Genomic DNA, 62,105 nt, shown 5'->3' with positions numbered 1-62,105 from the left:
CGTATTTTCCCCACAAATTCACAAATGAGAGTAAAGAAAGTATGTAAACGCCAGTGTTAGCGAGACAGGTTTTCAGGAAAGCATTATTTAGGAAAGTGGCGATACCACCGCTCTCCCAGCGAATGTTTTTGCATGAACTTATAATATTGCGTTCGTACCTTTCATGTAAGTCATATCGCATTACCCTCGCTTCTGTGGAAGACGGGCTTGTGGGCCCAGTTCATGAAACTTGCTTATTCTTCAGTTAAGATATCAAAACTGTAAACGCCTCCGGAGTGAACCTTGTGAGGATTCTGGTTTTAGTAAAATAATACGTCTTTATGCAGCGCGTCCAAGTTGCACAAGCATTGGCGTGTACATTGTTCTTTTCATCAACCAGTAAGTGCGTAATTTTCCATAGCGCTGGGCTGGCAATGCTTCAGGGACTAACCTCCGACCGCAGCTCCGCTGTTGCGGCTCATATTGAGCGAGGTAGTACCTATACTTCTCAAAGGATATAGTGAAAATTCAGCGTGGCCTCTCAATACAAAACTAAACACTTGCTGCAACATGCTTCCTCTGGTTCTCAGCTCTATCTGAGCTTTGGCTTCTTCTTCCACTGCCCAATGGGCCGGCTTTTTCGCCCTTGCCTACGCTGCCTTTATTTGAACTGCGATCGGTGTATAAGCATTGCCCACCGAGGAAAGCCAAGAAAAGGCCCTCGCTATCCGAGCTGCATCGCAAAAAATGTTCCGGATGTCCTATGTTCTGTCAAGGGCCGCTGGAAGTCTTTGGCTGATGACGCAGCCAATAGTAAAGCTGGGTACAGCGGCGTAGTCTGCTTCATTGTCTACTGCGCATGCGCGAACCCGGTCAGACTGCGCGAAAACTGGGGGGAGCGCTCACGTCTGGCTTAAAAAATGTGATGTGACTGCCTCTAAATACTTTCCTTCCGCCATGACATTACCTAACCAGGGCGTAGCCACTGTCCTGGCTGGGTTGCTCTGCGCACGCAGAGCTACTAGTTCCACCGTGTTTCCGCCAGGTGCGCACAGCAATCCAGTGAGCGACATAGCGACATCTGGAGAGTGCTATTTGGAAACGCCTTGGTGCCTACGGGCTTAAGATGTCGTAGGGAGCCGGGATCTGCATCGCATCTGCTCTAACTTGCGTTTAATTACCTGCCTAGAATGACAGTGGTGCCCACTACAAGCAGTTCTGAGATGGAGGTATAATGCGTGCTTGAGTGAGCGATGTACAGTATCCACGACCAGTGGCGATAAGTGCGAAGAGTGTTGTCACTTACATTTTTCTCTAACATTGTCGTTGCCTCCCTGCAGGAAAGGCGTTTTGTGGTCCCTGAGACACCGCGCCCTGCGTGACCTACCAATTACGTGGGACGCTGTGAATGGGCCAAAATATTTCCGCTTCTCCGCATACCAGAACAATAATAAAACTATCCTAGGCTCCATGACATATCCAGCAAAGGAAGAGCGGTGACAAGGAATGCGCTGCGTGGCCTGCGGCAGAGTACGCCCTTCTGCATATCGACTATACACAGTGACTTTGCAAGGATACAGCCTACAACGCTATTCACGATTTATTACGCACGTAATGCGCTTATGACGACATGTCGAATTTGGAGAGCTGGTACAGCGAACTTCCTCTCCAAACACCAAGTCCTGGACTGCGATTCTTTGTGCTTTGTTTTGTGACAGGGCTACACACACACAGTTCAAATACTTTACACCCATGGCTGTCTCCCCTTCGACGTTCGGTTGTTGAAAAGCACAACGCGCGCTCAAAGGGCCCACCTCCTTCCAGCCTTCGCGTACCGCCGTGCCAGCGTCTTCTACAGCGACCGCTGCAGTGGCCTTGTGGTTGAGCGTCCGCCTCGCATGCGGTAGGTGCGGGGTTCGATCCCCAGTGCCGCCGGGTACCCACCGGTGACACAATGGGTACAAGCTTCCCCTAACCTGGTGATCGGCTTAACCAGGATGAAATGCTTGGGAAATGGGTCTTTGAACCCACCTTGAGCAAACGAAAATACCTTGTCCCATGGCGCTCTTGGCCGCAGATGTCTCGAGCCATAAAAATTCACTATCATCATCATCGTCTTCTTCAGCGTTAGGCTCCTCTTCATGATAAAGGCGCAATGAAATCCAAGCTATGATGCGATTGTTTCGTCGGAGAGCAAACGTAAAAGACATCAGTGTACTGTGCGATGTAAGTGCATGTCATAGAATCCCTGCATCACCGAAATATTTCGGAATCTTGGTCTACGGCATATCTTTCGTTATTCTTTTGTTCCTCCCTGGGCTTCCATAGCTGTCGGGAGTGCCGAGACAATATGCATTCGTAGGCCACAGCGCTTGAGGATGCGATCTCTTATTATCACTAGGATTTGTAAAGCCAACCCTTATTTGTCCATTGGTTCTCCATAAAACCGCATGCCACTGTAAATAACTTCTGCATAATACAGTAAAGCAGCGAAGCTTAGACTATCCTTTTTATGCTCAAAACCGCTGCCACGCGGCTTTATTACTTTCTTTCTGAGGCAGCATGCGACAGGGTTTATCTCGCGTTATCGCAGCCGCACGTAACTGCCTCTACATATTTCGAAGTTGGTGTTGCTTTTGATCTGTTAGCTTGACGGTCCTTAGATTGCTTCAAAATTGAGTGCAGCCGAGAGCGGCGGTGATTTTATTCTTCGACAACCGCTGAGCACCCTTGCTGCTATCACCAGCGCCGTGTGCCCGTAAGTCAGTTTGATAAAAAGGCGTAAGTCAGTTTCATAAAAAGTTTTTTGGAAGCCTTTCAGTGCATTTTCGCATTTATTTTGGACGTCTTTCGGGCTAACACCACCTGTCAACCGCCCTAGAATGCAATACGTCTTTTCTGGAGGCAAAATTCGCTCGAAAATTGCGGCGAACCTGAGATCAAACATCAAGTCACACCTGAGGTGGAACATGGAGCCGAACTTTCCGAAAGTCTCCGAACATTTCAGTCTGAATAGCATCCAGCAAAAAAAAGAATGGGAGGCGACACTCAAGCTCCGTTTTAAGGGTATGACGCGATAGCGTTAGCGTTAATGGGCTAATAATGTCCATATATGCCGACTGGTCATTCCAGACTTTACAGTCATAGATCCCTAGGAGTCCTCGTAGATGCAGCGATTAAGCGATTTGCCACGATAGTCATCATCATCATCATCATCAGCCTGACTACACCCACTGCAGGGCAAAGGCCTCTCCCATGTCCTGTCCTTTGTCAGTTGCCGCCACTGTATCCCCGCAAACTTCTTAATCTCATCCGCCCACCTAACTTTCTGCCGTCCCCTGCTACGTTTGCCTTCTCTTGGAATCCACTCCGTTACTCTTAAGGACCAGCGGTTATATTGCCTTCGCATTACATGCCCTGCCCAAGCCCATTTCTTCCTCTTGATTTCAACTAGGATATCATTAACCCGCGTTTGTTCCCTCACCCACTCCGCCCTCTTCCGATCTCTTAACGTTACACCCATCATTTTCCTTTCCATAGCTCGCTGCGTTGTTCTTAACTTAAGCTGAACCCTCTTTGTTAGCCTCCACGTTTCTGCCCCATAGGTGAGTAACGGTAGGATACAGCTGTTGTATACTTTGCTCTTCAGTTCACGGTAGTGAGTTTGCTCACAATCCGGTAGGCAGGTTGTGATGACGCTGCAAGCTCACGTGACTGCCCCTTAGCTTGTTTCTCTGAGGATTTTGCGGTCACAATGCCGACGAAGACGCCATCGGAATTTTTTCTAGAACTGGGATCTTAACGCTATCGCGTTAAAATGACAGAGACGCTCTTATAGTCTTATGAGATTAACTGCCTAAGCAATATTAATTAAGGAATTAGCTCTGGAGCTAGTTGGCACATCATTACCCATTTATTCATTTCGTCGGCCCACATCTCAGAGCTAGATTGCCATCTAGACTTCCAGGCCACCTGGAAACTATTTACCATCGACATCGCCTGAACTCTCCGATTACAAACGGCTTACAGTACTGCCATTCTATGACAAGTGAACTGCCCGCAGTGCGATGTATCAACTGTGACAGCTGTGACAGCGATGTGACAGCTCAAATTGGTTGGTTGGCCGCAAACAAAATGGCACATACCCACTACGGGGGAGTGTTCAAGAGACAAAAGACAAAAGAGCTACTACTGGGGCTAGTTGGAAATATATACTTGAAGGAATTTTTGAGCGCTAAAAAACCACGGAAAAAGGACGAACACACGGGACGAAGCGCTTTCTAACAACTGTTTTAATATCAAAAGGAACATGACTATATACACACATTTGACGTCATATCATGCACAAAAGAGGTACGCACGCGCTGACAAGAATAAAAATGAAGGAAAAAAAAAGGAAAACAGGTAAAAAACAGGTAAAATACTACGCGCGCTTAGAACAGCCGAAGATTGCTATTCCTGAGATAGGTTAATTCAGTTCCCCCTAACATCACCGAAGGGGAGCTGACGCATTGCTTATCCGGAGCAACGTGCATTGCGAAAGCTTCGATAATTTCTCTTTCCCGTCTGTTTCGAGCCCTACCTATAACCTTGGTGTTTTTTAGCAGTGGTGTGCATTTACAGTGTGCACAATGAGGTGCCAGATTACCGGATTTTGCAATTTGTTCACATAATCTTTCGTGTTCCCGGAGCCTCTTGTTAAGGCATCTGCCCGTTTGCCCAACGTAATGCAATGCGTCAGCTCCCCTTCGGTGATGTTAGGGGGAACTGAATTAACCTATCTCAGGAATAGCAATCTTCGGCTGTTCTAAGCGCGCGTAGTTTTTTACCTGTTTTCCTTTTTTTTTTCCTTCATTTTTATTCTTGTCAGCGTGCGTACCTCTTTTGTGCATGATATGACGTCAAATGTGTGTATATAGTCATGTTCCTTTTGATATTAAAACAGTTGTTAGAAAGCGCTTCGTCCCGTGTGTTCGTCCTTTTTCCATGGTTTTTGAGCGCTCAAAAATTCCTTCAAGTTCAAGAGACAGGCGGTGAAGAATTTCTGTTTACTTCTTTTACTTTACCAGTTTTTACACCGATTGCCTTCCGTTTTTCCCCAGTCGTTTCCCTACGTAGAGTAGCATGTAAGGAATTTTCAAATGCTGGCTTAATTCTCTGCCTTTCATTAAAGGGTTCTCTCTCTATTTTTCATATTCAGGCAATTGTCAATTTTGATAGCGAGCAGCGGCAAGAAGAAGGTGAACAGTAGCTCGTGCAACGACAAAGAAGATGGCGAAGAGGGCGGATACGGCCTGAGGCGAGGAGCTCTTCGCAGTCAGCGGCCGCCCGGAACGGGGCCTATGACTCCAGCCCCTATAGTCGCACCTTCGTCCTGACCCGAAATTCGCCACCGCGCATCCGTGCCGGCAGTAATCAAGCAACACTTGGAGCATCCACATACCAGTCATGGCCGACTCGTGCCAAGGAGGGTCCATGGATGCGGCCGCTACCGTACACGGCATGGAAGGAGGGGACATCGACGACTGGGAACTGCTGCCGGCGCTGCAGTCCTGTACCGACGAAGAGGACGGAGGCGACAGCAGGGAGGAGCCGGCGTCGTTGCGGGGCGAGCACAGGCACAGTGACGGGGCCCGGGATGAGCCGACTACGCGCACCGATCAAGGCTGCGGAAGCGAGCGGCGTATCGGAGGGATTCCCTCACGAATGCAGCCCTGGGCCGCCACGATTGATCGAGTTGTGTATGCCGGCATTTTTGGGGTGAGTTGATGCAGCTTGCACTCCAAAGCAGACTACTGCTGAGTGCCATCACGTGCTTCCTTCCTTCGTAACCTATACTCATTACAATCTCCATTCCTCCCTTTCCCAAAGAAGACGAGTATGGAAAGCTGACATCTTTTCGAACTTCACACCATTGGATCTCCATTTTGGGCAGAGGAATCATTTCTGCCTCAGAGGCTTGCTACTTTGGCCAGATAAAACTTGTCTTGGAGGTGATTTCTAGCCACGTAATTTTGTTCTAGGCTCCACAAGTCTAGAAAACACAATGGGCTGTCCAACCCCAGACGGCCGGAATTTCAGGAGCCCTTCACTACGGCGTCCCTCATAGCCTGAGTCGTTTTGGAACTAATTAAACCCCCACAAACCATAAACAATAAACAATTGGATGTCCAACACGAGTTAATACTGTTCGATTGGAAATAATGTCGAGGAAATGGATGTGGGCTGGACACGCAAAGTCAACAACCCGCGTAACCGACTGTCCGTTAGTTAGCGCAGTTGATTCCAGGACAAGTAAAACGTAGCAGGGGAGGCAAGGAATCAGGTGGCTACATGAGTCGACGTAATCTGCGTGGATAGTTTTCCCGTCTGTGAGCGGGGCACAGAGCTTACCAGGAGATAAATATGAGACCTTTGTCCTGGAGTGGACGTAGATAAGCCGATGCCGTTGCCATTTCTGATGACGACCCTTTATTTCTCGATTCGCTTGTCATATTTACCTTCAACTGCCAGTCTGCTATTGTGAGGAACAGTTCGCCCGTGCCCTGGGGCCGCATTCTGAAGTGTTTTAATTCGCTTTGATTTCATTTAGCCCTCTGCTATTGGTCGCTGCTCCCAAAGATGCCGGCAGTGCGGATGACGTCAACTAGTCGTGCCAGCCACCCGCTCATTCCAGTTGTCCGCATAAAATTGGCTGCGGTTTAGCTCTGGTTAAACCTGGAGGATTGCGAAAGCAACATCTGCGCGTAGCCATATATTGTTGCGTCAGCAACATTGCCCACAGTCTCGCCGTTTCGCGTCCTCTTGCACGATCGTACTGCGCATGAGCGAGGAGCAAATGACGTCACACGGCGCACAGCTGGCGTGCCTCGCCGCGCGCGCTCGCCTTCCTTTCCTTATAATGATCGGAGTGTAAAACGTTGACAACGCCAACGCCAATCAACGCAATGAACGCCGATGGTCTATGGCATCAGCGCTGCGTTTCTGGCACAACCTTGTCAATTCCTGCAGCTCACATCTCTCTATCATCACCCCACGTACCTATAAGCATGATTCAGGCGTCCACTGACCCAGGGAGCCATTATGCGCACTTCCTTTCCGTAAAATGATCGGAGTGTAAAACGTGGTCAACGCCAGCGCCAATGAACACACCGAACGCTGACGGCCTGTGGCTTCAGCGCCGCGTTTCTGGCACAACGTTGCCAATGCCAACGCATGCAGAGCACACCTTTCACTACCGCCACTTAGCTTAAAGCATGGTTGAGGTGTCCACTGTTCCAAGAGGGCAGTTATGCCCCTTCCCTTTGGTTCAGGTGTCCACCGAGATGTGGACACCTCGCCCTCACCTCATGCTACATATATCCTGACATAGCAGAGCTAAGCCACTGCCAATTTTATATACACCAGAAACCACGCAGATGGCGATGCGCAATCGCTACTGCGCATGACAGAGGAAGAGAGAGAGGGAGGGTGTCGGCGAGGCGATGGAGAGCGCGCGGCGGCGGCCCCGGCGCGCCAGCTGCGCGCCGTGTGACGTCATCCGCTCCTCGCGCATGCGCAGCTTGACCTTTCCAGAGCTCCGCGAAATGGCTCGGCGACTAGCGTAGTGATACTTTCGCAACAAAAGCGTCACACATCTATGCTGTATTGGCGAACCAGCGTCAACGCCAACAACCGACGGAACACGATGATGCGTTTTAAGTGCTTGACGTGCTTCTTTGACACTCCCTGTGTATCCATAAAGCAAATATGCTGTCTGTTCGACCGAATGGCGCAGCATGGTCCGTGCGAGAAGGTCGGACAGTGTCGCTGCTGCCGTGTCTAGCGATGGCGCCGCGTACAAACTGGCCTTACCCCGCGACTAGTAGTTTCCTTCGCCACATACTTCCACTTTCGTGATGGGTGACCCCGCGACCAAGCGAAATAAAAACGAATTTGCGCCTTCTAGACTCCGCCCTCTCGTTGTTTTCACGTTCACGTGATTAGGCCTAAAAATCGACTGAGCTTAACAGGAACAATTATGTTATTAGCTTCGAAAACAGAGACTGAATTCCTGATCATTTTGGAGGGTTTTATTTGTGCTCATTTACTTTTACAACGACGCAGATTCTACGCAGAACGGACTCGTTTCTGAAAGTGCATTTCCACACATGTCCTTAGCGTCGAAGGATACAACCATGATTATGCCTGTAGCTGAAAATTTCTTCTACCTTGGCGCTTTTATCTTTACACTAAGCATCAACTACGAGACTTCGCGCTGAAGTTTTCACTCACTTTCGCTTATTTCGTTACCGCCAAGTATGTGTTTTCTTTAGGGACCTTAGACCTCACAAGAGCTGCGCATCACGCTTGCCTGCCCCTGTCTTTGCGTTGTCCGCAGTACCTGCCTCTCATCGCATTTCTACACGGGATGTGGCTTCACAAGAGCCCGCGCTCTGTGTCGGTGCCTACCGAAGAGCTGCGGATTCCGGTCTTCTTCGTGTTGATGTCAGTCGTTCACGTTGGTGCAGTACACATCTTGATGGGTACAATTACGAGCTGGATGCGCCAGGCGAACCTCGGCTCGCCCTTCGGCGTATTTCTCCACATCAAGCTGCTATTGAGGCTGTCGCTGTTCGCCCCGGCCAAGATAGGTGTTACCATGTTGGCATCTGGAATTAAGGTGAGTGGCGGTTTCGTACAACGTAGTACATGATACTATTAATGACACAAATGACTTGCAGGCGAATTCACTCTCCCGCTGAATCTTATCGGCTATGGAACGCGACGTCTTGCCATCGAGGTGCAGTAACAAACGCAGATTTTGAGCGAAAAGCTCAGAAATCAGAGCTGCCTACGTTTAGAACTAGGGGCATGCGAATATTCGAAATTTTCGAATACCTTTCGAATATTATATTTTTAGTATTCGTATTCGATTCGAAACCCAAGTATTCGTGTTGTTCCGAATATTCGATCCAACGCGAATATTAGTATCTAGCCGAATATTCTATTGCGAGAACCGGCGTTCATTTCGGTCCGCAAGTCGTATCGACAGAGAAATAACATGGCGGCGCCCAGAACAATGCGGAGCGTTGGGCCATGACTTAGCTGTCTGCGCTGGTGAGCTTCTTTGTGGGTATAACTGCAAAGCTGGTATAGTCAGAGCTGTGCACGAAGTACCTCGCAATACGTGCCAGGTCAGTGCCAAGTGACAGGGCATTTTTTGTGGCTGGAGAAGTCGTTTCATCTAGCAGGGAACGACTTCTGTCTGACCATGTGGAGCAGCTCGTTTTCCTTTACGACAACCTTTTATGTTCATCCCAGCAACGCGCTTTTGTGCTTATGGCAAGCTAGCCTTAATCAATGCTGTGTACTAGGCATATTCTCTGATATTTCCACTCTTCTAAGAATAATGTTCGAGACTTTGATACTTTTTGTGCGGCCACACACACCTTTTGCGTTCATTTAATCACTGATAGTTGAACTGTGATGTTCTTCGGTGCTGAAATAAATGTTTTGTAATGGTTAAATGCGTCTGTCCTTGATTATTCGATATTCGATTCGATATTCGGAACCAAGTATTCGTATTCGATTCGTATTCGAAAAGTTTGATATTCGCACACCCCTATTTAGAACCATAAGTATCGCACTTTCATTACGGAATTATGAAGTCGCAGGGGAGGAAATTTTTGAATTTTTATATTTGGGAACATAGTACACATATTACAGAAAAATTATAATGGTCTGAAAAGATTGTCGCTAAGATTAACTTCTGTCGGGTCTTCATATTCATACGTTCATATCGTGACTCTGCGCTGCATAAGAACTCGATGTAAAATTAAATACGTTTCAGAGAATTAAAGCCCCGCCGCGGTGGCTCAGTGGTTACGGCGCTCGGCTGCTGGCCCGAAAAACGCGGGTTCGATCCCGGCCGCGGCGGCCGAATTTCGATGGAGACGGAATTCTAGAGGCCTGAATACTGTACGGTGTGAGTGCAGGTTAAAGAACCTCAGGTGGTCGAAATTTCCGGAGCCCTCCACTACGGCGTCCCTCATCGCCTGAGTCGCTTTGGGGTGTTAAACCCCAATAAACCAAACCAATTAAACAATTAGACTTCATCTTTTCAGTACATATACAAGTTTTAAATCGTTGCATTTTGCTGCTTCTTAACTTTGCGGAAGAAACCCTGAGGCTAAAGGAAACATTAGAACACAGCGCAGAGAGGGGTAGAAAAAGGAACTGATAGATGGGACGTTAGGAGAGAGAGAGAGCAGAGCTTGGCAGGGAACAAATGCTAAATAATGTCCTACTTGAAATCATAGGAAGAAGCGAGCACGGGCAATGCATGTGATACGAAGGAAAGGTAACCGATTGGTACTTACAGATGGTTGATTCAAAGATGGTGGCAAACGTAGTAGCGGGCTCCAAACTGTCATGCTGGCGGAGGTGATTGTAGGATTTCAAGGGAAACGTTTGCTGCAACAGGCACAGAAGAGGGTTATTATAGGCCGATGGTAGTGGCCTTTATCCCTGAGTGGACTTACTTACGCTGATCAAGCATTCACCGTTGGTAAAGAAGAACGCAAAAGCACGCATTCATCGCCCCAACACTAGAACAAAGATGAGGCAGAGGAATGTTCATACGGAGAACATTTTTTTGTGCCAGTTTATCATGCCTGATTTGACGTCGTTATACGCGGCTTTTCGGAATAAGCCCCTTGTATCGGCTTTAACCGTCCCACACAAGTTTTATTTAAGCAAGAACGAAAAACTGCCACCATCTAAATGAATTTAGTATATATCGGGACGCCACTACTAACGGGCATACATAGAATAAGTGCACCAATGTGGTCTGAGTGTTATCTCCATTTCGCTCAGTGTTATGACTGTGTGAACGCGTGATTGTTAGGGCGGTAACAGTATTCTAACTATTACCAATTCGTTTTAGTTATCATCGCTGGTACCACCCTGTCTCATGAGAGCCCGCATTTCCTAGTTCGACCTAGGCCATGCCACTATAAATCCCTTCTTTCATTTCTTAGACCAATCGTCTGGTCGTCGTTTCCAGGCAGCATACTGGAGTTGCAGGCATTTTTAGCAACTGCAGAGATTTTTAGCTCAGGCACAGTTTACAGAAAACAGTGGCTAGCGTTGACCAGATGTTTAGGGGAATCACCCAAGGTGTTGATTTGTAATAGGGAGTAATTACTTATTGACGTCCACCAGAGCGCAGCCATACGGCTGCAAAGGAAAGCTATACAACTTTCTCAGAAACTTCGTAGTTAAAGAAAAATTCGGCCAGGTCCGGGGTTCGAACCCGGGACCCCCGCTTCACCGGAGCAGTCGCTCTACCAATTTAGCCAACCGGGATGGCAAGCTTATGGTAGGGTCCGGGGTTCGAACCCGGGACCACCGCTTCACCAGAGCAGTCGCTCTACCAATTGAGCTAACCGGGACTGCAAGCTTATGGTAGGGCGAGAGCGAATTGATCAATAACTCGAAGTGGGAACAGTGTTGACCAAATGTTTAGGGGAATCCCCCGAATACGCTAGCCACAACATATGTATTAGCTTATACTGGTCGGGACCCTTAAACAAATTTTGTTAGGTCCCTGAAGTTGTGTGTTTGTATTTCATGTTTTATGCTAAATAAATACACACACTTTGACTTTGACTTAGCTTTATTTTTATTTTATATATTTTTACCTTTTTACCTATTTTTTTTTGTCTCCCGCATTTTCTCAACATTTCTGTTCTTTCCTAGTTCTTTCCTAAACATCTGTTCATGATTGCTGTTTCTGCCAAGTGTTACTAAGCAATGTGTTGGTCTCACCAAGCCTCCAGAAGGCTTTTTGCTTGCACCCGCAGCATCGCATAGTTACCATTGTGATATTGAATTAAATTTGGTTTGATTCGATTTTTAGGGTGCGTTTTCAGACAGCTGATCTTTCTTACCATATTGCCGCTTTCAAGTGTGCCTTAATCGTAATTATTTTTGTTGTTATAATATGTACTCCTTTATAATATGATCTAACATTTACTCATTTGTTATAATATGTACTTCCCTTGTATTCCTCTTTTTAGGTAGAATAAAATATTAGCTCTACTTGGCACCATATTTCGCCAAATAAAGGAAAATTGACTTTCCTTAATGTGGCAACACAAAAGCATAACTCGCACTTTCTAGGATCCTCGGTGTCCTTCAAATGATCCTCACTTCGCACATAAAAAATGATATTGATATTGAAGGATCGCGTCAGCATGCATGTGTCAGTTTCTCACGTCAGTTATGAATGCTCAGTAAACAATCCCACCAAGAGGCTGCTTTTAGAAAAATGACGTCGGAGAAAGACACTGCGCGCCACGCTAGCTCACAATTAACTGTTTTTTACTTACAAAAATACTTTTTAGTGCCGCAACCAAAGGCACACTACGATAGTGTGTGTCAAGATTGAAGGTCGCCCTGTTTCCGCAGAAGGTACCGGTCAGAAGTTTAAAATGGTCAGGTAGCTGTGCTTGTTAGTCGACTTTACTTAATCTAAATATTGGACCTCAACTGAAATGTACAATGGCTGGAAAAGAACCTCTGTGTGAAGCGAAAACTGATATGTAAAAGTTTTTCCAAACCTGCAACCGAATTCAGAGCCCCTTGTGTGTAGTCATACGCATATCAGCAAAAAAATAAAAACGAAATAAATATAACTGAAATGACGACATAAAAAACACCAACTCCTGGAGAACAAACAAGTGATTTTTTGCGAGGTTTAACGTCCCCAAGCGGCTCAGGTTATGAGGGACTCCATAGTGGCGGGCTCCGGATAATTCTTGCACCCTGGGGATCTTTATGTGCACTAACATCGCACAGGACCCTAGCATTTCGCCTCCATCAAAATGCAACCAATGCGGCCGGGATCGAACCCGCATCTTTCGGGTCAGTAGACGAGCGCCATAAACAGAATGGAAGTGAGGTTCATAAACACTTGTAAAAGACAGAATTCCCTGCTTCGACCTTAAATTAACCAGCGTTAGTATTGAACGTTCCCCACCAATGATCATCTTAATTTGATGTTCGTGCCGCAGTTTTCTTGTCCGCTTTGCATTTATTGCTGATAGTGCACATACGTACGCATACAGTGCACTCTGAGCAGGAACCTAAAGCAGGCACGCTGCTGAGCTGGTTAGTTGACTAAACGTAACCTAAACCTTGAAGCTTGAAACAAGTGTAAGATTGAAGTGTGCCTGTACTGTCTATTTTGTGTAAGCCTTTTCCATTGCAATATCACCAGTTGGTTTTAGAGCAATATGCCGCAACAGCTCACTGGACGAATATGAGATACGGTTCCTATTTTATTTAAACATGAGGAAGTATAAATTCTCCCGACGATTTTTCTTGTGGGAATACTAACTTTAACAATATCTGTTGTGGGGTAAATTGCTGACGCAAATCATAGTCTCCAGTTACTAGAGGTAAGGCGTGGGATGTAGGTTGAATTTGTGCCGAAGATGTCGTACCAGCGCTACCGGTAATGTTTAGTTAATTCCTTTGATGACAGTCTTGAAGCAGCCTGGTGGAGTAAGCTGTCATGGGGCGGGTGGTGTGCGGCGTTCGCGAACGAAGCCGTTGACGACGACGCCGTGATTTTACCAAATCTACAGATTGCCACACCCAACAGTACCGGACAAAAGCGTGTTTGAACGGAAAGAGTTTATGAGTGCATATATCGTAAGATTTCACTATAACAATCAATATATCCGCAGAATTCCCGTCGGCAGGATTGCATTCTTTTGCTATTAACGCTTTGGTCCCCTCAAAAGCTTTCCCATTGGTTCTCTAAGGCAGTCTTAACTGCTCGATGTGAGCGATGGAAAATCCTTAAAAGAAAGGTTTTGCTACACATCGTAAGAACGGACCATTACCTTCAATATTTCCGTATGAGTACCTTACACTTTTCAATATTCAAAATTTTCGTCCAAGAATGTGGGACATGTGTTGTGGAAAGAATGTAGGTTTGGCGCATGAACTGTCCATGTGTTTTCCTAGTCTTGTTTTTTCCTACTTTTTTCTTACCCCGTAGTGAAGCCCATTTGGGCGTAATCAAAAACGAAGTCCTTGATTTTTGTTTCTCTTTAGGTTATATCAGTCCAAGTTCTTGACGCGGTAACCTTGGACGCCCACGAGAGCTACAAGAATCACCTTGGCAACCTCGCTTGCTTGCCACGTACGTTGGCAGACGTGCACGGCTTGAAAGGCCACTCCAAGGAAGGCGTACTCCGGGCTGGCGCCTGCCTTTACGAGTTGCTGTCTACGTCAAAAAACGGCGAGCTGATACAGGTATGCGGGCAGTGTTGGTCCCAGGTCCTTTCCGAAACAGGACTACTTCCTTCTGTCAGATATCCTTCACAAAAACGGACCATGCCCTCTTCCTCAGGCTTCGCTAGACACTCGAGTTTGGTGGAGAACTGAGCGCTAACATCGGAGTTTCCAGTTTCCTTATGGCAAGAGCCTTGGCAACATCGAATGATACTAACGGTGTTTCAGATTCGCTGGAGAACTTCGAGGCTAGTATTGACGGCCTCCCAAAAAAAGAAGAAAGGTTTGGAAAGTACTGTTTTGAAACACAGCGCTGGAGGACAACGCACGAGAATGAAGACACACAGAAGACACACAGCGCATTGTGTGTGTTCTGTGTGTCTTCATTCTCGTCCGTTGTCTGCCAACGCTGTGTTTCAAAAGAATGCTCCACCAACTCACCCAGCATCATATCTTGCTACATTTGAAAGTAGCCACCGCAATGTGTATATTTAGTGATGCCTTGTTAGCTAGGGATAATTTCCAACCACTGGAGCAAAATCTGTCGATTCGCAATGCTCGCCATTGTCTCTCACGCATGGCGCATACGCAAATACACAAACTTGTGAACAATTTTTGGGATGTCTAGAGTGGCTAACTTGTTCGAAATATATGCCTGTAAAGTTCTATACCTGATACTCTTATTTATAGACTTAAAATTCCCGAATTTAGACTCCTTGAAGTCTCAGAATCTTTCTGGTTAAAGAAAATAAGGACGCAGCTACTAGAGAGGATACAGCAGCTGATTCACCTGTTCCGTGGTGGAGATGATTTTGAGAGCATGCGCGGCGTTTCTTTCTTGCAGATACCCCGCGAGAGAAACGGACCGCACATGCAAAACTTCCTGCAAAGTGATGCGCTCGGTTCCTGCCTGTGGGTGTTCGCGCTTTGTGTGGTGCTCCTGGAGATTGTCGCCCTGCTGAAGATTGCTGTGGACGACGTCGCCGCCTTGGTGGCTCTCTACAGAGGCTACACCAAGGAGCAGTGCCGAGGAGTCACCACTCGGAGAGAAGCGTTCAACGCAGCGTCGCGCCAATGCTTGCGAATGACCCACTACCCGCTGGTATGTGTTCGATGGAACAGAGGCCGCATAGTACAAATCTGGGTTAGTCGATGGCTTTAACCGCTAGGAAATACGGAAACGCTGGCAATGAACGTATAACCCCTTGCTATAGGTCCGATTGCAGGTGTCTACAGAGGTGCTATAGGGGTAACTTCGTTGAGAGAGCCTGGCTAGTTGGTTGGATTGAAAACTATGAGGAGCGGTAGTAGCGCTGTTGTTCTAGGTCTCATTGGGGGGGGGGTTTGTACAAAGGTTGAAAATGTGTCACGTAGTACATGTGTGGGCATATCGCTTGCATCGAAAAGGATGACGCGCAGCAGCGCTTGCTGAGAACCCGCTGCCCAGGGTTATGGTTGTGATAGTACCCTGTATAAATCTACACAAAATCATGAGGGATCACATAGTAGAAAGGGGTAGGCTCGTTAGTAGCTTTGAACAAAATGAGCCGCAGGAATGCTTCCATCCAAGACATTCACGCTGTTGTGGGCTCAGTTAGAAGAGAGTATCTTCTGGCGGGCTAGTTGGTCTGAATCGTTCATATTTTAAAACTGCGCGAACAAAAACAAGGACCGAGCAAGAACACAGTAACACACACAAGCGCAGAGTGCTTAAAAACGAATCATATTGTGCAGATACCTTCTCTATTTGGTTGCTAGAGGCATCCCCATTGAATCAGGCCGGCGGAAAGCCCCACCTTGCGTAGGGAATTAAAATGCCTGTTTTGTTTATTTGAATAGTTTTATTTTATTGCTTTTGTGGTGTTTATCATACAAAACGACTTTCTTCGAGATATACAACTTTTTATTTGCCGCAACGGTTAGCAAAATTTTTGTATTACGTTTTAACGCTTCCAGTCCTCCAGCCTTCTTTTGCCCATCTCCACTGCTGAAGTGGTAATTTTGCTTCCACTGTCCCTAAACACCTGAGTTTCTTGGCAGCTGACCATGTCCTTGTTGTTCACATCGGTGTGCAGAGATTTATAGAGTGCCCGATGATGTTCAACATTTTCTATAATGCACCCGCACGCTACACAATTATCGTCGCACTGTTGATGCTTACTGTAACACGAGGCCTTACGCGCAGCAATGCTTTCAGTACAGCTCTTACTGGTAGATGTAAGCCCAATTTGTCGGTCCAAAGTTGCAAAAGGGGTCCATAGTAGAGAGAGCTAGCCTAGTTAGTTGTCCTTAACGCACAACGTTAACGTCAACGTGCACTGTGTGATGTCAGTGCACGTTAAAGAACCCCAGGTGGTCGAAATTTCCGGAGCCCTTCAGCCAGGAGGGTCGCTTTCGTCCCGGGGGGGGGGGGGGGGGGGGGGGGGGGGGGGGGTTGCAATTGGTGTAAACATTGTGAGTCAAACTCTTCATTTGTCAATATTCATCATCATCTTCGTCGCCAACGCCATTCCTGGGGATGGCAATAAAGCCTTCTCTGGGTGTTCTCAGCCTCACAATATGCCTTGAGCGGCGAATAATTGCAAAAAATCTTCGCTCCTATGTGCCGCCAAGTGTCCACCGGTTACCAATGGGTACGAACTTCTCTCTGGCCAGGCGCTCGGCTTGACCGAGGATTGGGTCATTCTTTCGGCCAAGCAATCCTGCACCATGGTGCTCGTTAACCAAAGCTGCCACTACAGCCATAAAACCGAGTCGTTATCATAATTTTATACTGAAATTTCGTTCACTTGTGAAAACAACTCATGGTCGAAATTCCAGCGTAGCCTTCGTGTACGTCGTGTCTCGTTACGCACAGCACTACGTTGGCAAGAGAACCGCGTGAATCAAATCAATGAATCAGGCAGTAATTTGTCGACCAATCTTTCCGTCATTCTTCAACCTGTTCTTGAATGCATGAATCAATCCATCAATGGCATGTCTTTAAAATCCTTAAATAGCAACAACGCACTGATCTTTTATAGTTACACCGCCAACTATTAGAATGGTGTTGTTTATCCTGCACGATTCACCTTTTTCTCACATCCGTCAGCACTGATATACCTATCAGAAACAAGCAATTGTCATCCCTTAAAAGGTCTCCTTTTAAGAATTTGTAGCGGACTTCGCTGAAACACCCGGTGTAAAGATGGTAGAATATGAATCCACTTTCTGCCAGAAAAACTGAATTTCGCATGTCAATATAAATATAATTTTCTTGCTTACAGGTGGACCGATTGGTTGTTTGGTTGCTAGGGGTGACTAAGTTCATCATCAAGTGTCCGAAGCAGACGTCTAGTCGACCCGACCCGAAGATGGCGAATAATTTTTGTTCAGCAGCCGTCGGCAGTTAGAGGAATCACCGCCACAGGAAGGAGCAAAATTGAGCCTTTGTCATCCCGAAATCGACATTCACGCAAAGTATGAGCGCCTCCGGTAATGCCTGCGATAATCAGCGCCTCCGGTATTGCCGTGAAAAAAGCGGGTCCACCGTACTGAAGAGCGACTCTGTAAAGCGAACAAAATATACGGAGTACGCTCATGTCGACCCCGAATCTGCCTTCCCTGCAAGGTGGGCTTCTAAACTTTCTTCTTGCATGCGTGTCGAGCGTATTTCGTTTGCTCTGTCTTGACGGCAGTAGACGATATGTGGGCACGAGTTGATGTGTGAGTTGTCGTTCACAAGAAAGCTTGATGATGCCACCATCGGTCATCGGGCAGGGAGGTGCGCCGCATCTTCTCTTCGCCGTCCTCTGCGTTGCCGTACAAATTGAGAGATAACTGTTAAGTAATGCGTGCACGAATGTTAGTCAGACAGCTTCTGCGACGAAATGTTTAATCATAAAAGTTACCTTGCCATCTGCTCCTTACTAAGAGCTTTGACATCGAATTTTCTTAAATTACGCTTAGTACCTATCGCGTGTCTACTGATGTGACATAAACATAGCCACAATGGTTTAACTTGTTTACCAATGTCATGAAGCTCGAAAAAAACTCTTTGTTCGTCAAAAACGAATTAAAGCTATATTTAGGTTTCTCGACATTTGTGCTGCCACATCTGAGTGACCTTTCATCATCGAGCTGGGAATCTCGGCAGAGCTCATCGTGTGCTGAATCATGGCTGGCAGTGTCTCAGATAAGCACTGCAGGGTAGCTCAAGACCCTTCTTTCCTCAATAAACCCAGTTCTCCAGACTTGCTCCCATAGAAATACCAGTAAGTCACGATGATTATAAAGCCTGAAATCAGGGACTGAACTGCGTAAAAATCTCGCATATAACAATAAGTTGCGGCTTGCTCGCACCTTTCCCTTCAGCAGACGTGAAAGGCGACTCTTATAATATATTAGCGCCTCCCAAACACTCATCTCTACTAACGCCCATAAAAGCTTTGAATTCGATTCTTGATTCGCTGGTGCTACCTGCAGCTTCAACAACGCAGGGACACAATCACAGATGTCTGATGTCTTGTGGAGCTTCATTACTAAACATCCGCAAGTAAACATCCTGCACACACACCGCTCGCCAGCCACACCTCTATAGAGCCCGAAGTTCATCAGTTTGACCTAACTGCCCGAATCCTGCGGCCACCTTAAACCGCCCCTCTACACATGCCTGGCTGCCATACAATTTTCCCACTATCCCTGACCACACCCCTCTAACTGTTGTCTCGGGTTCACCTTGGGCCAGTTCAAGGACAGACTATTCCATGGGGTTCAAGTAAGCTGACCCCTCGGCGAGTAACACAAGATTCACGCAAGATTGCTAAATAAAATGTTCTGGCTATCCCAATGTTTTACCATTTGCAGCGACAACATATAAAAGTGCCTATCATTAGGGTCACCGTGTTCGTCGCTCTACTGGTGTGTAGGTAGCGTTATTTCTACCTCCTTACTCCAGGTACACAAAGTCGTACCGTGAGGATCACTCCAACGCCCAGGAAGCGCTTTGTGGAAAGGTTTATGGGGATCGAAAAAGGGAGGCTGGAAGAACGAAACGACATCGGCGTCACTGTGTTGAAGCGATTACCTTCATCCCTTCCTATGTGCAATGATGGCCAGCTTGGTGCGGATCATTAGGGACATACCGGTCGAAAATGGGGATGAATGTGCGAGAGAAGGAAAGAAATTGCAGTCTCTCTCGTCGTCGAGAGTAGATGTAAGCATGAAATTCTTTGCCGTACTATCGTACTACAGAGTACGATGGGTTAAGGAGGGTGCTGGCCGCATTCTTGAAATGGGTCTCGTTCAAATAAGGACCCGCCACACAACGAAGCACTTGTGCATCCGACATCGTTAAAGCGCTGAACGATCCTTGTACGCCATGTGCTCATATGTCAACGACATTCGCTTGTAGCAAACAGAACCTTAAAGAATTTTTGGTAATTAGTGACTTTTAGGCCGTTTACTGGGATTAGTAGACATCATTGCTTATAGTATATCCTCATTTTATGTAGCAGGTAATATTATTAGCTATAGTTTATTTTTCTATTTTATGTTAGCATTTCTGACGTGCTCATTTTAGCGCCTTGTGAATTGTGTGCGTTGTAGATGTGCTTTGGTGCGCGTTATGTCCCCAGTTCAAGTGTTTTTATTCACTTACGTGCACAGGAGTAGGCGGCGCCATAATCAGGAACCAACATCTCCTTTTGCGTCCATATCAATAAAAAAAGAGATGAGTATCAGATATTGTGGGCCAATCACTACCGACAAGGACTTGCGCAGCTAGCTCCGGCAATGCTACGATTTCATGCTGGCTACATTGTTTAAGAACAGGGGGAAAACCAGATACTAAAAAAAAATTCCGTTTTAAGAAAGGAAAGGGCCCGCGGTCACCCATTCATCTCTCAGAGGACACGCGAATCGTGCAGTGAGTGAAGCAATGAAGGCGGGAGTGAAAGGACCCACGAAGAGAAGTGAACGAGAGAAGAAGAGAAGAAGCAGTGTGGGGCTCCAGTATAATTTCAACCATCTCAGGATATTTAGCGCGTACTGACGTCGCGCAACGCAAGGGAACCTACAGCGTTTCGCCTTCATCGAAACGCAGCCCCTCCGGCTGGGACTCTGCCGGGTCCTCCGACTCGGTAGAAGTTTGCCCTAACCACTGAATTACAGCTGCGTGTGAGAGTAGATTGTGAGATTATTGGGTTCAATTCAAAACTATGCGTAACCAGAGTTTGAGAACCATACCAAACTAGTGAATAAACAATTTCATCCTGCTGCATAACTCGAGGAAAAGAGGAACAAAACTAAGCCACTTACGAAGAAGCTCTCAACAGTAGCTTCACTGCACTAAGTGAAGTAGCCATGAACATGTCACCCGGAAGTACACGAACAAATGAACTTCAGCGCATCGTATTGCTCAGCCAAGTTTAGCATTATATTTGGGGACATCAAGCCAGCAGCTCTGCATAGGCAAAACGCGACAAGGAACATAGGCCGTCTTGAACTCAGAGTTTCGAAATTCTCATGATCGCGATTTGGAAAAAATATTGAATGAAAAAAAGAAGCAAGCTGTAGCGCCCGGGAGGGATCATCTAATAAAGCAGTAGAGGATGTGTGAAAGATTACTGATCGCATTTTAATGACAGTGGTAAAATTGTCCGAGATTTAACGTAGCTAAACCGAGTTAGACGTGCTAAAGCGCGTGTTAGCTTGATTTGCTCATGGTTTTGCTTTGCTGGGTCGTCGGTACGTCTGGCGCCGATATTAGACTCAGGTTAAGCTCCGATTGAGGTTAAGCTATCGGATCTGTTCGCGCCGCAGATAGAAGTTGATGAAGACGACGATGTACAATGCAAAGCTCGAGAGTGTTGTCGCTTGCACAACAGAAACTACTTTATCAACTAATGCACAACATGGTGAACATAGATAGTACAAGGTATATTTCAAAATCAGAAACAAGATCAATGAGACATAAGCACTCACAAACACTGGAAGATAATCGATGCAACCAATACAGACTGTATCGTTTTTCCCGTTAGCCATTAGAGAATGGAATAACCTACCATCAAATGTAACAAGCTCATGTTTAGAAAAATTTTTAGATCCATATGAAGCGCACCTCCCGTTAGCCATTAGAGAATGGAATAACCTACCATCAAATGTAACAAGCTCATGTTTAGAAAAATTTTTAGATCCATATGAAGCGCACCTACTAGCTCTACAGTGTGCATAATAGACACCATGTCGTCAGCAGCAGTGCTCTATCTCAAGTAATGAAAATTGTTTTTTCTAGTGTGTAATGCATCGTGCTGTTATTTTTTTCTTTAATTGCTACTCACATGTTATTCCTCACCGATTATTGTTATTATGGCGAAAGCAATACTGCGCTAGGTTTTGAGCCTTCAGCGTCGTCCCGGCGGATCCCCGTTTGACCTTTAGCTTGACCTCTGTTGGGACGTCACGCCAGACGGAGAGAAAACTGGGGCCCAACTCAGCTCGTCGCTGCTGTCCCAGCGGATCCACGCCGCGCCGCGCAGCAGCTGCACGCCGCTACCGCGAGGAGGCGCTTCTGTGATGACGTCACGCCAGATGGAGGGAAACCTGAGGCCCCAGCTCGGCTCGTCACAGTCGTCCCAGCGGTTCCACGCCGCTTCAGTCGAGCTCTTTCTGTTGTGCTTTAAGGGAAGAAGACACACCACCAGCCAAACCAGGCGCAGCCAGGGCTATTGCTTTCGCAACTTACCGGGCTTAACCAAGCTAAGCCTCTGCCAATTTTTTTGTTATTAACCTAACAGCCTCTGTTCACATACAGTTGTAACGCTGTGTTTTATGCACTTTCTTTGTTCAATTCTGTTTTTACCCTTCCTGCGAAGATCCCGATTGGGATTCGCAGTATTTCTAAATAAATAAACACGAGGTGTCTTCGGCTGTTTTCTTCAATGCTTTGTGCACAGTTCATGTATACACAATATTGCATCAGTGTAATACATACCGTGTTTCTAAAAAAAAAAAGGGGGCGTTAGCCTAGTGCTCTAGAGCAGCGGCCTTTGAAGCTGATCTGTTCGCGCCGCCCCGGCTTCGACTGACAGTCGTGGATATATATGCGATTTCTTTTTTAACTTAACCTGGCGCAGCTGTTACTAGGCAACGGCACAAGATGCAAAGGTGACAAATAATTGGTAGGTGCTGGCGAGCATATGAGCACTCCCGCACTAATAATGCATCTACAACTACTACGAAGTGCTACTGCGTTCAGTGGTTCGCGAATTATTATTTACTACGTTCGCTATATAGCAAAAAAAATAACCTTATTTGCGTCACGAAAGATTCGATGTTCGCCTAAAACACAGAAATCTCTCTTACCTGCAGCCCATTCTCACAAAGAGCTGCGGGTTCGCCTTGGGCAGAATTCTGTACACAGCATTGTGAGTACACTGGTTCGTCGGGTCAGACCAAGCCACAAGGGTGCCGTGGGAATCGCATGCGGCTGAATACAAACTCGTTATCGAAGGTAATATGAGCAATACAACGAGTAAATTGATTGACTTCCACATAAATACCTTCTTATAGCTTCGTGACTGTGCACAAGACTGGCATTAGAAAGGCAGTTGAAAATGCAGAGAACATAGGAATTTGCATGTCCCCCTCCACAAAAATCGTTACAAAAAGCGCAGGAAGTTACCTGGCGCCGAGTGCAAACAGGCTTGCTTCTGAATCCAGCAGTGCTTACCCTCATGTATCCTGGCCAGTAGGACCCAAACTGCCATAAATGTGGTGAAACGGCATCACACGACCACATTCTGTGGAACTGCGCAAATGACCCAGCTCCGGCGGAGTTAATACAGCTCCCTTCTCGCGAGCGGTGGGAGGCTTTGCTGGTCAGCTCGGACCCCAAGATTCAAGTACGGGCAATCGCGTGGGCCAATGAGGTCACCGCCGGCCATGGGCTAGCGGCCATCTAGTGCGTGTCTCCTTCAACTGGCTCTCGACGCAATAAATGCTTTACAATGGAATCCAGTCCAATCCCACAAAACGACTAATACCCCTGTCACAAGGGCACTGTAAAGGTACTATGAACTAAAGCTCCATTACGCTACCAAAGGAGCACTACTTCAAGGGAGTTCGCCCGTGCTACACGGTCGCGGAACGACCTTTGGAAAACGATTTTAGCGCCCTCATCGGTGAAAAACTGGATTAAAGTTGCAGACTTCAGTGCACATGAGAATATAGCAGTGTCACATATTTTCACAAAAAAAAAACTTGTTTTATATCAATATTATGCTCAATCAACGCAATTTCAACTGCAATAATGACATGATCTGCCAAGTACAGAGCATAACATCACAGCGCTGGCCACACTGAGCTCAAATGGCTCGGCTTGGTTCTTCGGCTCTTCCCTTTGCTTCTTTTCCTCTGTTTTCTTTGGTCTTGCGATCGTTGCGATTCTGTTCACGTTTTGGGGACACATGTGCGAAAAGTGCGTGCGATTCGCTGCGGCGCGTCGCAACGACCGAACGCAGCTCGTCGCATGCGTCCAACCTGCTGGATGCCAACGACGGGAAGCGGCAGCCAATCCCGTCTGCCGGCGTCATAAAAACGAGCTAAAGTGTGTTCTTGACTTAAATAATAAACCCTGGGATGAGAAATGTGACAAATATGTCATTTTTGAGGATCGCTGACCAATACTGAGCTGCTGCTAAAGGTAACGACTGTGATACAAGCAAACTTCTTTCCGCAACCGCCTCGCAGCTGCCGCTGGCCTGAAGTTGGGGTCCGGCTCGCCTGGCGCCCGCTCGCTTCGCTGCCGAAGGCGTCACGGAAATTGACCATACTATTATTTTATTGTGAGCTTTTGTTGTTGACAGTAAAGCGATGTGCGGAGTAGGCCTTTTATTACAGCTCGGGCGACTTCCGAAGCGCCGGCCGCTGCGTCTACGATGCGAAAGAGGCTATAGGCCTAGCGACGACCACGGCAGCCAGGCAGTAGCAGAGCTCGTCGCCCGGAGCGCCCGCGAGCGGTACCGTTGCCGAAAGCTCGCAACATAAGCAGGCATGCTTTGTCGCTGCTCGAGCAGACTTTGTGATAACAAGGCAATCTTGTCTTTTCTTGAGATATTTGTACACGATCACAAGCAGCGCTGAGGCACCGCTGCACGGCGGCGAAGTGTGACAGAGGTTGTGGGCGGAGCTTGGGTAGAGCGGCGCAGCGATGCTCACCGCTCCGTGTGTCCCTGCTTGCAGTGGGATGCCAGTTCGCACGCGACGATCGGTGCGGCGCGTCGGCGAAGTTGTCGCACATGTGTCCCCTGCTATGCTCAGCGATCTCCGTCAAGATTATAGTGAACTATAGTCAAGATGTATCACTAGCTGCTGTCCGCCACTGTCCGTACTTGCTGAAAACAACAAACAACATGGCCGACATGGCGTCGTAGTTACCGTGGCGCTTGTAAATCCGGGACGAGAGTATGGCGTGGTGAAACCGCCACAAAACAAATAACTTTATATTTTAAAAGACCAATAATTTTACGAAGCAAATTTCAGAAAAGAATATCGATCGTTTCTTATCCCCATTTATTTTTGCTGCTAACTTACTGGGAGAGAGAGTACTCCCTTGCAGCCTCAAAGGACAAACTCGAGCTGCCTTGATTCGAAGTTCCTTTGAACTAGGTGTCCTTAGGCGCGTCCGTGTGGCAGCGCGCGTTCTCCCTTGGAGTAATGGAGCTTTAGCTCAAAGTACCTTTACAGTGCCCGTGTGAAAGGTGTATAAAATGGGCAAAACACCCTAGAACTCGAAAATTCGTCGATGTTGTCTTAACGGTAGGGCGTGGATATGACCAGTAAGGAAGTTACTTCAGCGAAAATATCTGGGTAATTTGCTGTCTTTTCCTGAGCGAGTTTATCCGCAGAGCTGGAAATACCGGTCTAAAACACCTGCGTTGTACAGCGCGAACGTTGCTCCGTCTCGAGCGATTTCACCTCATACCGTCCGAAAAGGAAGTCGCTTGCCACCGACAGACACGTGCGGTGAGTCAGGAAGTTGGCTGTGTGGGAGGATATCCGCTAAGCGATTTCAGAAAAAAAAAGCCGATGCACCACACGCTGCTTTGCAACGTAGCTGAGCAGTATGCGTGTGCATTGAGTAATCAGTTTTATCAATCCTGGTTAGCCTTCTTCCTTCACCACCAGCACCTGTTTTACCCACGGCAGGAGAGAATTTGATCTGAGAAGGTGCATATATGGACGTGTTTTTCATGAAAGTAGGCTGGGAAGAGCAAAGTAGAGGCTTTATGCTATGTCCTTTGTTCCCGCGCTGCCAAGTACCTGGATTTTCCTCTGACTTTTTTTCCCGCCTTAGTGGCACTTTTTTCTTTCTGGGAGACTGAACTTGACTACTAGCTCCAGCTGAATTCAGGCAATAAGGTCCTGAAATTGCAACATATCTAATTTTAACGCGAACAGAGCTTAGATAGATCGGCGAAAGGCGCTAAAATGAAATAAGTGTCAGCGTGCTCCTTTGTTCCCTCACGTGCGTTTCCGTCGATTCCTGAGTCGAGACCACGCATGTTATCTACCAACCAGCTCATGTCCAACTGACCTTCGTTGTGTTATTTATAGTCTATCGCGGCAGAAAGGCACTCTGCTGCGTCGCTTGCCACCCCCCCCCCCCCCCCCATTATACCTATATACAGCTACGGCTGCACAAATTCAGAATGCCAATTCACTTTTGTTGAGTTATGTTTTTGCGGGTGATGTACAGCATGTGCTTATAGTGTGTCAATGCTTTCCTGACGAGCACGAGAAATTGCTGTGGAACTTCATAAAAAAGCGCATGCATTTGGACGACGTCACTCACGTTGCTTTTTATGAGGGCTGACAAACTGAGCGGGACGTGGTAGCATAAGCACTACTGATATTTTTCTAGGGCACAGAACATTTGGCACTATTGCAAGAGAAACATTTTCCTTTGAATTAACAGCAACAGGGGAAGCATTTACGTATACCGGGTGTCTCAGCTAAATGTAACCAAACTTTTTAAAAAGGCTAAGTGTCCTAGTACAGTGAAACCAACTGACGGTTGCTCATAGTCGCGTGGCCTAGTCTTGAGTATTTTTTTCGCTCTTCAAACTTAATTAATTAGTTAAGTTTAATTAACTAACTTTTTAATTATGGACTTCAGGAAGAAAGTGTCGATGAAAAAGTTTTAGATCGCCTCGAAAAACCGCCAGTAGTGCTGTTTCCGTCAAGTTACGATTTACGTAGCTTGATTTATTGGCCTTAAACGAAAGTTATCACGTGACTTGCTGCTCGCTCATTTCTCTGCCCCAATGTGCACCCAAAGTCTCATCGAGGAGAGGACTTCAGAAAAAAAATGAATTTTATTCTTTAAGGCGCGTCTTGGGACGTTGAAGTGGCACAGTTGTCATGTGGAAGCTTTTTCTTATTGTGCGGGGTATGGTTAAAAGCGGGTAAAAAAACTACTTTACGTAAATATTGCTTTGCTGCAAATGTCTCAGTAAGCTGTTTCTCAAAGCGATCTACAACTTTTCCATGGACACTTTGCTCCTCAAGTCAATAATTAAAAAGTTAGTTAATTAAGCTTAACTAATTAGTCAACCTTGAAGAACAAAAAAAATACTGCAGACTAGGTAACGTGACTCTAAACAACCCTCATTTGGTTTCAGACAGCTAGGACACCCCGAGTTTTTTAAAAGCTTGGTTACATTTAGTTGGGACACCTGGTATATTGAATGTAAGGCTATTTTCCCATGCACGCTGACACCACCCCCATCGCCACTTCCCTGGAGTAAGGACACTTATTTCTGCTCAAATGTGTTTTCCCTTAATTATTTTAATTCCATTATTTCAATAAATTTACTCTCAAATGGTACCCGACTGCAGCCTTATGTAATTTGGTAGTGTGCACTAAATCGGGAAGATTTCAAAACAGCGACGTAGAAGCAATGAACATCCTCAGTAGCGCAGCGGTATCTATCCATAAAGCAAGCTGTTGGGCGAGTTGGCGACAATCCTTCATAGTTACAGCGCGAAAGACAGGATGAGAGAGGACTACAGAACACAGCGCTGTTCACAAGAGAGGACGACAGAACACAGCGCTGTTTACAAGGGAGGACGACAAAACACAGCGCTGCTTGCAACAGAACACGACAGAACACAGCGCTGTTCTGCCGTCCGACAAGAGAGGACGACAGAACACAGTGCTGTTTAGAAGAGAGGACGACAGAACACGGCGCTGTTTAGAAGAGAGGACGACAAAACACTGCGCTGCTTGCAACAGAACACGACAGAACACAGCGCTGTTCTGCCGTCCGACAAGCGAGGACGACAGAACATAGCGCTGTGTTCTGTCGTCCTCTCTTGTCCTGTCTTTCGCGTTGTAACTACGGAGGTATACCATCCGCTGACGGCGATGCTATCGCTTCCGACAGCTGTAAATTCTGTCGCGGGACGAACAATAAGTGCTTTGCAGAACACGTAAGCACCACTGCGCTCTTTTGGGCTTTTAGTCGCTTCCTTTCACTGGGCGGAAGCCTTTGTCCTCGTGAGTTTTTTCTTTTGTGTGGGCAGCAGCTATACAACGGGCACTGTACAAGCTGGCGCGAAGCTCGTACGAAAGCGGGAGAAGAGACAGGGCTTTATTGTCAGGAAATGTGAAGAGTTCATTGTATTCGGTTTTAGGACACACCAGCAACTGAGGTCATCATGCAGCAAACGCAAGGTTTAATGAGGTTCATTAGTTCGTAGGAAAGAGAAAGTTTTTTAAAATATATTGCAGCTTGTTTAGGATGCTTGTTCCTTTTAGGAAACTAAAAACCTAAATTTTCAACACGTGCTTTGTCTCCTAAAAGCGAGCTTGGTTTACAGAAATGTGTTCATTGCAGATTAGGGTGAAATAATTTTTTTATTAGCCGCCCATGTTTTGCGCATTACAAAAAATCGTGGTTTACTGTGAGCTCATGTTCAAATACTCAAATAGCAGTTTGTCTTCTTTTGTTAGTAAGAAGTTGTGTGTCAAGTGTGTCCAATTCAAGGACGACATAAAACTACTTCAGTGAAACGTTCTTGGTGTGTGTCCGGCTTTCATTCTCCTATAATAGGTATTGCCATGTTCAGCTAGATATTTACTTGAATATTCTATTCAGTCTGGCATTTAATTCTCAGCTTATACTGAACTAACTTCATGAAATCTTTTTAAGTGATGTGTACGTTATTCACTTCCTTCTTGCAAGCTTGAGCAGCGCAGACGTCGGCTCTCTCACTGCCGCTTATCCCAACATGACTTGGAATCCCACAAAAAATTATGGGCGCACCTAGGGATTACTGTGATGCGTAAATGAGAGAGCGTTACTTGTCGCTGAGTTGTTGTCGGGGGCTTGGGGGTTAACGTTGTTTCGTTGCAGTACCTCGCTTCGCACGTTTCGCTGCGTTGCGATGGTCTCGTACTTCGTCGGCAGTGAAACGCCGCCTCCGGCCACCTTTTGCTGTCCTGCCTGATGATGTCGAAGCAAGAGATTCAACTTCGCACGATGAAGACTCTATAGCGCCGCAACGTCACTCACTCTCTGCCCGAAAGCTGAAGGCCAACTGAAGTTGGCGGCGGAGAGTTTACCCTTCTTTGTGTAATCTCTAGCCGCGTTTAAATGAATACGATAGTGTCACATCGTATTTTCTAGCGTATCTCGCGGAGGCGACACGCCACTGTTTACATGTACCGCATAAAGTCAGGCGGGACAGTGACTTCTCGCAAGTGCATGCGGCGGAGGGCGCCTGCCGATCCCATCTTGTGAGTGTTCTGCTTTGTTATCTGACTGAGCGGGTACTGTATTGCCACCCTAGAGAGGAGGAGGGCAGCCTCAAACCTGTTTCCATTCACTGCGGGAATCTACTGGCCCTTCTCGGAGGGGAGAGCCGCATTCCACAGGGCGACGAGTGTTTCCCTCTCCACCCCTCCTGGAGGCGTGATGACGTCAATCGCATGTCGTACTTCTGCAGCACGTGCCTGTTACAGCTTTCTGACGAGGGCGGGGTTTTCGCACAACGAGACAAGTAATGATCTCGCAGATGTCCTTGTATTTTCGTTTGGGAGGAGGAAGACGAAGACGTTGTTCGACCTACTGTCGCCTCAGCTCTGTTTATTTACCTTATTTTGCCTATTTTACCTAGTTTTATTTGAATATTCGAGGGCCGCTGCATCTGCAAGGCGGTACTGTCCCTATGGGAAGAGTACGGCTGCTCCGGCGCCGGCATGTCTAAAGGGACCAAGCCAATCTAAGGAGGCTGGCTCGGAAGAGGCGGCCATGGCTTCCCAGGCCATGGAGCGACCAGAACATGGAGACGACCACCCCTCTAGCGAGACCTCTTCGCTCAGTGGGGATGTGTCAACGATCGTGGACGGTGACGAGTCAGTGGCGGATATGGCTGACGTGGACAACGAGGGCTTCAAGTTGGGGAGTCACCGCAAGAACCGAATGGTCGGGATCCCGGTAGTGCTTGAGCCCACAGAGAAAGGGGTTGATTTAAGAGAGAGGAATCCCCTCTTGCTTTTCGCGGCCATTCAGTCACTGCTGGGATCAGCTCCGATCCGTAGTCGGTTCACCATGCAAGGGGCTCTTCAGCTGGATGTCTCAAAAGAAGAGCAGGTTGACAAGCTCCTTCAGTGTTCTCAGATTGGTGACATCATGGTTAAAGTGCGGTTGCCCCATTCCTACATGAAGATCACCTGTGTTGTTAAGGGTGTACCAAAGTGGTATTCAGAAAGTGACCTACTTGATTTGAAACTACAATGTGTTCTGCGTCGTGTGGAGTCTCAAGAAAAAGAATGGGCTGCGAAACCTACCAACTCTATCATGCTGACATTCGCACCCAACTCAGAGCGCCCCGAAAATATTGATCTGGGATTCACAAAACACGCATTTGCCGATTTCACTGAAGCTCCTCCCCGGTGTTTTAGATGCCAACGGTTTGGACATGTGGCCAAGGTTTGCATGAAGGATCAACGCTGTAAGCGCTGCGGTGGCGACCACAACTTTAAAGCCTGCAATGCCGATTTTGCTTGTGCCAATTGCCGTGGTGATCATCGAGCGAGTTTCGGAGGTTGCCCCTTCCGTTCCAGCGCTCTGCACCGTCGAATATCCTTCATTGCTGGTCCCAAAACCCCACCGACTGAGAAGCCTGTGACAGGAGTTGACGAGCTCCACTGCTGGAGTCTGAGGTTGTTGCGTCATTCAACAATGCCCGTAAGAGATCTGAGTCCAGCAAAACGCCAACGTCCATTATGTGCGAGGCGATTGTTCGACCTCCAGCAAGAAGTCTCCATGTTCCTGAGCGACCAGATCACAGACTCGATGGCAAGAGGTACTTTCGTATGCACAAGTGACAAGAAAACCAGCGACTGCGGCCACGAGTGTGTCTCCGTCGGCACCTTTTGTCGAAGTTGTGAGGGCGTTGCGCAAAATAAGGAGCTCAAAAATCAAGGTGCGTCGGACCTTCTTCAAGCTTTGTCTAGGGCCCTGCGTTCACATGTTCCAGCGATGCCGCCTGGTGACGCTGGAGGTTCCTCCAGCGTCACCTGAACAGCCTTTGTACTGTGGACTCTTTTAAAGTCGTCTCCTCAGCCGTCTTAGTTGACATTCTGCGGAGTGACGTGTGCGGTGCAAACTCTGCATTTTCAGTGGTTATAGAGGAACTTTTTTACTCGGTGCCACACGATGAACTGTTCATTGCTGTGAGAGAGAGTATTGAAGAGGCGGGTGAGGTGTCTTTTCAGAATTCATGTGGTGTTAGTATTTAATCATTTCTGGAACTCTTGGCCCTGTACCTCAATTCTACAATCATAAGCTACAAAGAACATTTCTATGTTCAGAAACGTGGGATTTGCATTGGCTCAAGTGTCGCCCCTGTGCTATGTGAAAATTTTCTTGCCAAGTTTGGACGTTTGCTTCAGTCTCAGTTGAACGATGAGCGCGTTTAACGTGTCTTTAGATATGTAGATGATTTCCATGTTGTTCTCAACCTTTCGTCTAGAGATGACTTGAGTGTAGTTGCAGACTCGATTTTAAACCGATTCAAAGGTATCATGAAGTCACTGAATTTTTCCATAGAACTTCCGGCTCACGATTCCATTCAGTTTTTAGATATTCACCTGTATTTTAATTCTGTTGGTCATTTTTGCTGGGCTTACGAGCCACGGTCCAAGAAAGCGCTACTACCTTACGACTCTTCTCATTCGAAGCTCATTAAGCGAGGCATAGCAGCCACATGTCTCAGGTCGGCGCTCCTGAAGTCATGTCGGCACAAAGTTGGTAGTAGTTTTGACAACCAGGTTCAAAGACTTAAAGAAGCAGGCTTTCCTGGCGATGTTCTTGTGGCTGTCGCAGAAACTCTAAAGAAAAAGTTACACAAAGAAAGAGAACACATCCAGTTATCTAAGATAAATGTACCGGGACAACAGAAAAGTTATGCCCTATGTACACAGGCTCTCGCACAACTTGAAGAGAGTGGCAGCAAAATTTGGTATTGATGTGGTATTTTCAGCTGCCCTCAAGCTTGCAAAGCTTTGCGCTCTGGCAGATCATGAGAGCGTCAAGAATTCAGGGTGTAGCACAAAACACAAGAAGCCGCACGTCTCATGCGCCGCAGATATTGTTTATCAGATCCCTCTCCGCTGCGGAAGTGCGTACATTGGGCAGACGGGCAGATGCCTAAACGTGAGGCTGAGTGAACACGCATCTTCGCTTCGTCAGCAAACTGATGAGCACTTGCCAAAGCATTGCAAGAGCTGCCCAGGTTGCTTTCCCTCTTTGAACCGCACGAAGATCTTAGGAAGGGGTAAAGATCCATTGGCGAGGGAAATCTTGGAAGCTCATGAAATATCACAACGCGGTAGCGACACATGCATTAGCACACCATCTATTTATCTAATGGAAAAAGAAACTTTCCAAGACGCACTTAATGTTTGTAAACAGTCTTCATGACCGGTGGCTATTCCTCCCCTTTTCGTCTCTTTGTCTTTTACCGGATTTTTCTAGATTATCACAGTTTTGCCATTCTTTCAAGTTTGCGCATGCGTGTCTTTGCTCGAGAAGGGATGTGTCTTTCGTTTATCGATTTCATTCAGTTGTAAGTTGTAGCCCCGTCCTGTCCTCATCTTTCTGTGTCCTGTTTCAACGCTACGTTTGTTCGTTCAGATTATGTATGACCAACTGGCCCCACAGTGTACTCTGTTAAACCTGAAGAGCTTCCTACAGCTGGTGCTTTCTTTTGAGTCCATGATTACCACCTTCGCAGCGACCTTCCTTTCGATATAATATGGGATCCTCAGGGATCTAATATCTACCGAAAAGTGCCGCCTACTCGAGTGGAAACCAGGCATGCAAAAGGGAGGTTTCAAGCCTTCTTTTAACATTCCTGCAGGGTACTGATATCGACTCTAAATAGTGACAGCAGGGACGGTCTATGGCCTACTGTGATTTCATGTGCGTAGGTGGCGTCTTCTGGAGCGGACTATGTTATTCTGTGAGTGAATGTGTGCATGGATGGTGGCACTGCAGTGGACTACGTTCTACATTGACTGAATGTGTCTAAAGATGGTGACTTCTGGAGTGATTTATGTTCTGCTGTGAGTGAATGTGTGCATAGATGGTGACTGCGGGAGTGGAATATGTACTCTTATAAGTGACTGTGCACATAGCGGGGCAGATCTACCGGTTATAGGATATTACTACTACTACTACTACTACTACTACTACTACTACTACTACTACTACTACTACTACTACTACTACTACTACTACTACTACTACTACTACTACTACTACTACTGCTGCTGCTGCTGCTGCTGCTGCTACTACTACTACTACCACCACTACTACTACTACTACTACTACTACTACTACTACTACTACTACTACTACTACTACTACTACTACTACTACTACTACTACTACTACTACTACTAAACATATACGTTGGAGCAGTTGTCGGCAGAATAAGCAAGGCTAATCCCACCTGTAGCATTCAACAACTCAACTCATCTCAACTAGTGACTTTTTCTGTGTTGTGAGTGACGATTCCGACTGATGGTTCATTTGAATTTCTGAAATCTAATGCTATGAGTAGGCTCGGGAACCAGTGTACATTATGCTGGCCATAAAATGAGAAGCCCAATTTGACTTGATATGGTACCCAACACGCAATTTCCAGCATAATTATTAGTAATCATACGTTGCGTAAATGCACGTTACAGTATTAAAGGCTCGTTAACCTTGGACAAAGATTTCGCTGTGCTGCAAGCTTAAAATAGGGCCCATCTGGGCGCCCCTCACTCCAGCTTACCAGGTGCACTTTCTAGGATACATTGGGTGCAGCCTGTTACTCCTATAAAGTAGGAGGATATCCTGTTTGTGCACGTAGGAAATCGTGGAAGCGCAGATGTTGCGGATATGCTGAGGGCTATTACGATGCACCTTCGCCTAAGCCGCAGCCGAGGTAGGTAGCGTCTGCACGAAATGTGCTGATTTCGCCTCTGCACCACTTGTAGATCTTGCATCCCTGGTGGGATTCCGCACCCACCCCCTGTCTGATTTTTGATCATCCCCGCTCGACAGCTCTTAGCTTGGGATCAGATGCTTTGAGCTCCATATAACATCGGCTCCTCACCACTCACGTCATCCCCCTTAAGCCATCGCAAATGACAGCCACACCTTCCGCATGTCTGATTATTCGTGGAATATGAGAAGAAAAATTTCCGATGCTACTTCCAGACTCAAGCAACTTGCGCTTCAGTACATTTCTTCGGAGCATGGGAACTACACGCACGTTTATTCGGACGGATCCCTTAAGCGAACTCTATCAAAAGCAGGAACTGCTAATCTACTCAGCAGACTGTTCGCCGCAACAGTTGAAACAAGATGGCGTCAGCAGCTTTTGATATTTATGCTTCCTCGGCAGCCAGTCGCAGCGCCTTTACACATCTTCCTTGTATTGTGTGCTTTCCGTGACTGTGAGCGAGCGCTTAAACTACTGGAATGCTCCGTGGGAGAGATATTCTACCAGTATTTGGCTGTGGACGTCATTCAGGTATACTCTTGTGCTCGATAGAAAGTGCACTGCCTTTCAGTGCCACTTGGTCATTCAGTGGATCCCGTGGTACTGCCGGCTGCAGAGAACGAATGTGATGATGAAGAAAAGGCTGCCCCTTGCGATTTTTTTTTTTTTTTTTGGGGGGGGGGGGGGGGGGGGGGGGGGAGGGGGGACGCTTTTTCCGTGTTTTCCCACCTAGTTTACTTTCCTGGTCTTAAGTGAAATGCGCTAGAGATACACTGGCATCAACCTGGCATTCGACACAGTCGTCGTGAAAGGCAAGTATTGAAACATGACTTTGAAAATTGCATGTGACATTCAGCCCAATAACGCCATCTATATTCATTAAGGTAAGGCGTTGCTTTGCATGGTTAAGGCGTGATTAAGATGAGACGTGGCTCGAAGCTACGAAGAGAAAAAAAAAACACTGAAGTAGAGAAGGGCTGTGCCTTGCGAATGAACCACCCAGCCAAACTCACTTTTTTTCATTTTAAATGCGGAATTCATTTTAAGCCTACTTCACCGCACATTCATGTTTGCAAACAGCCGTAATGACGTGAAACTGTATGCTATAAAAATCGTGTATCCTGTACAAAAGCCTGTATGTTATAAAAATTTCCATACTTCTGCTCATACCGCACAAAATATTTTATCTTTTGTTTTTTGATGACACCAGTTTCGTGCACCTATCCGAGAGTGTTGTCTTGAGAAGGAGCAAAGTTCGACGAAAGAACTCGTAAAATGTGACAAGAGGGCTGGCTATAGCTAGGATGCTCCCCTGGAAGACGGTAAAGATAGTGCTGGACGAAGCTGCAAGCAGATTCTGGGAGCGCGTTTCTGTGTGAAATCTAGTAGTGATAGCGGCAGGGCCAAAATATGATGCTTAACGAACCAGGAGTAAAAGAAGCCAAGTATTTTCAGTCTGAGCCAAGTCAAGCCAATCAGAGAGCTGCAGGGGGTCAACAGGCGGCGCCCGCGGCAAAACTAACGCGCGGAGCCCGTCTAAGTGCCTGTGCGCACCTTCGATTGCAAGGGGTCCCACAAAACGCGTCGCGTATGGTTAAAAGTTGAATACCACGATTTACAAAGTACAGAGCGATAAGTTGACAGTTGAACACGCGGGTAGGAAGGCTGCAGCGATGGCCGAGTGTCTATAAGAGCGGCCAGCGAGGCTGACCTCTTCGCGGCGCGGGTTGCAATCCCGAAACTCGCCATAAGCTTTATAAGTTATATCTTCTTTGTTGAAGGCTTTAGGCCGAAAGATCGAAGCCGAGTTTTCGCTCACAGGGGTCCTTCTAATGCTAGGGCATTAAAAGTGGGGTCTGAGGCAGATATTGTGCATCAGGTGAATTGGATCAGAAGAAGCGAACTGTAAATAGGCTAGACATTGGTTAGATTGCTGTCATGTTATAAGGCGGTCAGAGTCAGGTCTTGCGTATTGAACGACCGAGAAAGTTGAACAAAAATGGATGAACAGTTAGACTTGTATGAAATACTGTATGCATGTAGTTAAGGGCTTGTATGAAATTGCGTTAACTAACATTAGAGGAAATTGAAATTTTATCTCAGGTAGAATCTGTGCCCCTGATTAATTCGAACAAAGAAAGCAAACTACGTAAATGGGCTAGCCATCGGTTGGAATGCAGAAAGCGCAGTCTAGTCTAACGTAGTCAAGGGTTAAGAAAAATGGACTAAAGCGGTTTAGCAGTTAAAGACACTGAGCACTTATAGGAAATGGCGTTAACTAATAGCAGAGGTGACCGCAGCGGTGGCCTAGTGATCTGAGCACCCGCCTCTCATGCGGGAGGTGCGGGGTTCAGTCCTCAGTGCCGCCGGGTGCAAGATTTTCCCTGCCCTGTGCTCGGCTTCTTTAGAGTGAAATGCTTGAGGAACGGGTCGTTGAGCCCACGTTGAGTGGAAGAAAAACCCTGCGTTCCTTCGGCACAGATGACCTTGCGCCGTAAAAATGAATCGTCATCAATATAAGAGGCAAAGGAACTAAAAAACTAAGCAGTAAGCTCGCTCGAAACAAGAATGGTTTTTAAAAATGCGATTAAAGTGGGTTCAGAGGTAGGCGTTTTGCACCGGAGGAATTAGACCAAAAGAAACAAACGGTATATTGGCTAGGCATTGGTTAGATTGCAGAGAGCAAAGAGTAGAGTTTTGTATAAAGGATGACTGAGCAATGCAGACAAAAGCGGATGAGCAGTTGAAGACATTAAGTGACTGCATAGAAAGGGCTTTGACTCACAGTGGAGAGAAAGGAAAAGAGGAAACAGCGGCAGACACTCCGGAATGATTTTAAAAGGTGCACTAAAAGCAGGGTCAAAGATAGGCAGCCAGAAAATTAATGGCGGAAAACCAGTAAATAGGCGTGGAAAGATTTAAGAACTCAGTCGCTGTAGCGCCAAAACATACAAGAACTGATATTTCTAAGAATAGTGAAGACCAAGATAGTGATTGAAAGAGCGATGAACACTTTTCAACACTTAAGAAAATTTACATACAGGACCAGGTCACATCCGCAATCAGCGTGTTAAAAGGGGGCTGTGTTACCACACATTGATCTCTCGTACCCAGACCCGGCTGCACACAAGTCGGCAAGCAGTGTGCAGATTCGCCGCTTCAAATGCATACATTTAAAGCGAGAGAACACTGAAATTTATCGAGCATGTTTTGTTCGCTGCGACCTAAAGTTCGTTATCTAAATAAACTGATACCCGATTGTGAAGCTGAGAAACATGGCACAGCTATTCAAAACGTAAATTTTCGAGATGCGAATGTCGTTTTTCCGCTGTAGCTTGCGTCTGCAAACCCTCACATTGGAGATGCGACAGCGACTGCCCAGCGTGTAGGCAGTGATCAAAGTAACAATAGCCGAGATGCTTTGATTTTCTTAAATATACGATGCACAGCACTGAGTTGTTCCTAGAAAAGCGATCAACAAAATAAGAATGGAGATCTTTGTCTCATATACTCACAGTAAGTAGCCTTTGGAGCGAAAACTCCACCCTACGGGCTGCAGCTTTCAAGGTCAACAAGGTTTCCCTTTGACCTTGAGCCAGGCTTCACACGCCTGACCTCATACCACGTGACTGGCCACAGCTGGAGCCGAGCTCTGCCTGCGCCGTGCCCCTCGCCTCCCGTTCCACGTGACATCACCACGTGATTAGGCGTATATAGCGTGCCCCTCCCCACGCGCGCTTGTCGGAGCCGTTGGAGGCTCGACTCCGCGGAGCGATGGAGGCCGGTCTTTCGCTTACCTAATTAGGTGTAACTGAGGTAAACTCCAACAATTTTTTTGCTGGTAGCAGCGTTGTCGGTGGCGTGTATCTGTCATCATAGTGACAGTCTGGTTTTTAAAAAGTGTTTAGAAATAATAGAAAGCAGTTAAAACATTTAAAAGGGCACTAGTTGGAAGATACAATATAAAGGCATTTGAAGTTCCTTATTGAAGTGGAAAATAACCCTTGGTACTGCGCTTAGTCCTATTCATAAAATGCAGTGTGTCCAGCCCAAGGCACGTATCCCGACTGCCAAAAGAGCGGCACAGTTTGAACACAGTGCTTCGCCACCGTCAGCTCTGTCCTAACTTCGTTTTCGAAAATAAATACATAAATTTCTGCCGAAACCGCAACTTCTAACATCGTTGTATTCTCCATATATGGAGACCTATCAGAATATGCAAATATTTTCACATTAATATCCGACAGTAGACAGTTTATTTAAAACGTATGCCGACAGAGGTGTCTCTCTTAGAGCCGCAAGTGAAGAGTGTTCTATGAAAACCACTTGGAAGAATAATGGCAAAAAAGTAGAGAATCAACGCAAAGAGAGAATTGAAGAAGTCCAAGTTTATTACTTTTTAAGTTTAGAGGAACATTAAAAAATCGCAAGAAGTTTCAGAAAAGTAGTTGCTGAGGTTAAGAAAAACTTTTCAAAGGGTACAATAAGATAGAGGGATTACGGTATAATTAAAGTTAGGCATGCCTAATGGGATGAATGGCTCCTGACGATGAGCAGTCCTTCCTCGAGGAGTCGATAGGCAACTTGATTTTTAATTTAGCATTTCCGTTTGTCTTCAATTTAGGATATGCAATAAAATGTTGACCACTGGTAGTTTTCCACATGCAATGCAAATAGCCCGCGTAAGTATAATTTACAAAGGACGCAATAGAAATCACTCAGGGAACAGCAGTCCGACATCGGCACAGCCAACATTTTCAGAAACCACGGAAAAAGTAATACAGGCACGTCTTTCTAATCTCTTAGAAGCAAATGTATAATATCAAAACATCAGTATGGATTTCATCCAGGTGAATCTACCGAAACAGCCCTCCTTGATATTAAAAACATAATTATTTCCAACCTTGAAGACACACTGTTTACTATAGGCGTTTTCCTTGAATTTCGTAAAGCGTTTGACAGCATTAAACAATAAATACTACCCAAAAGCTGGAAATGTATTCAATACGCGGAATAGCGCACAAATTCATAGTAAGCTACCTTGTTGGAAGAACTCAGTATACAAATATGCACAAAGTTATATCTAAAACCAGCGCAATAAAACACGCTGTCCCTCAGGGCTGAATTCTCGGTCCCTTGCTCTTTAATTTATCGATTAACAATATTGTAAATATCCCGTACACATCTGATATTGTACTATACGCTGACAACACTGACATTTTCTTTTCCAGTCATAATCTTCGTGCACTTGAACAACGCGCCAATACCTGGCGAAATGAGCTTCAGAATATGCTCGATGCTAATGAACTTCAATTAAACGTGAATAAAACAAAATAAAAGCTATTCCATCTTAAAAACAAGCCTAGAGATTATGAAATTTCTCTACGAAATAATGATCTCGATATCGTGCCTGTAGAACGCCATAAATATTTGGAGGTATGTTTTCGTATTAAGCTAAGCTGGTCAGAACATGTCAACAGTATTCGTATCAAAATATCGAAGTCTATCGGTCTGCTTTATCACCTTCGATATTTCCTGCCATTTCAAATTCGAAGACAACTATTTTTCTCTCTAAGTCACTCACATTTCACGTACTGTAATTTGGTTTTTGGCACTTGCACCAAGACCGATCAAAACAATACGCTCTCTCTTCAAAAGCGGGCATTACGAGCGTTGTCCGTACAATGTGCAGGGCCTGCAGAGTTCCACCATTTCAGGAATCTTACAAGGAGAAATTCGCAGTTTTACTCATTCGTCAGGTGAAACAAGATTTATTCCCATTTTCACAAACACACATTGAGAGGCCTCTGCCCCAAAATTTGCGCCTGGTGTCCTGGCTGACTTTCGAACACGCACCAACTATGAATCCCAATCTATCCACTATCAGTTAGTAGTGTTATGTAACAAATACCCGACCTTGATCTCGTATGTTCAAGAAGGTCGCACTCTGCCTGAATTTAAAACGAAAATCTGATTCATCATTTCAAATCCATAACCTTACGTTCCTTGGTCAACTGTTCGTGATCAAATCCGTGCAATATTTTTTGCTTGTATGTTCTAATAGAATTTTGTATTTTGTTGAATTTTGTAGCTCGAAGAATATACGTTTTCTGTATTTTCACCTTTATCCTTTTTTCGTTTTTTATTTTTGGGCGTAAGAATTTGTCCCTACCTTCACTACTTAATATGGACACCACTTATTTCAGTTACTTCAGTTGTAAATACCTGCTCTAATGCTTCTGTTGTGCTGCTGACTGTCCCTGAAATGTAGACGAGGTGATGGCTTTGTCAAGGAGCATTAAAGCTTCTTTTTGCCACACCTCGTGGGCATACTGTACAATGGGTTGTATGTCCAAATAAACTCCGAACTTCCGAGCTTTCAAATATTACGTAATGGCATGGATTAAAGATAACAGGCTTTCGACAACAGATGCGTTTTCGTTCGCAAGGGCCCGATTGAAGTTCGGTCGCCAAGATTTTGTCCATCGCCTTAACCAACCTCTGGAGATCTTGCCGTGCAATGTTGCTGTAAGGAATGGGGTGGAGCGCATATGGCAGGTTCTCTTAGATCATGCAAGGCAGTTTATCAATATCCCTCATGGAGGCTAACGAAACGGGTTCAGCTTAATTTAAGGACAACGCAACGAGCAATGAAAAAAAAGATGGTAGATGTAACGTTAAGAGACGGAAAAGGGCAGAGCAGGTAAGGGAACAAGCGCGGGTTAATGACATCATAGTCGAAATCAAGAGGCAGAAATGGGCTTCGGCAGGGCATGTAATGCGAAGGCAGGATAACCGTTGGTCCTCGGTTCGGCTCATTGGGGTTTAACGTCCCAAAGCAACTCAGGCTTTGAGGGACGCCGTAGTGAAGGGCTCCAGAAATTTCGACCACTTGAGGTTCTTTAACGTGCACTGACATCGCACAGTACACGGGCCTCTGGAATTTCGCCTCCATCGAAATTGAGCAGCCACGGCCGGGATCGAACCCGCGTCTTTCGGATCAGCAGTCGAGCACCGTAACCGCTGAACCGTTGGTCCTTAATGGTAACGGAGTGGATTCCAAGAGAAGGCAAGCGTCGCAAGAGGTGGCAGAAAGTTAGGTGGGCGGATGAGATTAAGAACTTTGCGGGGATAGGGTGTCCGCAGCTAGCAAAGGACAGGAGAGACATGGGAGAGGCCTTTGTCCTGCAGTGGGCATAGTCAGGCCGATGATGATGATGATGACGAATTTGAGAATCACATGCGGCGTAATAAAACAGACAGACATCCTCGCCACAGTCGTAATTACGTAATTCCCTTAACCACCTGAGAGGCATTTCTAAAATTAAATTTCCATCAAAACGGTCATTTTTCTCACATCAGGAAATTGTAATATATTTAGCGCAGCAAAACCCCGTAAAAAATTACGTTCCACAAAATTTCACAAAAACTTTATTCGATTGGACTGTTTGATTTGAATTAACGGACAATGTAGACAGCCTAGGAGTAGAAATGGCTGACCCTCAACTTTAATGAAGATTGGCTTCGCCAACCAGAAATGTTGGCTTCATCACAAGATTGACTTCACCAGCCGGAACAGGACTGAGGGAAGGGAACATGCGCGTGACGAAGGCGACAGCAGTGAACGGCGACAGCGATCCATCGAAGCTAAAGCAGAATCAATAGGTGCCAACAGGAAACACGGCTAAACTAGAAATAAGTGCAAAAGACTCAAAGGTGGAACTTGTCAAAATTAAAGATTAATCCGAATCTACAAACGCCAAGTTGCAAAAAAAAGAGCATGCCAACATGATGTGAAAGCCTAAAGCAATAAATAAAATAATTAAAGATAGCAAAGAAAGCAAAGAAAGCGTACGCCATGCAAACAACTCAAAATACGTCAACAGGAACAAGTCTCAAAAGAAGAATACGCCGTCCATGTCACATCGTGGAAGTGGGCCAGCCGTTATGGCTTGCTCAGTTATGGCGACAAAAGGCACAGGTTTCGTGTGCTTCAGCAACTCTTATTACTTTAAGAAACTGGTCCAGAACTCCTGCCCTAGACATACACCAGTAAAAGCTTCCATTCGTATGCGCTCTGGCGAGGTCACACCGTGGCCGTTTCACAGGGAGGGGACAGAGAACCCTTTCGGCCCCCGAAGTTGCTTTGGAAATACATTTTTTTTACGCTTTTCCGTTCCACGTGGCGACAAGAGCGATTGATGGCAACACACATCCGGAGCATAAATAAAGGTGGTATAGGCCGGAGATGTTCTGCCAAATGGGCGGACGTGCGCGGACCTAGTCGACAGTAAGCATAGGCCCTGTATAAAAGAACGTCGTCCTTCCGCTTATTCCAGAGGCCAACGTACGCCCGACATCCAGGTACGATTTACAGTGCTCCAACTTGCTATGGCTTGATAAACTGCTAGACGCGCGTACGCTGAGTTTAAAGAAAAAGGTGGTAGGATTTTAACGTAGTTAAAACGAGTAGTTGTGCGAAAACATGTGTTTAGCCTGATTGGCTCATGCTTTTGCTTTGCTGGGTTTTCGGCACGTATGGCGACGATATTAGACTCAAGTTAAGCTCTCAGCGAGGTTAAACTCATCTGATCTGTTCGTGCCGGAGGTGGAAGTTGATGAAGACGAGAATGTACGATGCACAGCGCGAGAGTGTATTGCAGTCTAACACGATTCGTGATCTGCTAGAAGAATCCGGTGATAGCAGAGGGCTCGCATGCAGTGGCCAGCGAAGCTGATTTGTTCGCGCCGCCACAAGTTCGATACCCAGTCACGGCAATATTTATTTATAATGATTTTATTTGTGCATGCACCAAGGTAGGTCACCCTCGAGGTCGACCCTGACACAAGCTCGTTGAGCTGGCTAGACATCGTGAGGTAATGCTTTCACATTAAAGTACAAGTCGACAAGTTTCTTATCCGAGCCTAGGGTGCCAGAAGGTTTGCGAAAGCATCTCTCGTGGTTTCTCCGCTCTCCTCAGTGTTTGATGCAACTGGTTTGTCCAGTTAACATACGTTGCGCTCAGTGAAATAATATTATAAACAACAGAAATAACTGTGTATCTCCGGCAATTACAATGTACCTCTATGGAAAGAATAATTCTAATGACGCAAAAACTAACGTAATCATAGCTGTGCAACAAATGTCAGAAATTTAAAGCCTAAGGGGTTTTCTTCTGAGCCACAACGTGCGGCTTGAAATGCATTCTTAGTGACAAAAATCTCCTGGAGGCAGGAAGATGATTGCTCCTGCCGCATCCAACGGGTGGGACATCCCCATATGCTAAAGGAGCCCCACTACACGGCTTAGAAGCAAACGCCCTGGGCTCTAAACTTTTGACAAGGCTGTGCGTTTCACAGAGATGGTATATGTCACACCCAGACTTGCTCTTGTGGGCTGCAGTGGAGCTTGTACGTGACAAGCTCTGTCACAGTGACGCTGGGTGGCTGCTAATGCACCGTAAGGATTAATTTTAGTCACCGATCACCAACAAAGGAGATGCCCAGTAACAGTTTGCACCCGGTCCGCGCCGTGACAGACGGGATGAAGATGGGTTTGAAAGGAGGAAGACGGAAAGTGTCATGAGGATGCGGCATTTTTTCCTCCTCGCCATTGGATTTGGAAGAAATAAGGCTGCTCCTGGCTATGTTTTCAGCCTAACAATCACTTTTGTGGCGCCATGTGTATGTGCTTCTGTAAGCCCGTTACTATATGCCACGACTAAAACCCTTGCGTCGGCGTCCGTAGAAATATCCTCACAAGAAACATACTCGCAAGAAATATACTCTCGCTGTCTCTCGGCTCTTCTCCTCCGCGACCTGTGTGCTTGAGTTTATACCCATGAGTAGTATCCCCTCCATATGCCAACCGTCCACGGGAGTGCTCATTTAAAGACTCGCCACCTGCCCCAGCCGCCTTATTTAAAATGTGAGTATAGGTTTGAATGACTGAGAAAACAGGATTATGACACACCTGGCTTGGTTACATTATAGGTTTAACATCCCAAAGCAACTAAGGCTATGGGGACCCTGTAGAGGAGGGCTGTTGATAGTTTCGACCACTTGGGGATCCTTAACGCTCACTGACAGCGCACAGTACACGACAGTCGCGGATTCGAACTCGCCCGCGGCGGTCGCATTTCAGTGGAGGTGAAATGCTAGAGGCCCGTGTACTGTGCTATGTCAGTGCACGTTTAAGAACCACGGGTGGTCAAAATTACACGGGGCCCTCCATTACGGCGTCCCTCATGGCCTGAACCACTTGGCGACGTTAAACTTATGAAACGAGACCTCTAGATACTTTTAGATAGGCTGCTGGCCGGAATGACATTTCAATGGCACTGAAGGATTTCATAGGTTTGCGCGACGGATCACGCTCGATGTCGCACGTCTGGCCGTGTTTTGGAGCTAGCATGACGGCGAGATTCAGTTTTACAGTTAATATTTTTTTTGATAATTATATGAGTTTCCCACGCCTATGCATTTCTGCAACCAAACTAGACTTCAATACGTCGTGATCCTCCATTGAAATTTAAGGATATTCAAGGATAAGGATAATTACTTATTTAAGGATAAGTACTGTATTTTTTTCCAAGCTGTGTACGAGGTTCCAACATGCTAGATGAAAAAATTGGTTTAATTGTGTGAAACGAACTATTCGATTTATCAGTCCAAACAACCACTTTGTGTTGACTTCTTCTCGTGTTGTGTCAGGGCTGCGATTGTTTGTATTATTTTCGTTCGATGCAGGAACGCATTAAATGTCCACATTTCCGCTTCACCCTACCATCTGTTTTTGTCCGTCCATGCGTTCACATCGCTAGAAAACCCCAAAAATAACATTTAGTAGGGGCCACGTATAACGACCCTGACGGTTACGTGAATTGCGCTCGGTTCAACCGCAGTTCGTAATAACTGCAGTTCCCATTTAAGGGCAAAAAAATTTTAGCAAGAAAAACTTGCTTCGTTTATGGGGGTTTCACGTCCCGAAGTGACCCACGCTATGAGGGACGCCGTAGTGAAGGGCAAGGTCATACAGCCGAAATCAAGAACATTCTGTGTCCACACCACACCACACCCCGCCACGCCACGCCACGCCACGCCACGCCACGCCACACCACACCACGCCACACCACACCACACCACACCACACCACACCACACCACACCACACCACACCACACCACACCACACCACACCACACCACACCACACCACACCACACCACACCACACCACACCACACCACACCACACCACACCACACCAGAGATCATACCAGTCCAGACGTGTGTTCTTTTTCCCAGATTCTACTTGACAACGGTAAAATGGGGTCAAGAAACCATAGCCGGATTCGTTTACTTTGGTCCACACCTGAAAATTTCATGCGAAAAGAAAAGGCGTAATAAGTGTCGCACTTCTCGCTGGAAACCGGAACCGCGCTTTCAGAAAACCGACGGGTTGAAATGATGGAGAGTCTCCGCAGTAGCAGGACTGCGGATTAATTTCGATTAGCAGGGCTTCTTCAACATGCAGTGACATTGCACAGAACGCGGATGTTTCCACTCATCGCCTTCATGAAAACGTGGCCGTCGCGGCCGGGTTCGAACCAGCGACCACATTCTAAGCAGCCGCCGCCGTCACGACCGGGGCGGGTTGAATCCGCGAACATGTTTACAGCTCCGGAGCGAACTTGTTACCTCTCGAAGAGACGCGTCCAGCTCGGTTATCGCGACATGTTATCGGAGAAATATATGTATACTACTACAGCCCTGGGCACGGGTACGTGCTCTTCACAGTAGTGCCTGGGCAAGAGAATGCGGCCGAGGTCGACACTAGAGCACATGCCCGAGACTCGTTCTCCTCGGATGGTGGCGCGAGCGTGCCCGTAGTCAGGACATGCCAACCGATAACGAAAGATCCACCGCGACAGTTCGGCGCTGTCACCGCTGGGGAGCAGTTAGTAATGCAGACCCCAAGTTGCGTGTCTTCGGCTGGCCGCGTCAGTAACCCGTGACACTCCTGTACGGTGCCTGGGGCAGGGGTGTCCTTCTGGCTACACAGCAAAGGTCAGCTGCGGGCGAGCGTTGAGACCAGGACTAAAGCGGTACGCAGCGAGTGTGCTACGATGTCCTGAGTCTCGTCACTGCATGGCACTTGAGCTAATACAAGCTTAGCTTTGCTTGCCGCAGCCGTTGTGACATTTCCTCAGTCGTAGCTTCTGGTAAAGGGCTTAAGAAGCTCAGCCCATAGCCAGACGACGCGCTAGGGAGAGCGCAGCTTTCTGATCGGCTGAGTTACGCTTAATAATTCGGGGCTGGCACTTCGGCCTAGGTAAAGGAGCGGGCGCCGTTCATTCGCTACATCGCAGCCGTGCGCAGTTTGCATGGTGGAAGCGAACCTCTTTAATTAGAACTTCAATACTTGTCTAGTCCTTCAATACATGCGCAGTTTACGAAGTGCGTGGGCCCGGGGACCTATTTATCATGGCGTTGTCATGCATTCCACTCGCATTTTGAGGATAGCAGCTACCATAGGTGGAGGATCCGCATTCCTTGGTACCTTGACACCCCAGGCAGTTGGAATGTGTGACAGAGCCAAAATTAGTTTTTATGCGAAGCATATTACTAGAGGTACACTACAGCCCTTCGCCGTGGTTACGCGCCGTGCACACCACGTGGTACAGTGACGTCACACCACGTGACATACCACGTGACACATGACGTCACGACAGAGGAAGACGGAGGTACACTACAGCCCTTCGCCGTGGTTACGCGCCGTGCACACCACGTGGTACAGTGACGTCACACCACGTGACATACCATGTGACACATGACGTCACGACAGATCGCCGTCACGCGCTGCGAGAGGGAGAACGATGCCATCGCACAGACACCGGAATGTCCTCGAGCGGCATTCCCGCGCATTTCGAACGCGCGTTCACACTCGGTGTAGGTGAAACGCTCGCTCCACCGGGCAAGCGGACGCGGCTTCCGTGGCAATCCAGGCGCCCACCCAACGCGCGTCTCGGGGTTAGTCGGCGTTCCGCTGTAGCCATGCTGTTGTCTTCCCCCACGACGAAGGCTTCTAGCGGTTGTATTAAAATGACCAAGTATTCAACCAAGGAAAGCCATGTATTACCAAGCCTAGCCATCAATATGCTTCGCATCTGACCAGGGTTAACCAAGTTAAGCCTCAGCCATTTTTTTTCTCCCATATCCCATAAACATGTTCTGCCGACTGAGCAATTCAATGTGGGCGCGCGGGGAAAATGTTATCAAACTGCCGTTGTGGCACGGCAATCGTTCCAAAGATAAAAGTGGACAGCGAGACGCGAGGCTGTCGGCTGCTAGCTCACCTGCCGCGGCTGTGCTTTTGCAAAGCGCGGAGCATTTCGTCAGCAGCTGGAAGTGATAACGGGTATGGATCGCACAGGCTGCTGCACTAGGAGACAGCTTTCTGTGGCTACGAAGGGGAAGCTACGTGCGAGTGCCACCAGCCTAAACGCCTATCTCTCCCCCTCGTGAGCGTGTGATAAGCGCGCACTTGTGGAAGCCTCGCGCCTCGCCCGCGTAGCTTCCGCTGCATAGCCACCGAGAGCTGCCCCCGCGTATAGTGTGCCCTATGTAGGGATAATTGTCTATGCTTCTCATCCCTTCTGTTTTTTTTTCGAAGCAGTGACGTTTCTCACCACAACGCTTGTTGTGATTCCTTGAGAAGATGCCTTGCAATTCGCACAGATATAAAGGCGAAACTCTTATATCACTCATCAGCAACGAAACCAGGCGTTTCGGCGTCCCGGAAAAGGGGCCAAAAACTTCTTTATTGTAAAACTCTGAATAAAGGAGGCGGCCTCTTATGAGCCCCTATAAACTAATTAAGTCGGCCGCGCGGAGGCATAGTATTGCCAGACCATCTGGCTTTGCGATAGTCTTAAATCTGGCAGATGGCTTGTATTGCGAGTGTACCGTATTAAATGACTCATTTGTTCGAACTTAACACCAATTTCAGGCGCTGATGTGGGCGCGCCGAACGGGTCGAAATGAGCAGCCCAACTCTATCTCAAAGTCGTACGCACACACACACAGGCCGCCGCGGTGGCTTAGTTTTTGTGGTGCTCGGTGCTGTCACAAAAGCGTGAGTTCTATTCCGGCAGCGGCGGTCGCATTTCGATGGAGGCCTGTGTACGATGAGATGTCAGTGAACGTTAAAGAACTCCAGGTGGCCGAAATTATCCGGAGCCCTTCACTACGGCATCCCTCATAGCCTGAGTCGATCTTGGTCGTTAAACCTCATAAACCAAACATACACGCAAAATCTTTGTATGTGTCTGTGTATGCGTTCTGTGTTCTGCTTGGGAAGCCATTTTTAAAAGCGTTGAAGGCTTTTCATTTCAGGCGTACGAACTGAAGTGGATCCAGGCCAGGTGCACAACATGAGGTCTTCCGTAGAAACGCCCAGCAGCAAAAATGGTCGACCTTGCAATCACGTAAGCGGCAGCATCGTGGTATCTTTCAGTACACGATAACTAGGAAAACTGAAGTTTTATGCAAGTGTACTATTCTTTACATACATACATACATACATACATACATACATACATACATACATACATACATACATACATACATACATACATACATACATACATACATACATACATACATACATACATACATACATACATACATACATACATACATACATACCGGGTGCTTCAGCGAACACACAAAAATTCTCATAAGTAGAATTTTCTTGGTAAAGATATGGCTTTTGCCGCATAGTATTACCAACGTTGGCGGACACCAGAAAACCGGTAAATCATATTAGGTAGTAAACTGGTTCACTAATTTTTAATAATTAACTTTTTAACTATTACAGTTAGGCGCCTAGTTGCAATGAGATATTTGTAGCAGGTCATTAGTAATAGCCATATCAGTTTTTAGAATTTCGAAAATGCGATTATCCTCGGCGCTGTGGCTCGACAAAATTCGGCTTTTTCGACTAGTTACGTGCACTGGAGGGGATGCTTTGCCTGCATGCTTTCGATAGCGCATGTATTTTTCGCACGAAACAGCCAGACTTTGTCGAGCCACAGCGGTGAGGGTAATTGCGTTTCCGAAATTCTAAAAACTGATATGGCTATTACTAACCACCGGCTACAAATATCTATTTGCAACTAGGCGCCTAACTGTAATACTTAAAAAGTTAATTATTAAAAATTAGTGAACCAGTTTACTACCTAATATGATTTAGCGGTTTTCTGGTGTCCGCCAACATTGGTAATACTATGCTGCAAAAGCCATATCTTTACCAAGAAAATTCTACTTATGAGAATTTTTGAAAGTGCTGGCTGAAACACCCGGTATTTATTTCGTCATATTTACACATGGAAGTATGTGTGCCCGCGGAAGCGCTAGACAGGGCGCTTGTGGGCGGGCCACGGCAATCAAACAAAGTGCAGACTCAGTACTGACAAAATTACATGGTTTGCAATATAAAAGAGGAAAAAAAAGAAGAAAAAACATATATTGATAGGAACAACAATCACACTTGCACACACTGAAAAAGTAGGTTAAATACATAGATTAGGAGGATACAACAACAAAAGAAAGCAACCGTGCTTCATAACACATGTAAACAAGACCTTCAGAGTGTTTCGAGCCATTATGTCAGTGTACCGTTTTAAAGTTTCTAAACGTAACCAGCCAGGATTTTACTTGTGATTTGACCTCTTTGATAGTCTGCAATGATAGTATTTTTGTTAGAAGCTGGTTAAAAAGGAAGGGATGTAGAACATTCGGCACCTTTTTCCATAGTGTGTATATATCTTGGGAAGTTTAAACGGCTCTACTTTTCTTAGTATTTTAGGTTTGTTTACAGGAAGCTTAAAGTTATTAGAAAAGTAGTTTCTACTAATTACTACATGTGTAAATAAATCTTGAATGAAGTACACATCAGCCGCAAGCATTCTTTCAGCACTATCTAAGGTCTCCTTAGACGTTCCATACAAAATGTTTGCGGCAATTCTGTGTAGTAATCTATCCATTTGGCTCCTTCTAGACAACGCACATGAGCCATAAACAGTGACACCATACCTTAATATAGACTCTCCTATAGCCTTAAACACAAGCTGACGCAACCTAACAGAAGTATTTAATTTCATTCTGTAACGATACATAAAAGTTACACGGAGTCGTTTGATGAGATGCTCAACATGAGCAGACCAAGACATGTTGGCGTCGAGATGAATGCCTAGATATTTGACTCTTTCAGACAAGGGCAGTGAAACCCATTGACATCTAGGGCAGAAAGTACCATGCAAAATAACAGATTGATTTAATATGACCTTTTTGTGCGGATTTCTAAAACAAACCAGAGCCGTTTTCTGCTTATTAATGTAAATCTGGTTACCTGAAAAGCAATCACACACTTTTTTAACATCCGTTTGTAGCAGCTTTGCAGCCCTATTGTACGACTCATTCGGAACGAGGAGCGCTGTGTCATCAGCGTACTGGTAAAGTATCGAATTCAGCCTAAGATAGGCCAAGTCATTTACATAAATATTGAAAAGGAAAGGTCCTAAAACGGAGCCTTGTGGCATGCCATATAGAAGAGGTTTGAAGTCGCTGAAATTATCTTTGACTCTCACAACCTGAACACGATTTGAAAGGTAGTTTGAGAAAAACATGAGGTAAGGTCCGCGAAATCCAATGTTCTCTAATTTCTGCAGCAGAATGTCGTGGTCCACTGTGTCGAAAGCTTTGGTTAAGTCTAAAAACAATCCAAGGACAATCTAATTTCTGTCTATATGCATGTTAATTTTGTCACAACAATCTTCTAGAAGATCTACAGTGCTAGTCTCGCGCCGGAAACCATACTGTGTGCCATTTAGGATATCAAATCGGTCACAAAACGACAACATGCTCTGATATACAATTTTTTCCATTAACATAGTGATGGTAGGAAATATAGCGATTGTTAGGTAGTTTCTCTTTTCTGTTTTTTTGCCCGACTTATAGATGGGCCGTATAACGGATATTTTCATACCTTGTGGTATTTCCCCTGTTGAGAAGCAACCGTTAAGAATATGCAGGAGCACAATTTTTAGTTTGCTGTAATTATTTCTTAGATCCCGTAGTCTGATCTTATTGTATCCAGGAGGTTTGCTCAGTGGGAGGACCTGAAGAATATTCCATAACTCAGTTTCATCAACCGTCGGTAAATACGCAGAGTTTGGTACGTTTGGACCGTAGTATGGAGCCGGAGGCACTTGCGTTTGCGCTTTTAATTCCTTCACAGATGTAGCAAACTGTTCACTGAACGAGTCCGCCGTAGATTGATTACTCTCACTGCCAAAAATACGGGTTAATTCAGTATCTAGATTTTTGTTCTTAGTTTTGCCCATTATGTCATGAAGAAGTCCCCCCGTTTTTTTCATTTTACCGCGGCATTTTACAAATTCAGCAGAGTAAAACCGCCGCTTTCCTAATCTTAACTTTGATGTAAGTTTATTCCGAACTGTACGATACAGCATCTGTAATTCAGTGTCCGAGGGACTATTCTTACACAGTTGCCAAAGCTTGCTTTTTTCAAACGATAACGCCAACATGTCATTAGTTATCCACTTCTTTTCAGGATTTCTTAGTTTTTGCTTGACCTCTTTCATGGAACATGAGTAAATTTCTTTGAATTTATTAACAAGTAAACCATATGCGTCGGTGTGATTATGTATTGTTAATATTTCCCAGTCAAAGTTTTGGATCAGGCCATTTACACGTCGGTCGTCTAGAATGGTTATTGTACGTAAAGTTGACATTGGTGTTACAGGTTCGCTGCTGACCAAACAAAGAGCCTGAAAATAATGGTCTGCCACTTTTTCTCGTATCCCTGCAGCCATTGAGTCTAATGTTGGGCATCTTACAGCAATGTGATCAATACAAGACTGAATAAGCCAGGCACCGGCAAATTCCTCGCGAGTATAACTACGAATAGTATTGTCAATGCCATAACCAGCTAATAAATCGAGATAATCCTCAACACCACTTTTTTTGGGCTGTAAAATGTTAATGTTAAGGTCTCCCGCTAATATAACATTGCTCTGAGAATGTTTCTATCGGTTTGCTCATGCTTTGCTGTTTTCATTACTCGTCGCCATGATTGACAGAACCTAGTGAATCAATAACACAGATTGAGGGAATAACAACTCGTAAGCCAATACTCTCCGTGGACTCTTAGACGGGTGGCGTAATGTGCTGAACCAAACCGGTCATTGTCGATTCTGTTGCTTATAGCAAGCGAAATGATATTGACGATGGCTAAACTTCAGTTGTTCTCACGAAGGCAGAAACCACAATGTAGCTTGCTTTCCGAGTAGAGTAAAATATTTGCTAATTCCAGTGATTTAGGCGAATCCTTCTCTATATCGACGTTGAGACGTCGTTATGCGTGACATATTATGAAAGTAAGAACTCCGATTAGTGGCGCGAAAGCTGAGCTAGTTGGAACAGCCCGAAACACAGCGGACAAAAAAGAAGACGGGATAAGCGCTCGTCCCGTCTTCTTTCTTGTCCGCTGTGTTTCGCGCTGTTTTCACATAACCCCGATTAGCTTCTGAGTAAAGGCTACTCTGCATGTACAAACTGTACACTCAATTATTTTAATTATTTATTTTTATTTTATTTATGACATACTGCAGGCCGTGAGGCCTAAGCAGGAGTGGATACAGAAACGGATAACAAATTGAGCAATAATACCAAAGTGCAAACAGAACACGAGCAGCCGGAAATGACATGGAAAGGCAAAAAAACAAGGTAACAAAACAGGCTAAAAAAAAGCTAACAATGGTCACTTATCAGGTCAAGAGATCGTACACACGAAGCTTGAATATTTCTGTCCAGTAGTTTTCTTCTTTACGCATTAGCCTCAATTTTCTCATATTCGCCGCAAAACCTAAGGGAAACACGAGCCCTGAACGCAGACACCATTTGCACAAGGGTCAGACGTGTACTTCCTTTCTTATCTGTAGGGCCGTATGTCGATGCCGCTTCTTTAGTGCATCACTGTGCTTACGCGCGCGTCTCACTCCTATCGTGCAAAGTATGCTAGTGTAGACGCTACCGATAGACCGCCAGGGCACGTTCGTACCGCTTGGTTAAAGTGGGGCCCTGTATGCACGTCGTGCGGCCTTTCGTATAATATGGTAACAGTTTCTGTGTTTGCGCGGGGAGGAAAAGGCGTTGCCGGGACCAATTAACGCAAGTTCAGAATTCTTGGACAAAAATTTTGAATATTGGAATACTCTAAAGTACTGTTATAGAAATATTCAAAGTAATGCTTCATTTTCCGATGCGTAGCAAAATTTTTCTTTTCAAGTTTTTCCATCGCTCATATCAAGCAGTTAAGACTCCCATAGAAAACCAATGAAGAATGTTTTTGACTATAGGAAAATTTTAATAGCAAGAAAATGCAAGCCTGCCGTGGGGAGATATGCACGGATATTAATTGTTATAGTGAATATTTACAATGTATAAAAATTGCGTGTATGGACAGTTTTCTCTTGAAAAGTGCTTTTGTCCAGTGTTGCTCTGTGTGCTGTCCGGTCATACTTATTTTTTATTTATTTATTTATTTCCTCAAAGGTCTCGGTTGAGACATTACATGAGGGAGTGGATGGTATCTGGCAAACAATGGTAAAAATGTTAAGATGAAAGGTTGGCGATGCTCCGCTTGAATTCTAGTGGGTTGATGATAATGGCAACTTCGGTGGGCAGGTCATTCCAGTCTCGTGCAGTACGCTGAAAAAATGAGTGCTGAAATGTCACAGTATGGGCTTGTAGGGGATACACTGCGTTACTGTGGCTGAACCGGGCGATGCAGTGGGCTCTTTTTATGTAGGGGTTATCAAGAGGCAAAGAATGGAAAAATTTATGAAAAAGGTTAAGACGTGCTATCTTACGGCGCGAGGCTAGGGGGGGCAAGTTGATTTGAGCTTTTAGCGCTGAGATCCTTGAGTGGTAGGAATAATTAGATAGAATGAATCGTGTTGCGCGGTTCTGAACCAATTCGAGGGCGTTAGTAAGATTATTGTGGTGCGGATCAAAAATAGCGTTAGCATACTCAAGCTTGGGTCGCACAAAGGTTTGAAAAGCAAGCTGTTTATTAGGGGGAGGAGCGAGTGAAAGGTTACGGCGTAAATAACCTAGAGAACAATTAGCAGAATTTATTATGCGGTTAATATGACAGGTCCAAGTTAGGTCACGCGAGATATGCACACCAAGATATTTGAATGATTCGGATGTTCCAATCTGCAGGTTATTAATATTATAATTAGGCACTACGTAATTACGACGACGGTGAATGGACATTAACACGGTTTTAGAAATATTTAATGACATGATCAATGTTTTACACCAGTCCTCTATGCGAATAAGGTCAGTTTGTAATGCGAAATGGACCCTTAAAGGCGGAGCTTAAGCGCCCCAAAAGTTTATGAACTAAACACAACTTGCTTTACGGATGCCACAGGAGCCCTTCCGGGAGGTCTACCATGAGGTCATGGGCCTGTACCTGAGTCGGATCTTTACCGAACGGAACATCAAGTCCGCTCTGTCCTATGAGCCCCAGGACGCCGACGTTTTTGTCGTCAGCTACCCCAAGTGTGGAAGCACGTGGCTGCAGAACATAGCACAGACCGTGCTGAACGTCGACGACCTCACGGAAACCGGCGAGGAGCGGAGCTTGAAGGTGTTGACGTTCCTCGAACTGGTAGGCGCTGAAGGAGCGCGCGCCATGCCCCGGCCCGGCGCCATCAAGTCTCACTTGCCATTCAGCAAGCACCCGTACTCGGGGAAGGCCAAATACGTCTACATAGCACGGAACCCGTACGACTGTTGCGTGTCCTTCTACCACCACACAAAGTAAGCGATGTATTACGTTTTCGTGGCCGTAGTTTCAAGGAATACTTAACCAAGCCACAAGGACCGAGCGCAAAATTGATCCATCGACTATAAACAGCCACGTGATCACTGTCAACACTTCTTTCCCGCTGTCTGTGTGCGTTGATTGTAATGTGACCACTGCGCCAGTACAAATTTTCAGTCGTATAATACAACCACTACATTAAGGTCATCATTGAAAGAATCCTATTGTGCCCGCTTGAAAACAAAAGAAAATTCTATTCCCCGGGCAGTTAGCTGCTCCCGCCTTTTCATTCTTCAATATTTTTCTTTCAACCGTCGCCCATTTTGCCTTTGCGTGGTTGAAGTGTCCGTACGAAAGGAGTCGTTGTCTTCCCTTACCTCTCGAAGATTTTGTCTTTGCCCGTTCTGTGTCACCGAAGTCTGCGATGCCCATGTATCAAACCCTTCCCAACTGACAACCATCTTAGTTGTTGGCATGACTCTCTCAAGTACTACCAGGGTGACTCTTGAATGGTGCTGCCAGTTATTACCAGGATGGTTCATTGCCTGAAAGGCCAATGATCATCAACGTAAACTATCTGTGCTCGCGACAGCGGCTGGCATCATTTAGGCAAAATCCTGACAGCAGCTGGCTTGGCTGTCCGATGCTGCGGCCGTGCTTCGTGATTGCCAAGGCGAGCGGCGGGGCTACCTGTTTGTCACAGGCATTTTGTATGGGTAATGGGTGCTTTTTCACATTACGGTTATTCTTCAGATCGTGCCGCCCGGTGTCAACGCTGAGCATTACACTTAGTATTGCGCTTTTTTTCAGCTCTTGCAGCCCGTTGCACATGCTGCGTCTCAGCATGTTTGTCTTCACAGCCTAAGTACACGACTTGGTGGCTCTCTGCCTTCATAGACTCCACTCTGCACACTCCATCCTCGGTTCTTCTGCCCAGCAGGACGCGTAGACAAACTCGAATGCACAACTACACAGCAACGCTGAAGGCCGAAACACAAAGCAAAGTATCGTCAGCGTTTTGTCTTCTTTCTGTGCGTCGCCAGCGGCAGTCTACTGACGTGACGAGAGAGGCAACGGACATTTACCGGCCTGACGCTAAAGAAGCGCTCCCTTTCTAACGCCATTGAAAGCAGGGTCCGCTACAGGCCAGCTCGGGCCACTGAGTTCTCTGGTTATGTCCCGTAAATTTGATGGACACAGGGCTAACCAAATAAGCGCATCAGCAGTATATAGCGAACTCTCATAGGCTATTGTTGGTATGTGATTAAGAAAAAAAAACGACTGGTTAATTTGGCAACAGTTTAAAAATTTGGCGATGGCTTGGATGTCTCTCCATTTTCTCTTCTTCTTCTATACTTCGGTTGTTGTTGTTAACCTCGTACAATGGCGCATGCCCACACAGGGAGATCGGCCAAGAAGTGGGGTGAACAGAGAGTTTTTGTGATGAATTTTTCCCGTGTAGAAAAAATAAAGGATTGCTGGGGAAGAGAAAAGTAAACACAAAGCAAGAATACCAAAAAGAAACGGGAAATGCATAACGTACACAGGAGATGGACTCTGTGAGATTCGTTGTCGAGGGATTGAAAAAATAATAATAACAGTAGTAATAATAAAAAAAGAAAGGTGATAATGATAATTAAAAAAAATGTTAGTAAGGTATTCGATTAGATTCCAGTAGAAAATCTGGAATGGCGGAAAAAACAGACCTGTGGCTGTATAGGAGTATGGTGGCGCCAAACGACAATATGATCGGGATGCTCAAGCTAAGGCCAAGCTGTTGCAGTGGTTTCTCTAAAAGCCGTCGTCTCATCATGGAGAAGCGTCAACAAAACAAGAAATGATCTATTGATTCTTGTTCACCCAAGAATGCGCAGACGGGAGAAAACGCCAAACCAGACCTGTGCTCTCTCTGCTTCTTTCGCTTCTCCTTTTACTGCTTTCTTTTCATGGCTTGGTTTTCGGCTTAATTTGCCTGTGGTTGCGGGTTAAAACCAGCACTACAAATATTATTACGGGGTTCAGTTTTAGGCGGGGTGGGGTCTCAGTGAGGCTTGCTAGCGTAAAAGCCGATATATTATATTTAGGGTGTGTGACGCTTACTGACGTCAGGAGAAAGATCTTTGCCTAGCAGCCTTCTTGTAACCTTGCGCACTACGCAGGCGTCTTCCGACGTACCGCTTCCAGGACGGCACGTTCGACCAGTTCTTCGACATGTTCGTGAAAGGAAAGGTGGACTTTGGCGACTACTTCGACAACCTGCTCTCCTGGTACGAACACCGCGACGATCCAAACGTGCTTTTCGTCACTTACGAGGGACTCAAGAAAGACACCAGCGACTGGATTCTCAAGTTAGCTGACTTCCTCGGAAAAGAGCAGTTCGGCGACAGGATGAGGAGGAGCCCGGCGCTTGTGACGAAGGTGATAGAGTCGACGAACGTCGAGAGAATGAAGGCCATCAATTCCAAGCTTAGGAACTGGAAGGAGACCGTCAACAGCATGCCCGCCGATGCTAGGGCGGACCTGATGAAGACGATGAACGAAAGCTTCGGTGATGTGTGGAATAAGGACGGAAACGGGGAGTTTGTGCGCAAAGGCGTAGTGGGAGACTGGAATAACTACTTTAGTGTGGAGCAAATAGCTACACTGAAGGCTCGGATCCAGCTTAAGACTAGAGGCAGTGATGTAATGAGCCTGTGGGCAGGTGTAGGTCTTCCTTGAGTCGCATCCATCACTCTATATTGATGTTTAGGAATGTAACACTGATGCCTGCCTGAATATGAGTTTCACAAGAAGTTCGGCTTTGTACTGCGGCTTCTTGACCTTAATCCGTGAAAGCGTGTCTGACAGTCGCAAAGTACGCATAGTACAGGGTTTTAGGTTGCAGCGAGGACTATGTTAATGCGTACGTTAATTTCGAAACGTTATTTGAGAAAACTTGTTGAATGCTGGTACAGTAACTAATAAATTATCCAGATATCAATTAATTAATCTTTAGACTGCACAGGAGCCTCTACTGATATCGCCTGAAATACAAATTTAGAATGCATCGCAGTGCATCGCTGCCTGACCCGAAAGACGCGGTTTCGACTCCGGCGTCCCTCATAGCCTCAGTCGCTTTGGGACGTTAAGCCCTCATAAACAATGAACCAATCACTAATCATTGGCGAAAGATAACAAAAATGCTCGCATCTGAAACTGTCCCCGCATGGTCTACTAGTCAGCCATATGACATGTTGTTAGCATGTTTGTCCGTTATGAGGCGCATCAGACTTTGCAGCTTTAGGAATAGCAGGACTTACCGCTGTTTTCTGTTTGAGTGGCTTCGTGCATATTCATACATAGGTCACTTACGAGGTTTTTTACATTGGGCGAAACATATTTTCGACATATCATCTTTTGCGAGCCTACAATAGATTATAATGAAAATTATGACTGATGGTCAATTTTTGGTCTTGCGCCCATTAATTACTTGCCTAATAGTGCGTTGTACCTTTTAATAACATTTTCCGCTTTAGTGTTGCTAGGGTGATTTCAACATATTGCTAGATTTTGGTAAATGCAATGCCTCGTACCGTCATCCACACCAGTTGCTGTACGCTCGCTGATATAGTGGGTGTTTTCCTGCCCAAATGCCAATCCTGTTATGGATATTTCCGTCTTTCATCGGTGTAATAAAATAAAAACAGAATGTATTATGCATTTCAACATAATTCTTTCTAAGCACTTTTAAACATGATCTAATGCTTGCTTTCTTTTATAATTTTTGTAACGGGAACGACCGGCAGCCGTTCACGCGGTGGGACGAAGAGGAGAACGAAGTGCTGTGCTGTTTTCGGTGTGACTCCTGGGTGTGTGCCTGCCGTGACGCGTCTTTGATAAACGGCCTCCGACCTGGGCTTCGAAGACGCACCTGTACATTTTATTTAACTCGAGGTCCCTCATTTGGCACTTGGTGTTGCGTCCTGAGCAAGGTGCTCGTATTTTATTTATTGTGGCATTTACTGTATATATTTGTGTATTTGGAGGCGTTTTTTCCCGCTTTCTTTGTACTAATGGCGCATGTAAATAAAATTTCTGCTGATTCTAGACGCTTATTTCTTAACGCTCTGTATATTTTATTTTATTTTTATTTTCACAATACTGCAGACCCTCATTTGGGTCCAGGCAGGGAGGGCAGAAAAACACATTTACACAACAGTGTAGCACACATACAATCTAAAATAGCTCACAAAGTGCGTTGTCAAAATCAACAGCCGATATCACTTGTAGAGGCAGAGCGTTCCATTCGTCAATAGTTCTCGGGACAAAAGAAAATTTAAAAGCGTTAGTATGCGCGAAGTATGGTGCTAAAGTGTGATTATGGTGACGTCGAGTTTTACGCATTTCAGAAAACTGCACATAGGGGGCTGGAGAGATCCCTAGTTTTCCGTGGATTAGTTGGTGAAGGAAAGATAGGCGGGCTATCTTGCGTCTGACGTGGAGAGGTTTAATATTATTTGCTGCCATTAACGAGGATGGGGAATCAGTTCTGTTGTACTTATTAAATATAAAACGTACTGCGCGCCTATGTATTTTTTCTAATTCTCTTACGTCTTTTTTTGCATGTGGGTCCCAAACGATGGCGGCATATTCGAGTTTTGGTTTTATAAGAGTATTGTAGGCTAATAGTTTGCATTTGCTAGGTGCGTCCTTAAGTTTATGGCGAAGAAAACCAAGTTTACGTAAAGCTGAGGATTTAATGTGGTCTATATGGTCATTCAATTTTAGTTGCGAGTTTAGAACAATGCCAAGATACTTATACCTTGGCACTTCTTTAACTGAAACGCCATTAATGCGATAGCTGAAGGAAAACGGATTTTTCTTTCTTGTTATCCGCAAGAGCACAGTCTTTTTAGTATTGATTTCCATGCCCCATTTTTCGCTCCAGGAAACGACACTAAGCAGAGCATTATCTAAATGTTCCTGGTCAGAAACGGAAGATACGGGAGTATATACCATGCAATCATCGGCAAACAGAGCAATCTTGACAGCTGAATTAACACTTGAAACTAAATCATTTACATATATTAAAAATAGCAGGGGACCGAGCACACTTCCCTGAGGGACCCCAGAGGTTACAGGGAGTGGGGAAGAACAACTACCGCCAATCTCCACAAACTGCGTTCTGTTTTGTAGATAAGCTGCAATCCAATTGTTTCAATTGTTTCACTTCAACGTTAACTACAGTAGCGCGTTGCATTCTCTAGCCATTGAGCCGCCGCGGTGGCTCAGTGGTTATGCTGCTCAGCTGCTGACCCGAAAGACGCGGTTTCGACTCCGGCCGTGGCCGAGGCCCGTGTACTGTGTTATTTCCGTGCACATTAAAGAACCCCAGGTGGTCAAAATTTCCGGAGCCCTCCACTACGGCGTCCCTCATAGCGTCAGTCGCTTTGGGACGTTAAGCCCTCATAAACCATGAACCAATCACTAATCACTGGTGAAAGATAATAAAAATGCTCGCATCTGAAACTGTCCCCGCATGGTCTACTAGCCAGCCATATGACATGTTGTTAGCATGTTTGTCCGTTATGAGGCGCATCGCACTTTACGGCATGGTGAAATAAGTTGGGAAGCGTTGGCCGTACTAGCGCTTGAGTGCGCACAATAGCTTACAGGAGAAACCTGCCGAATAAATCACCATTGTGGACTCACTAACAATAGTCCTGTGTATTCGTCGACGTCCCGAGAGCCCGGTTGTTGAGTTTGCCAGCTGGGGACAATTCACATTGATAACTTTGCGGTCAAAAAATTGTGGACAGACTTTCGCGAACTGAAAAAAAAATAAAATCGCGACGATGCTGCTGCTCAGTGCCCTAAAAAATATTTCCTAGCTTGAACAGATATCTTTAACTTAGACACAACTGCAGTTTTGCTATAGTTTGCACAGACAGCTGCCCAATTTAGAAATCCATCCCTCGTGGCAACGGTCCTACCAGTATGTACAGAGGGCAAAACGCATGTCTAGAACACGCTCTGAACGTATTTCGGGCGTAGCACGCGATAACTAGCGATAAGATTTGGTTAAAAATGGTCTGGATGTAAACATGTGCTGTTAAAGTCACAGAATTTCATCATCTTTTCTTGCTTTCTTGGTCGCAGCGGCTTTGAGAGCTCCGGAACACACAGTTTGGTTGTTCTAGGCATGCGTTTTGCCCTCTGTACACGGTTTATTGCGAACTGGGGCTGAAGTCGCTCCGCTGTTTTTCGTTTTATTTGAATGACACTGATGCCTTCGTTGAGTGGCTTAGAGCACGGCAGTGCCGATCTCAGGGGAAAGAGCATTAACGGTCGTCGGCAATGCAGGCGACGTCTCCCAAATCATGACTATTGGGGAGAGGACAAAGGAAATTCCAAAGGTTAACTATGCAAGTCCCGGCTGGCTGCTATACAAGTAGAGAAGAGAATAAATTGAGTGAGGAAGAAAGGAGAAAGAAATATGAATTCAGTTAAGGCTGTGTCACCACGTGGACACAGAACAGTGACGTCAACAAAGGACGTTGAAAAACGTGCTTTCTGTGCAAAACAATGCACAGAAGCGTCAGAAAGGTAATTTTCATGGGCCCTGTATCAGCTTCGTAAACTATATCAACCCGAAAAACCCTAACGCGTCGGTAATGAGTAGCCACATTCTACAACACATTTTCTCGGTGCGGATTTCAAGGTCGCGGATACCTCGGTGGTATAACAAATACTGCCTGCGTCCCTTCACATAGCTGCTCACGTTTTGATGATCCGCTATGACTGAGCATTGCCCTCTATCGCATCCATCTTGCACCTGTGGAGGTACAATATCGGTGTTGCCCCTGTTTTAAGCAGACAATTCACCCCGGTTGTAGAAGATTCGCTTCTACAACGGCCACCTAGCGGAATTTAGTCTGCTGTGATATAAAGTAATATACGTTGTGGGGCAAGCGGTATTGTATTGTGGGGCTAGTATTGTGTCGTCTTTCTGTGCGCATAAAAGAAATCTGAGTGTGATATAAAGCTTAGGCAGACAAGAGACACACACAGCCTCTACTCATTACCTAGAGGTATAACACTAGAAGAGTGCACAAGTGCGTAACACGAGTTCCTGTTCCTCTACCGCAGCAGTGCCCTAGTGGCTGAGCATCCGCCCCGCATGAGGCAGGTGCGGGGTTCGATCCCTAGTGCCACCGGGTACCCACACGTGATGCAATGGGTACAAGCTCCCCCTGGCCTTGTGCTCGGCATGTTCAGGGTGAAATGCTTGGGAAAATGGGTCTTTGACCCCACCTTAAACAAGCGAAACATACTTTAGGCCATGGCGTTCTTTGGCCGCAGGTGCCATGCGCCATAAAATTCACTGCCATCAAC

General features: G+C 46.0%; 1 protein-coding gene across 1 annotated transcript; it reads left to right on the top strand.

Moving 5' to 3' along the window:
• The first annotated feature begins 15,195 nt into the window (after positions 1-15,195).
• Positions 15,196-57,556, top strand: LOC149331114 (sulfotransferase 1C2-like). Its single transcript, XM_089556335.1, has 4 exons — positions 15,196-15,370; positions 48,206-48,297; positions 54,336-54,727; positions 56,891-57,556. The coding sequence occupies exons 1-4, from the start codon at positions 15,343-15,345 to the stop codon at positions 57,447-57,449; spliced, it is 1,071 nt and encodes a 356-aa protein (XP_089412461.1). The 5' UTR covers positions 15,196-15,342; the 3' UTR covers positions 57,450-57,556.
• The last annotated feature ends 4,549 nt before the right edge of the window (positions 57,557-62,105 follow it).

The sequence above is a fragment of the Amblyomma mixtum genome, chromosome 8 (assembly GCF_055824585.1).
Source record: "Amblyomma mixtum isolate Tamu chromosome 8, ASM5582458v1, whole genome shotgun sequence".
NCBI lineage: Eukaryota > Metazoa > Arthropoda > Arachnida > Ixodida > Ixodidae > Amblyomma > Amblyomma mixtum.
Note: the sequence above shows the minus strand (reverse complement) of the source record. Positions and strands in the feature narration are given on the sequence as shown.

Bases quoted from the DNA above. Each gene is read 5' to 3' on its own strand.
- LOC149331114 (XM_089556335.1), top strand. From the start codon at position 15,343: ATGCTTGCGAATGACCCACTACCCGCTG. The intron at 48,298-54,335 runs GTAAGCGGCAGC...CGGATGCCACAG, and splicing joins ATGGTCGACCTTGCAATCAC to GAGCCCTTCCGGGAGGTCTA. The intron at 54,728-56,890 runs GTAAGCGATGTA...CGCACTACGCAG, and splicing joins TCCTTCTACCACCACACAAA to GCGTCTTCCGACGTACCGCT.